Source organism: Argiope bruennichi, chromosome 4, assembly GCF_947563725.1.
Source record: "Argiope bruennichi chromosome 4, qqArgBrue1.1, whole genome shotgun sequence".
Taxonomy (NCBI): domain Eukaryota; kingdom Metazoa; phylum Arthropoda; class Arachnida; order Araneae; family Araneidae; genus Argiope; species Argiope bruennichi.
In genome coordinates, this window is record NC_079154.1 from 90,370,386 (window position 1) to 90,442,474 (window position 72,089).

Below are 72,089 nucleotides of genomic sequence, written 5' to 3' on the forward strand. Positions count from 1 at the left end.
TGACCGATACACAAACAGCGTAAGATGATTGTGCGAAATACTGATGCAAGTAGAGCGTGTCTGACGGAATTTTGTCAGCGCATTTTTACTTTTTACTAAAGAAAAGTATGAAAAAAAATGTTGTAAATGCAAATTCAAAAAAAAAAAAAAAAATTCTTAATGGAAATTTGAACTTTTAGCTTGAAACATAATTGCATGATAATGCTTCAAGCTTGATTATCTTGTTTTTTATTTTTTATTTTTAAAAGTCTACCTTTTTCTTATTACAAACGATCTTTGGCATACACGTAAACAAACATATATAACATGGCTGTGTATATTATACTAGATATGATGTTGCAAAACACACAAACATTTTTAAAAAAACGAATAAAATTTAGAGAAAAAAAAATTTGGAAATAAAATTAATACCACAAAAAAATCCCAAATAGCACAAATACCTAACAATATTTAGTGATATTTTTATGATTTTTGTCGACATTCAGAATATCGGAGGACATCATAGAGATATCGTAAATGTCTTTTGCTAATGGGAAAGCTATTGTCTTCGAATTCTAAAGTGGCGTAAAAAAGTTTTTGTTTGCAATATGATACAAGTTTATCTAGAGAATATATTAAGGCTGCAACTGATTTTTAATTAAAAATGCATGAAAAATTTTGAAAATGTCTTTTTAAGTGAGCACATTTCTGCACCCTACAAAAAGTAACTATGCGTTATATTTCACAGCTTTTGGCCTAGCAATCTGCTCTGGCCAAAAAATATTTTATTAAAGTATTTTAAACGAATTTTGTGTCTCGCATGTCGTATCATGAAATCTATAGGTATATCCAGTCTAGATATTATAATTTTATATTGAGACTTTTTCAGATATTTGTCCTGTCCGAATCTAAATTTTTTTTATTTACATTTACCAGTTTGATTGCACGCGTTGGTAACACAATAATTCAAAAGATTTAGAGGATAAAATTGATATGTAATCGTTAATTACAGATATCTGTCAAATTTTGGACCAAATATATTAATAAGAAAAGTACCTAATATATTATAAAGCTACATAAAAATGTACATATTTACAAACTTTGTACATTTTTACAAATTTATGTACTTATTTACAAATTCATTCTAAATTGTAACTTCGCAATTAAATTGAAGTTTTGCTTAGACTTCAATTGCAACCCGTGCCAATTTAATAACCTTAAAAAAATGGTGCGTTTCAAATTTCTTAGTACAAATTTTAAAAGGATTTAGAATACATCTATATTATTATAGATATCTATACAATCCAAGGCAGCATCTGAAGCTTTGTATTTTTATGTCTTGAAATAATTAATCACAAGAATGGCAGTGAGAGAATGAAAGAAAACCGATGAAATTAAGTTATATGTTTTATGGTACAAATTACAGGAACTTCTAAAACTTTCCACAACCAACATTAACGATAACTTCACCCTATAGAGTGCATTGACGAAAATATCAGATATTTCTCGTATGAATTTGCATATTACCTGTTAAAAACATTGACTTTAGCCTAAACATATATTGATTAACCATTAAATTACCAAAAAATGGCATGAATCAGAATTCTATCACCCTTAACAATTTACACAAGTGTAATAGCTTGTTATTTATCAATTCGAATTATTGAAAGCAATTGTCTAGGTATTGCTGATAACGCTTATAGATATAACTGCAAAATGTACGTAGCATATTGACTACGGGAGCATTCTTTTCTAATAGAGGCTCTCAAGTATTGCAACTGGTATTGGAATATAAATATTATGCTACATATATCCTCACAAAATAGAATACTATTATCCTTACAAAGCCAAAATCAGGAGCAGATGCGGTAAGTTTTAAGGGACCATGTTGCGGAGATTCTTAACCTTTTTAGAAAATCCTGCTGTTCTTTAACAATATTGATATAACTAGCCGCCTTTGGCGACCAGCCGGTTCGCCAATCTTAATGCTCGTTAAAATTTCAATAATTCAATATTTTATGTAATTCCTACTTTAATAGCTTCTTCATCAAATATTTTAAAGCTTCAAATTTTGATAGTCATGTAATTCACTCATAATAATATAAAGTCCTTCAGCCATAACATAATATGTATCTCTCTAATTTTCTGTTAGTTCCGGTAGAATTTATGCTTAAAATTAAAATGGAAATGACTAAACTGCAATTAATATAATATTTTTTACTGAAACAAAGCATTTTTTTAATAATATGATTACTGATAATAGAGTCACTGAGCGTTTAAACTTTATGGGCACTAAAGAATATCTTTCTTAATTTATGTAATATCTCAAGAATTTGTCAACAAAATTTTCTCAGATTCATCATGAACAGATCGATTCATTAACAATGTTTCATTTTAAATGCATCAAACACTAAGAAAATAAAAGGAATCGTTTAAAATAATCGGTCGAAAACAGGTTTAAAAAACTACTTTAAAACGATGTACTTAAAACTATAAGCATATACAAAAAATATATAACTAACATAAATACAATTTACTTACAAAAGCATGCAACTAACCTAAAAATAATTTAAATCAACCGTTGATAACGGTTGTCATGGCAACATTCAGAATGCGCATGCGTGAATTTTCTTCGCCAGCTCCGGTAACGCAAATGCGTGAATTTTTCTACGCCAGTTGGGGTAACGCTATGCAGATTATACATTTTTAATTTCCTTTATTCTGTGTTATTTTAATTCAGAAGTACTTCAGAATGAATCTGAAACATGGATTAATTAACAATGTTTAATTTTAAATGCATAAAACATTAAGAAAATAAACAGAATCGTTTGAAATAATCCGCCGAAAAATGTTAACCCTAGCCCCATTTCTGTTGGGAGAAAAAAAAATTGAAGTTGGCGGTGGGGAAAATAGAAGATTTTTTTGGCGGAAAAGTTGGCGGTGGGGAAAATGGAAGATTTTTTTGGCGGGAAAGTTAGTTTTTAATTAATAATTAAAATTCTAATTAAAATTTCAAAAAAAGGGACCCCAGGTGCACATTCCCGACCTCTAAGGTATACATGTACCAAATTTGATAGCTGTATGTCAAATGACCTGGCCTGTAGAGCGCCAACACACACACACACACACACACACACACACACACACACACACACACACACACACACACACACTGAGCTTTATTATAAGTATAGATTACAGGATCCTTTTTTAACAAATTTTTCATATAAATTAGAGGAGGGAAGTGTAGTCATAATTCCTTTTGTAATTTAAATAAATTTCAATAGCCAGGATTTTCTCAAGGAGAGAAATTCAATGAATCTAAGTGTGATGAGATATTTGATATTTTTTTCCCTAGCAGTTACTGAGCAGCTGAATTGCGACGGTATCGCTGATGGCATTGTGAATAAATTGCTTCCGTTAAGTTTTTGATTAATGCTGATTAACTATAAATTTCTTATTATAAAATTTTCACTAAAACTTTGTTTCACAGTATTTATGAGTAAAATGAAAGAAAACTTATTACTCGATCTTTTTTATCAAATAATTTATGCTTTTCACTGATTATATATAAGCACAGAAAACTATCCTGTAGGCTATAAAATGTAAAACATATGTTTGAGCAGTTTCATATCCGAAGAGAGAGAAGACACTTTAAAATTTTTAAACTTCGCTTTTATTCCATTCCGGGAGATATAATTTATGTACAAGAAGCGGGGACAAAACTGACGTCCGTTCACAAATACGCACAACAGAAGAGTGAAAAGAGCGTAAAGAGACCGAAACATTCTTCCTCGGCGATTATATACAATGAGGTTCTGATAGTGACTTCTTTACGAAATACCTATCAGATTTCCCATATTCGCCTCCCTTATTTCGTATCGACGTAGGTAAGGGGAATATAGGCATCTTTAAAAAAGAATTCTCTTAGCTTAACAGATTTTTATCCCTTCTCTCGGAGCGTGAGGACCGCTGATTTAAGCAATTTTACAGAGCTCCTATAGCATTAATTACTTAAAAATAATGGAATTGGATCAGGAAATAAGACAACCTTTTAGAATAAAGTTAATATGGGCTAAATTAAGATAAAAATTAGGAAATTAATTAAGTTTAAATTAGATTTAAAATATCATTACACACACACGTTTAACATTTATAAAAATTTCACATAACACAATTTGAATTCATATAAATTCAAATATACATCATATTTCTGAATACCATTTATTAGATAATAATTCGATACTTTCTTTTATTTTATAATTGTATTCCTCAAGAGTTGATGGTTAAGGCATGGTAAAAACCCACAGAAAAAATCAAAGGACGGTAATGAAAACCAAAATAAAAGTTTCGTTTTTTTAATACAAAAACATTGCTCTGAACAAACAGTTATAAACGGCAAAACAAAAGGTAATATGTATGTTCTTAATTATTAGAAAACCCAAGCATTTTTAGAAGGGAGAGCAAGATGAATCGTTTCAGGAATTATCTAATCTGTGGAAAGTCAGATTCCATTCATGAAAAGGCAAAAAGCCAAATAAATAAACATTCCCACCAAATTAAAGCATTTATTAATACCAAAATACCAAGCATTTGACCAAAATATGACTTGCCGATTCCAAGCCTTTATTCAAATTTCACAAGATTAAAACGTCCAAACGTCTAAGCTTAATTGAGAATCCTGAATTATTTCTGAATGTTGACTTTTTTTTCTAAATTGAAAAACTATTGCGAATTAGTTCCTAACTGAAAATAAATGTTTCAAATCACCCAGATACATGAAATGACGAATATATGTTAGAATTCCTTAGCAAAAGACACACACACACACACACACACACACACACACACACACACACACACACACACACACACACACACACACACACACACACACACACACACACACACACACACACACACAGGAAATTAAATTTTTTCTTCGACAGAATTCTCTTTTCTAACTTTTGCAACTCTAGTAAGTGGTATATACATATAAAAAGAAAAAGGTCAGACTAGAAAATTGATAAAAGCAGCCGCAAAATTTATTATTAATGTTTCTTTATCTCATCAATTTAAAAAACACATTTTTAATATTTTACTATTATTCCTATTAAACATATTTATGAAACCTTAAATATCATTGGTATGCAGAAGTGATCAAATTAAAAGGAAAAAAATAATGAATTTCGTAGTTTTTAAATTCTATCTTTATAACAATAAAAAAAAAAAACTATGCATCATATCAATATATGTATGTACATATAAATACGGTATATTTCAATATATACGCAGCATATATTATATACTTACAATACAATGATATTCATAAAATTTTATTTTAGATGACATTTTTAAACAAGGAGAGTAAATCTGCTTGTATATTTTTCTTTTTTTACTCTGTATACCAAGAATATATTTTTTAGAATTAAAAAAATTATATTCATTTCCACTACAGCTTTCGACCCGACTTGAGCGATCTATCTTATAATTTATCCCATAACCTAATTAAAATTTCTCTGTGTTGATAAAATACACATTTTTTTTTTAGAATACAAATTCCGAAAACTTACCTCCAGAAATGTGACAATCCAGCTTTGGGGTTTCTTTTTCTTCGCGAGTACCACTTTTCCCCCGAACGGCAACCGCTCATCGTAGTCCGATTTCGGAACATACCTCCGTCTCACTTGAGTCATGACTGTCCCAGTGTTACTGTGGTAACTTTTGCGATGGTTTTTGCACGATTCGGGGCTTTGTTAATATTTGATGATCTGAGCGCACGCTACGCTGTTTGCGTCAATCATTCTGATGCAATCTTTTTATATACGCTTGGTTGCTGACGAGAATAAAAATGGTTACAGAAAATTTTAATGTTAATGATAAGAAAGATTGAGTAAAATCTATGATAATTCGATTTTTTTCATTGGGATCTTGCGTTTTCCAGTTAATTTAGTGTTAAAATAGCGTCCCTAATTCACTTTGTGAATAATTTGATGCTAAACCTAAAAATTATAAAATAGAGCATTTTTAAAAATATGGAATTATTATCACTAATTTAATTTCTGTGTATCCTTGTGGTCTAAAATTAATTTCAGGCATTCAATTCACTCGATGACTTTACAGCTCTGAAATGTATTCAATTAAAAAGAAATAAAAAAATTTCTCACTGTTAAAACAATTTTGAGCTAGCTAAATGCATATTAGTGAACTGTAGTTCTTATTTTAACATTTTATTACATAATTGTAGTTAGTATACAAAGTGTTGAATATCGCTTTTTTTAATTAAACTATTTAGTAACCTGTTTAATTACTACTTATTATTAAAACTATTTGACTGAGACTTATTTATTCATTTATTGGTTCATTATCACTATAACAGTTAAGTAATTTTAATAAATAAATTAAAACTTGTTAAATTTTTATTAATCATAATAAATGATTTAATATTTCAAATATTTTCTGATATTTTTAGTTTAAAAAGTTGATTCTAAAAAGTTCAGTAAGACAGAGTAACAACTTCTTTTAAATTTCATCATAAATCAACGGTTCAGTACTGTTCCAATGGCTTTTAATTAGCGAGTTTCATTCCAAAATATGTATGATTCAAATATTTATTATCTTTACAGCTAATCGACTTATTTAAAATAACCAGCAAAGCAAAGAAACAGCCAATATATTTCAGAGAACGGCAACCCTAATTGCTCCAATTTATTTAATAGAATAGCTCATGATCAACATTTTATCAATGATTATAGAATTTTTACCACTCATTTTTAAGTGAAATTTCAAAAAATACTTTTATACTAAACTTATTAAACCCTTTAAGGGGAGAGGGGAAGGATGGCGATGTTCTCTAGCAGCAATTACTGTACCAATTTCGAAAATTTTATTTCACAAAATTTATGGCCACTATTTACGTCATTAGTTATTGCCTTCTTTCCACCCTCCTCCACGTTCGAGAAAAGTTTCAATTTATATTTCCTTCTCTATTATGAAAAATATTTATAGAATCGAACAATTGTAACCACTGTTCATTTTGAAACTTATTTCATATGAAAGCTCTCAATCTCTAGATGCATCATCAGTGCCCTTAAGTTTTCATGCTTCATAACTTTATAATATTGCCTAAAGATTTCAGAAATAAATACAAAGCTTGTGGTTGTAAAATTTGTTTTAATCGGAAGGGAAGCATGCGTGTAAAACCCAAATTCAATCTTTGGATACTATTAACTCACGCAGGAATTAATCGCCGAAAATTCAGAAAAAATACTAAAAATACTCACACGATAAATTCAGAAAAAATACTAAATTCATGCAAAAGGTGAATATTTCTCAACTTACGCCCACGACAAGCAAGGCGTTCTCTAGAATAACAACTTTATTAGAGAATGTGCAAGAGAATTTTAGACCATTCTTGCTAGTTAATGTATTGGAATTAATGACTTATAATAAACCATATTGCGATAATGTGTTAAATTTACAATCAAACAATTCGGAGAAGAGGGCGAATTTCAATGTTTTATATTAAAGGAATACATGGTTATGCTTTTTTTTATCAAAGAAAAAAAAATGATTTTGCACATTTTAATTCGCGTAAAATAGAAGTAGAATTTTAATTCAATTAATCACAAGAAATACTTAAGAAAATGACATATGAAGACGACTTAAAAATTTTTTTTGAAATTTCTATAAATATCTAGAATTCTTGTGTAACCTATCAATGTCAACTCTCACAAGGTAAAAAGAACAAATTCTTTTCAAAACTATTTAGCCAGGATTGAGGAAAAAATAAATCATGAAAAAATCGAATTTTACCAACTTATTAGAAAAGGAGTAACTCAACTTGTAATCCTTAAGCAATTTAGCAATGCAACCATGAGGTATAGGTACCATTGTTTGACGGCTGAAATCAAACTTGCAACGTTCAGGTAATAAAACTGGTACGTAATGCCGCTACTGAGCATGCACTCGACTTTGAAACTATCTAGTGGAGTGTTCGGTTAGGGTTCGTCTAAAGTCTTTGGTTTCATTAAAAAATTTTAAACTTCCAAATATAAACCGTCTTAAACTGAATATTTCAGGGGTTAGAAACAGATTTAAATCATTGACTTTTTATTTTAAAAAGTGGCAAAGTTATTTAAAATTTCTTGGGGCATATATTGGATCATCGTATATTATGTAAATAATTAAAGTTGAAATTCTATTTGCATCTGTAACTTCCCAGAAAGTGCAATTTTATTTTGAAAGATTCAGTAAATATACAATAATAACGTTTCTAGCAAACGAATTGAAGACCAACATTCAGAAAACCAAGTTAGATGAAAGCCAGAGACGTATCTCTGAAGACATCAAAAAATAATATTAACACTTAATAATATAGTTATAGCATCTAGAAAGGTATTCTAAAACTAAAAACTTTCATAATTTAGATTTTAGAAGAGACGTAGCAAAGGAACACTCATTTTGTTTTTATAATCACAATCTTTATTAGACAAATATATTAGTGCATTCACAAAAATTTACGAATTGTGTATGCAAATTAAAAACATTCTTCCATGTAAACTTGATTCTTACCAGGTTGAAGCCGGTAAAGCAACGCGTTTCTATTTGGTTCTTGTTATTCACATTCAATACATAGAATATTGTAAAGAGGAGGTTCAAATTTTAACCTACATATTTTTTATTTTTATCTGAAAGCTGATCATTTATCTTTAAATACGAATAATATTGACAACCTATTCTTTGGCATCGTGTTATTGGATACAATATTAACTTCTTGGCATACAAATAAAATTTAAATTTAATGCTTTCGAAAGATTCTAGTTAATTTGGCTCAATTAAACAGTTGCGCAATGTTTGAAACAGGACCTTTTATTGAGATTTATATAAACCTGTATAGTGATGCACGATATTAATGAACAGGATATATCGATTATTCATTATATATGTGATTTTAATGGATAACTCGAAATTCGCCGGAGAGACTTTCTTAGACGTCAAAATCTAATGGCACATGAAATAAACGACGTATCTCAAATGGTTATGAAGAAACTACATTGCACAAGTCAAATTTAAAAACTATAAAATTTTAACAGATTGAGACTGGTTTACATTGGTTGGGAAATATAATTTTATTCCTTGTAGGAAAGTTTTAGTACAAGTTTTGATAGACCGAATACTACAAAAGAATTTTAGTTTAAAGTGTTACAATCAGAGTATAGAACTTTTTAACATACATGGCATTTCATTGCCATAAAAGATAAATGGGACAATTATTTTAGTATTCATTTTTCATTTTAATATCAACTCTTTGAGAAAACCGATTTAAATTTTGCCATTGTGTAATATTTCATACTCTACAAAGATTATTCGTTTTTACTTGAGTAAAATGTAAATTCATTCAAACTTAGTTTTATAAACCAGACACGCAAATATTATAGCAATTATTCTGAACTTGAAAAATTCTAATTATTTGCTTCGAATATTCTTGGCGTTGAAATTAGACTAATTAGTTTTTGAAACAGAGGTTTAATTTACAAGAGGAATGTTTAATCCAGTTTTGAATCGTGTCTTATTTTAAGTAGTTCATGATTTGTGATAAATGTTTCACATCATGACAGTGTTCAATATTCAGTAGTGCAATTAAATATTAATTTCTTAGATGGAATTTTAATAAGCTAAGCTTCATTATATGCATCTCAAATATCGAAGATTTATCTAATCCAAAATGCATGAAGATTGAGCCTTGAACTTAAAATAAATGGAAGTTTTAAAGATATTTCTGGAGAAAAAATGCATTTATTTTATATCAGGGATCTTGTGATTATTTAATGCTGTGTTAAAAAAAGTCGAATGAAACAGACTTGAGGATTGAATAAGAGATAACTTCAGCATGTAGGGCCTACTTGCAGTTAGATAAATATTTAACGTTATCTAGAAGATTAACATAGAATATTCCTTATCTGAATATGTTGAATCTCCAAGAATTAAAACTGCTTAGAAATATTTAAAATCACAGCCCGATTTATATCGTTATTAAAATGAAACTAGTAATAAGTATAAGTTGTTTTTCACTACCAAATGCTAAAATAAATGCAAATTAAAACTGAAGTTTGTCCTAGTTACTTTACTTCGATTCAATTAATAAGAGAAAATGCGTAATGCGTAAATAAGCAATCAAGCATTAAGAAGAGAATTACAGTGCAACTTCTATTATTGTCTTCAAAAATGCAAATAGTTGTCATATGGTAAGAAATTTTAAATATTTACACTATGAATTCCGTTTCAGACTATCTAAACGGCTAATAATTTTAAAGTGTAGTTTTAAAGATCTTGGATATACTTTTAACACTTAATGTCTTAGTGATGAGGGAAACTATGCGCATGCTCCAATTACCTTTGTTATGCTATTGCCAACACTCAACCACATAAATTTGTGCTGACGAATGTCGACTATTGTATTATGGTATGGAAACCGAAACAGTCACTGAAATATGTTAAAGCTAAAATTCAGTTAAGAATGGAAGTAATCTCAATTCGTTAAGAAATGATGGTTCTATTCGAAGTTGAGGAGCTTCAATCAACACTTTTAAGATCACATTTACAAAGACATTGTTTAAAAGAGAAACGAATGGTGATAAACACAACAAAATTTTGCACTTTGAGTCAAATTTGAATAAAGAGCATGATTTATTGGAAACAGAACAAATATTTATAATAAGGCAACATGTTTTGAAATAACAATTAGCAAAGTTACAAAAACACAAGATTTGAAGTGAAATCATTTAATACTTTTATACAATTGTACGCACAGGATATATAAAAGCATTCAATAATACACCATATATACTTGAACATAAATTAATTTTGCAACATTGAGCCAATACATTTAAATTAATGAAATACAAAACGAAGTCGGCTTTATTTCCTATAATTTTTTTTATCATTAAAATCTGGGTTAAGTTAACATGAATCTAGATATTCGAGGTCAACGTTACTGCATATAATATTAAATTTTGAAAAAACTAAGTATAAATCAAATTTAAGAATAGATTTAGCATTTGTTTGCAACTGGATGAGACCGATTTGCATTAAATAATTACAATAAATTAGCAAAAATAAAGTTTTTAATAAGTCAAAGTACAAGATTTGTACAGATATTAAAAGCGTCAAAATTGTAAGGCTGGGTGATATACCACAACAATTGAGATTTTTTTTCTATCTTTGTTTGTAGACTGGATTTTTGTATCGCCCAGTTTTGATATGGTATATAATCTCAACAAGAGAATCCGTGCACTTAGAAAGGGTAAATTTTGACTATGACGAAAGATTTATTTCAACACGAAAAAAAATTGAGAAACTCCAACAGTTTCATAATTTTGTCTTGTTTGGCGGTTTAAAGAAAAAAATCCGAGTCAAGAAATATTTTTGATCAGAATGGAGTCTTTAAAAATTCCTATAATATCAATTTATGGCACAGGGTTTCAGGCAATCCATATTGCGTCGATCCATCTGTAATAATCTATGTATTTGAAAAATTAATGAAAAGACGTTGAAGAACTAGGACTGATCGTGATAATCATCATAAAGATTTTCTCTGCAACAATATTCGATTCGAGTTCTCTTGAAGTGTTCAGCATATTTGTTAAAAAAATCAAGACAAGCTGAGAACGGAAAGTGGAATATACAATTATTGAATCAATACATACTTAAAATCCATTCGATATACTTATATCAATGATGGAAGAATGTTTATAGATATATCTTATTACCTTTCGATGACAACATTCAACTTAGTTGCCAGAGAGGCTTTACTATTCTTTACGTTAAAAATGAGTTTACAAACTCTTTGGTGCGATACAAGAGTATAAACTTAATGAATAAGAAAGTTTTAATTACTTCTATTAGAGAATAGTTTGAGTTTTAAACATCTTTTCAGTGAAGCATAAGAATGACATCCAAAGAGAAAAGTTGGTAAAATTGGAACAAATTCAAAGCAACTTGCTGGATGCAATTTTATTCATTATAATAAATAAAAGCAATGCTTCTGATATAAGTCCATATAAAAGCTTCAACCAAAGTAACAGAAATCCAGTTAAAAATTAGAAAGCTTCATGTAAAACTAACAAGTCCCAAATAATTTAGTGAGTTCTACAGACAATCAATTGAAGTTTAAGATTTAGAAGCTTTCCCCGAAAAGAAAGCCAGTTTATAAAGATGGGATTTATGGGCAGCCAAAAACTTACATAGAACTCATGACAGGATTGATGAGACCGACTGACGCCTTGATTACCATCTAGCTACTCCAGTAAGCAATTTCTTAGACTCAGCCTTTTTGGAGGTCCGACAACTCCCTTCTCTAGCAACACTGTGTCGAAACAATTGCGTATATAGTCCTACCGCTCCTAACCGCTTTCTATTTCACGGCTGTTGGTGTCAAATCAAAGGCGTCAGGCAATGACTGACTCCATCTCCTCTACACTTGGTGTCCCAGTAAACAGATCCATGCAACTGCCTATCTAAGATATCAACCCAAAACTTTCCCGATGTCACACAGCAAAGTAATACTCTCAGTCAGATGTTATCCTTTTCACCATTACCAAACTTGCTCTGTGCATCCTCCAAACTAAATTAGCACAAAAAATTTGGCCCAATCACAAAACTGCATAATCGCCAATTTTCATCACCCACATACAAACAGCACGATGCTGGAAACTGCAAGCCAAAAAGACCACACTTAAATCAGCAGTACACGTACGTAGAAAAGCTATGAACACTGAAAGCCAATCCAGCTCACTACTTCACCATTATCCATCAATTGCCAGATGTTAGAATCACCAAAATTCATTTCTTGCCATTACGAGTCTTTCCTATTGACCGGTACCAAATTCTTTCCTATAAAATCCCAATTTCCCAGATGTTACAATCTACTTCCTATCCCAGCAACATGCCCCAGAACTATAACTGAAATGTTGTTCAGAGTTGTACTAATTCAAGTCCCCAGTTTTGATATTCTGTATTAAAGCCGTCTTCGTTCTGATGATACAGGAAGGTAAACTGCAGACAATTATTCAAGTATCAATCCACATCATCTAACAGACATTGCACAAGCAATTTAAAAAGCCACCAATTCAGTAAATCCAGAACAAAAATATGGTAGTTACCATCCACTCACTGTCAACAGCAAGATGCTGAATCTATTCACAGGATCCACAATTGAACAATTTTCAACTGACATGGACATAAATTTTCCCCAAACTGAGACTTGAATTTACCCTAGTGGAGGACTTTTGCCCATACACCAGCCAAAGGAAACATGTTCCCTGGATACTTTAGGATTGGGACATCCATAAAGTACAAAAAGCAGTATAATGAAATGATTAGAAATATGATTTGATAGTAAATACAGAGGAATTACTTGAATCCATTGAAAATATTACAGAAAATTATCTTGAAAAACCAGTGTCCAATGTAGAGGGTGCACGATGAAACGATCCAATATGTTCAATAATAAATAGGCTTTATTCAACATGAATACGAATTAGCAGTCGACAAAAAACAGTCGAAACATACGTAAGAGCAGCATTACAATAAAACAGGACACAAGCAGCAAATCGTAGAAAACCGTAACAGCCCAAAGCGATCCAAGAGATTCTACGAGACTTCGCAGGACTATTCATGCCTGTAGAATATTGCTTCTCCACTGATTGGAGCTGAATTCGACTGTATTAGCTACTGGGCTGATTGGACCATAACATTAGCTACTTAGCACACGACTGACTAACTACAGGACATGCCATGACAAACAAGGTTCCGGAAAACACAACTCGTATCTTAATACACTTATCGCTAAGATTCCTGTAGATTATGGAATCTGATTTCTGCGGCAATGGTGCCAAGTCTGTCACCTAGCCCGAATGTCAATGATCCCGTATCCACTGAGGATCCGTTCGAGCTTTCTAAAATTTCCTCACTTACAAGTTTGATATTTCTAACCAGTGCAGTAATTTATCTAATGCTCTACGATGGAAAAGAAAGCACATTAACCGCAATTTAAGAGCAATTGGTTGTCAATGGGCTATCAATGCATCACTACAAACAGTATAAATAAAGCAGCGAGAAGACAGAATTGCTTTTCCCCTCCTCCCCCCCCCCAAACTTTCATGCTTCCATTGAGAGATGGGATATTTTCTACTATGATATAGAATTTATAGGATAACATTTAACTACATTCATTTAAAAACTTTTTTACGCAAAGGTGCAGACAATATTTTAAAGTTGTTATTTGACATTTTAATCAGTGGACATTTTCTTTAAATCTTATGTTTGAAATCTAATATTTTTGATTTGTCCCTATTAAGCAGCAACGTTTTGGTACCGATTTATCAATGTTATGTAATCAAGTCGAACACATTTTTAACAATACGGGAAAAAAAGATTGATAAATTTCGAGAATTTTTCTGAACAAATACTTGTACTGAATACCAAGATTCAAAAGATTTGCTTTTCCCTAAAAATATTAGAAGTTCACATGCGAAGCGATAAAACTGAAAATACTTTTAAAAGTAGTCAGGATCAAAGCATTAAAGTTGCTCAAATTCTATTCCGAGTTCTTGAATTAAAAACTGAAGCCAAGTGATCGACTAGTTCTGAACTAACAAGGCGAAATAGTTTATTTTGAAGACGAAAGATGGGAAGACTTCAGGTCTCATTTGAATGTAAAAAAGAGCTAACTAAATTTCAGACAGCTACTTCGAGCAAGTTTTCCTTTTATATCTATGAAGTTAGTTTCTTAGTATGTATCTGAAATGTAATATTAAAATACCGATGATCAAGAATTTCAAACCGGTAAATAAGTTGAAGGAAAATCATTATGGTTATTGCTATCAACTCCGCGGCCATGAGTTTTAAACAGAAACTTCAATTTAAAATTTTGTTTCAGAAATATATCAAAATTACCTTTTGATAGCTTTTATTAAAAGATGAATTATTGAATTTTTATTTGTGCTTGTTCCCTTTGACTGTTGCATTTTGGTAAAATGACATTGATAGTCGAACTATAACTTTAAAAGGAATGAAGTAAAAAGAAAGCTACAAGAGGAAAAATCCACTCTAAAGGAAAGATTTTAGAAACACTTTACACAAGTCTCAAAATAAAAAGCGATTAGCGATTAGTTGAATATTTAATATCTAGTTATAGCCTCAATGCAAGTATTATTGCTGGTTTTTAAAGGAAAGTCAAACACAGAAAATTAGATATTCATATAATTAGCTTTTTGGAAAGTTATTAATTTTAATGCACAAAATAAAATTAAGATCTAATCTCATTCATTTAATTTCCAGTTCAAGTGCGGTTATACAAAATTCCTTACTTTCTTCAATTTGAGAGTCCATAGTCTCAATCTCAAGAACTTTTCCTGGTAGTGTATTTTTACTTATTTTCTCAGACAAGCAGTAAATTTGCTACAATTTTGGAATCTCGATAGTAGATGCATTTCAATTGCACAAGCACGATTGCCTTTAAAGTTCCTGTAGAAAAATTTTGATTGCATATATCACATTAACGTTTACAAGGAATTAAAATAATCCAAATAACAATATTGGCAGCTATTGTAACAGTGGAGGTTGAAACGATGGCTTATATGCTTTTCTATTGTTGATAGTAATGTATAATGCTTGTATGGCCAAAAAGCCTAACGAATTGGAGAAATTTCAGCCAAGGTAAAATTCATATTGCAATTCTAGGAAGGATATTACAACATTAAGGATATTATTAAAAGGATATTACAACATTAAGAATTTTAAAGAGGATCATGCATTATCTTAAAAATTCTTTAAACGTTTATAGACAATCACCAGGTAAATGCTAAAATATTCTAAATTCATATGAGAACACGTATAAGAGTATATATTTTATATAAAAGCTAAATATAACGTATAAAAGCTAATATTTTATATTTAATATTAAATATTTTATATTTAAATGGATATTGAGAGTTGTCGAAGCTTTTACACTATATTTACATTTGCATGCGTTTCTGAATTCGAGTGCAACATTTTTTAAAAAGACAATTCAAGGTGAAAATCGTTTCAGGGCTCTTAGTGTCTTAAAGCAGTTTTGTGCTGCGCACAGAAGAAGCGAGAATTTTATGTCTCCTAGTTTTCATTAAATTGATGTTCATACGATTCCATCAAAAACGAATGATTAGAGATTCACATTTTTACCCATTAATTTTATCGTTACGTTATTCATCCAATGGGTAGAATCTTGCAGAATTGAATTCCACCTCATTTCCTACTCTGCCATGTTTGCATACATTGTAAATAATACAAGCTACACTACCTTGCATAGCTTTCTGAGCATATACTGCCAATCATTTCGTGAATGGTAGAATCCTCCACTTCTCCTCAAAACGAGCGAGTGATCAGTCGAAAAGATGCCAAGATAGACAAGTTCCTCCATTGTGCTTAGTATTGCTCTAGAATTCGAAGGATCATACCATCTAGAGATAAGTCATCGTAACACGATTTAAGCATCTATGAGTTCTTTATTACATACTCTACATAATGACTGAAGGAATTAAAAGCTACTAATAAAGATAATTCAAAGTCAGTTAAAAAAAAATCTAGAAGCCAACCGATGAACTCGCTAGCAAAGCTAATCGATAGGCTTCAGGGAAAAGTGCTACATGCATAAAAAACTCACACCTAGGGCAGGGACTTCTAGGGCAGGGACTTCACTCACACCTAGGGCAGGGACTTCTAGGGCAGGGACTTCACTCACACCTAGGGCAGGGACTTCACTCACACCTAGGGCAGGGACTTCACTCACACCTAGGGCAGGGACTTCACTCACACCTAGGGCAGGGACTTCACTCACACCTAGGGCAGGGACTTCACTCACACCTAGGGCAGGGACTTCACTCACACCTAGGGCAGGGACTTCACTCACACCTAGGGCAGGGACTTCACTCACACCTAGGGCAGGGACTTCACTCACACCTAGGGCAGGGACTTCACTCACACCTAGGGCAGGGACTTCACTCACACCTAGGGCAGGGACTTCACTCACACCTAGGGCAGGGACTTCACTCACACCTAGGGCAGGGACTTCACTCACACCTAGGGCAGGGACTTCACTCACACCTAGGGCAGGGACTTCACTCACACCTAGGGCAGGGACTTCACTCACACCTAGGGCAGGGACTTCACTCACACCTAGGGCAGGGACTTCACTCACACCTAGGGCAGGGACTTCACTCACACCTAGGGCAGGGACTTCACTCACACCTAGGGCAGGGACTTCACTCACACCTAGGGCAGGGACTTCACTCACACCTAGGGCAGGGACTTCACTCACACCTAGGGCAGGGACTTCACTCACACCTAGGGCAGGGACTTCACTCACACCTAGGGCAGGGACTTCACTCACACCTAGGGCAGGGACTTCACTCACACCTAGGGCAGGGACTTCACTCACACCTAGGGCAGGGACTTCACTCACACCTAGGGCAGGGACTTCACTCACACCTAGGGCAGGGACTTCACTCACACCTAGGGCAGGGACTTCACTCACACCTAGGGCAGGGACTTCACTCACACCTAGGGCAGGGACTTCACTCACACCTAGGGCAGGGACTTCACTCACACCTAGGGCAGGGACTTCACTCACACCTAGGGCAGGGACTTCACTCACACCTAGGGCAGGGACTTCACTCGCCGAATTTTTCTACCTAAATTTAAAATATTGAACAGTACTTAAAGAATATTTACGATTTTAGAAAGTAAGATTTCTTATTGCAATTTATGGTCACTGGAGGAAAATGTGTTAGGGGTCTTACAAAGTGAAAAGAAGGTCCGTCTATTATGAAGAAAATATGAAATAAAAAGCCTTATAGAAACACGAGTTCAAATGTCCATCTCCAGAAGATAGTCTTTCGAATACTAGCGAAATATTAAGCACCATGAAGGTGTCTAACTTGGCACAACCTTTTCCTCTGATCACTGTTGCACGCCTTAAAGTGAGATGGAGAGTTCCAACCAATCCATGGAACAGTTAGCTGTGTATGTTCAGAAAGCAATGTAAAAGGATTTTAACTAGTATTATCTGCACTGCATGCGAACAATGACAAATGGAAAAATGAACCAGTTTTGCAGATTCTCCCCAAAATGGATAAAGAAAAGATGAAAGAAATGGATAGAAATCTTCAACTCTCATTCATTTTAAAATGCAATACTTTAAACATCAAAACTATTAAAGCTAACTGAATAAATTTATAATCGACTAGCGGACCACACATGGTCAAACATTTCCATTTGTAGATTCTGTAATTCCTTGAAACTACCAAGTGTTTTGCAAAAAGTGCGGTTCTTTTCATAAGCCAAATTCTTATTACAAATCGTTGTTTCCGAATTGCTCTAGGTTTTTTAAGGAATTCTCAACTTATTTAACATTTAGAATAATTTCTGGGTATCCATTATATATACCGATTAAGGGAAATTTTCGGGGATTTCGACTGACTTGCTATTCTATATCTAATCAGAATATAAAATCGCCTAAAGCCTGTATCTAAATAATTGAGATTTGTTGAGGCTTCTAGAGAATGCGCTACTTTAATTGCTCGTCTTGCCCTATCTAATTAGTTTGGAAGCTTCAGACATTTTTTACTTTAATATGAAAGGCTAAAAAATATTGCATCTTTCCATTGATTAAAGTTTCAGTAAGAAAAATGCCTATGAACTAGCGCGTGGCTGTTTTGATGTGCGATTTGGGAGATGTTCTGAGCTAATCATAGGACGTTTAGATCCTTGCGAAATTTAGGCGACTTGAGTTCGCTCCAAAACTTTCGAGTCCATATTAAAGTGTCAAAATTTTACACGTGCTAAGGCAAATCTGTTTTAAGAGCCAATTAGTACCGTTGCGGAGTATTGTTATATGAATAGGGGTTGATCTTTCAAGAAAAACTACATCATGTCCAGCTGGTCTTCTCTCGAGGCATGAATCGTTGAATTTAGTTTCCCCTCAACTTCAACAGGGCACTCTTATTTCGATATTAAGTAATTGCTAGCAAAACCGATTCTTTAATATATTCCTTCAATTTTCAAATTTTATACTCAATAATTTCTGAAACATTTGTACTATAATAAAATTGGTTTCTTAATTTAGTGTTGTACAGATTTTAAACTAAAATCGCTACCATCCTGTATTAATTTGTTCAGAAGTTTGAAAATTATCTCCCTTGAATGATTTAATTTCACGCTTTTTTGCACATATACAAATCTTTCATTTGAGAATATTTTATCAGAACAATCATGTGAGGCTGACGAGAAAATTCTATACTATTCTTATATAATCGCCTCAAATCCCACTCAGGCTTCTTGCCTCCCCCCCCCTTAAGAAATCGCTATTGTGCAACACAATCTACACTAAACACCGTCTTTACTGCCGACAATTTTATCCGGATTCTCATTTTTATAAACCATCACAGTTTAACACTTTTCTTCCGATTTTTACTGAATGTGGAAAGCAATTACTTACATTTTCCGAATCAATATATCATTTTAAGTATTAAGATATCTCCAAATATAATGAAACGAATTCCATAAACATACCACCCTCTTTACAATCAATTCCTTCCCATCACCCATTTACTTGAAGCTAATTCTCAATACGTAAATTTTAGATTTGTTTATATTCGATTTAATACCAATAAATTATTTAGAGAAACATAGAAGAAAAAGGTATAGTGGAAGTTTTAATAAACTTAGATGGGAACAAATGCCTGAAAAGGTTCTTTCTGATCTCAAATGGCAGATATTTTAATGAAGTTCTATTATAAAATGGGTAACAAGCTCGGCTCATTTTGTTGCGATATAGAGGGGAGGGGAGGAACCTAGTTTCTGATAATGAAATGGACTATATTTGAAGTTATCACCCTGATAAGTTTTATAGCAATGATTGTTTTTGATCTGAAGAATCTGGTTCAATGAAGAAACTTTAAATAACACGATTAAATTTCTACATTTATTACAAGCTGAAAACTAAAGGTAGATTATAAAAAGGGGAGTAAAATAGATTCTGAAGAGAGCCTTTCATATGAAGCATTCAACAAATGTGTGGCTTTGCATAAGAATAATTTAGTTAACAAAGAATCAAAATAAAAATGCCGTTAAAGAAGTGAAGGCCAAGTAAAAACAGTTAAATGACTGAGCATTTCATTTTTTTGAAATACAGATAATGATCCTGATGGTTAGATGAGCAACCTAAACATAACTAATATGAAACTTTGGTAATGCACAATATCGAAAGTATCAAAAACTGTAGATGCTCGCTGAAAAAGATTTCAGTAACTTCTATGAATTACACGATTCTCGAACCTTCCATTTGAATCCGAACCTTCATTGACCCGGTCAAAGTATTTGGAGAAGAGATTGTTAAAAAGGGATTCTGACTGGGGAACTTGTATAAATTGTGTCGCGAGCCCAATGATTTTCCAGGTTTTATAATAAACCCTTTGAATCCAGTTCCTTTTGAACAACCATTACTTTAAGGCTTAAATTTGGTTTTTGAAAAGGCTTAGAATTCGGAATTATCTGAAAATTTCCTTCTTAAAGCAATGAGATTACTTCTGTACTTCTGTTTGTATTAGAGTATAATTTTTTGAGTGCAAAGTTAATTGCTCTTTTCCCGGAACATACATCGACATCTCTTTTGATCTTTAACCGAATATATTCCTACACAAAAGCCTCACCTCCCGGGGGTATCACGAAATGAGGATGAGATGCCTAAAGCCTGATGGTTGGATGTCGCCACCCTAGAGCATACATAAATAGGTGGGATCTGGCACCTCCCATCGATGATGCGACGTAGTTCCTCCGGAAAGAGTTGTACCATGGTCGGTGATGGCCCTTAGAACACAACTATAGTTCCCGCCAATGTTGCTGTTCCGGGGGTCAGGTCACTCAGTATTTATTCTTGTGCCTTCGAGCGGATTGGAGAGTCAGTGATGACTACACAAAGCATCACATCTAATTTCTGCAGATTTCGAGACTTTTCTAAAGTTGCAGGAAAGAATATAAATCTTATTATATAAATAAGTTTGCATTGCCAACTGCAATTTTTGGAACTCGTAAAATATAATGGAGAAAGTTAAGCTGTATTTGGAACAAGTTGCATACAACCAAGCAAAAACCAAATTTCAATCGATTTAGATTTGGAATTAAGCCAATATAAATTCCACAAACTCTTCCTATTACGAGATTACCCAACACAGCACCACTCCAAACCTTTTAAGCTATGCCAACTTATTTCTTAAGACCAGCATCTACTCTACAGATTAATAAAATCGCAACTCAATTTCCTCGATCACCGGGAGAAGCGTACCTAAGTAAGAGCTTAAGTAGAGTAATAACGCCAAGGATTAAAATGAGAAACTGCATTATAATAGACGGACTATTCTGGCTGCAAAATTAGTGTTCAAGTTGTTTGTCGCAATTCCCTTTCCAACAGAGGTGAAAAAGCATAATGGCTCCATTGAGGCTGAAATTATAAGTGCAAATATAGATCCAAACTTTGCCACATTTACAAGACTATTCTAATGGTGAATTCAGATCCATTGGAACAGATATATTCAAGGTCCAAAGATAGGGAAAAACAAGATGAAACTGGAGGACTGCATTTTCCAGCAAAGATGCGTTAAAAGGTAGTAATTGATCTATCTTACAGTAAATATGCATGTTGTATGTAACCATCAGTTAGGCATATTTTGCTTCAAGTCTATGAAGAATTGATTTAGTTACTGCAGCATTCAAAATGATTCCAATATTAGGCATAATAGGCAACTCGTTTTTTTTAAAGCTGCAAATTATGTATACATGGCGAGCAAACAAAGCGAGATATTGAATGAATTCGATGCATTTTTAATTCAAATAGTTTTAATCATTTTTGCCAACCGTTAAATCAAATTTTACTTTAATTAAAAAGGAGTTGAAGAATTTTAGAAATTGAATAGAAATATTTCAGTTAAATACTCAATAAATACTCCAGATAAACTATAAACTTTTGGAATACAAGAATAAAGCTTCAAATTCAGAAATTGAAGCATGCATCAAGCATTTGAATTTCCATTTCTAAAACAAGTTTGTATGAATAGACATGACGATTCACATCTCATTTTCAGGTAAAACTTAACTTTTACAATCACCCACCCTTACTACGCTCAATTTGAGCATTTTATACAAATTTGTTTCTGTATACGTCAGCAACTCAAGCAGTTTACATTTTTCAAGGTTTCAGTCAATTTAAACAGGTTTAGCTTCCAAGTGCAATAATTTAATTTTCATTTAATACAACACACATATTACAAAACTTTCCAAGATTTCTATATAGGAGTTGATGTGCAGCAAAGCTACTCGGCAAAAAATAAATTAATAGCACAAATTCAAGTTATATAAACTATCAGCTAGATTATCAAGAATAAAGCTGCACTTAATCTCATTACATTACATACCACAATGGAGCAGTTCATCAACCCTGTAAGATCTATTGAATTAGAAATTTTAACAAGCTTGTACCGCTCGATTGTAGAACGAACGAGATTGAAAGTAATTTAATATACCAATTTTAAGTGTTCATTTTTCATAACAGTAATTAACTTGAAATAAACTAAATGTAAATTTCAAGAAGTTATTTTAGACAATAAAGTCATTGACCATAACAAAGTTTCAAACAAATGATTGGAACTGCTGATCTCTACGAGTTTATTTAACTTCAGCAAAGATTATAAATCTATAATCTTTAGAGTACGCAACTTTAGATCTTTTAACACACTTATCCGCTTCTCAGGGAAGTAGACTTGCAACAATTTTTTAAAAATAGAAAGCAAAACAAATTTAACGTTGCATCACTTAATTTTTTTATATATACGATTTTCTATGGTAGTCCTAAATAACACCATTTTGAAAGACCTGAAATTATTTTGAGCTTTGTTCTATAGGTACTCTTAACCATTTTTTCTGTTCCAATCAGGAATATATCCTGTTATTTTTCCGAACTTGTGTAAAATTCAATTGGTAAGCCGAGTGTTTAACTTAAAATAGACGATGATTAATATATTAAGTGTTCATTTACAATATAATCTTTACTTCTATTTATGTTTTTAAATGGATTGCAATTAAATAGATTTGTATTGAATTTTTCAATCGACAATGTTTTAAATTTTGTATTAGTGTACCAAATTACATGCTTAATTGTATCCGATAAACATAAAAATCAAAATTCGATTTTATAAATTTCCGGAGCTAAAACGGGTGGATAATTTGTAGTTTTCTGCTGAGCTCAAACCAATGCAGAAAAGAATTTTAATTTGGATTCAGTTTATCAGAAAATTGTCATTCACCTAGATTAACCGTTAATTTCGATTTACAGAGTAGAGCCTTTTAAATTAATTTAATTACGAGGTCTAAAAATTCAGGAAGTTGAATGAGCGCATTTATAGTTGCATTGATATCAACTATAATTTCATGAATTTAATATGTTTAGTGTATACTCGGCAATCATTGGAATGGAGAGAAGATCGTTTCCAAAAGCTATAACTTTTGGCGCTGCATAATTGATATTTGATTTCGGTTTTCAATGCGCATAGCAGTAAAAATTATCGGATTCATTTCCCAGAAAAATTTATATTCTAATTATATCTTTATGGAATCGATGCTCTAGAAGATCATCCTTATATTCAGTGAATTATGCATCTGATTAGAATAAAAAGAAATTTAGTATACTAAAATTTATTCAAGAGAACAGCAAACTGGAAGGCAAAATTCCTTAGTTGTAATAACACGTAAACTTACGTTGGTGCAAAGTGCAGTGAATGTGTTGTAAGAATCAAATCACAAATCTCTAATTAAAATAGAATACTTCGCTAGTGACTTGATTTTAGCAGATTCGTGCATTTGTAAAAACTTACGCTTTAATAAATAAAGTTTAAAATTGAAGTTGGAGTTTCTCGTGAAATTACTATTGAGATTTAACTTAATGAAGCATAAATGTTTGACAACACAATGCCAACTAGTTATTCTACACTCGAATGAATATTCAGAAGCTACCGAGTAAAATATTTACAGAACTCTTATAAAAAATATCCGAGAGTTTTTTTTTTTTTGAAAGCCAATATTTTTTAATGTTTTATTACATTACCTAGATAAAAATTCTTTCGGTTTATCAACATTCCATAAGATTTCTACTTGATGAACGGAAATGAGAATTGCTATATCAACGATAGGAAACTAAAACCGATTATTCATTTCACTATTTTCAGCTTATGTTTCCAGAGTTGAAAATATAAGATAAGCCCCTTTATAAAACGAAGTGTAGTGGGGAGCCTAGAGTTTAGCTATCGCATGCCCTTCCTCTCACCAGCCGGCTGGCACCTATCCCGCCCACCACTTATCTCCAAATATGAAAAGGCCGTATCTCCTCTATACTATCCTATCTGAGGATTTATAAATAAGGTCCCAAACCTGAAAAATATTCCCAGTGAATCCGTATACAAACAAAAAACTTGCAAACCGATTTCTTAACTCAAGAAAATAAGATGCATATTAGTTAGATGTTAGTTTGATAAAATATTAATCAAGTGTTTCTATCTAAAAATGCCCCAACTTTTATTTGACAGTATCCGAGCTTCCTGGATTCATTCCCATAGTTTCCTGAAAGCCATCGCACTTGGCGTCGAAACCCATTGTTGAAAAAATCTTGCCCTGTATTCCTAGAGTATCTTACACTTCAGTTTTATAAAGTTTTACCTCCTACTTTCAACACTGAAAAAATCAGATTTTCAAACTAATTGAATTCGCAGTTATTCAATATGACGAAATTAGTTTGCTTTAGCACCGAACCATTTAATTTACACTTACGCGAAGTTTAATCTCGCGCAAGATTTCAGAGGCGTAGGAAAGATATCTGCATGGAGTTTTGCCTCCTTTGCGTCCTGTCTATTAACGCGCTTCATGGTTGAAGTTAATATCTAAAATTACAATTTTCTATACACGAACTCAACTCAGTTTTAGCGGAATGCTCAAATATTCATACTGATGTAGAATAACTAATCAGTACTGCTTGACTAATAATCGATTCCATTGCAATTGTTATTGTAGCATTAGCGAATTTACATTTCTAGCTAAAGTCAATTTGTTTAAATGGGATAATTAAACTGAATCCAATTTTACATCCATTTTAATATATTACTTGGGTAGACGTTTATTTGTAAAGTATGATGTATGAAATATGAATTTCTATTACGAAAGAGGGTCTTGTTCTTTAACAGTTAAAAAATACCGATGTACTTGCCAGATGCATAAAGGTTCTGAACTCGCATGCAAGCGAGATATAATTGATATCACAGCGGCAAAGAAGCTTTCACATGCAGAATTAACATTAAATTATCCAGCAATTAACTTATGTTATAATTATGCAATACTGACGGTTCTATGAATTTGCTGCATTTACATAATTCAACATTCATAATTAGATTCTGAACGGCTACATTTAAGTTTCGTATTTTTATTTGGACATGCATTCGGTTTGAGCTTCCTGTTTGTAAATTCGAAGCCTTGTTTCAATTTTGTAGCTTGAATAATAAAATTTCATGAAGATAGTTTAATAGACAAAAAGTTAATTTGTGGTTGCTATTGGATTCTGGATCGGATAATGATCATGCGTTTGGGCATGAATTTTAGCGAGACAACTGTAGGAACCTTAATATTTTTAATGATAACTGATATAAAGGGTTGTGAACATGCTCCAAAAATACTCGATACTTTCCAATCTTAATACATCTAATTTAAATGAAAAATATATCACCTATTACAGGCAAAGATTCCGTTTAGGCTTATTTACAGAGAATTGATGCTCCAAGTTTTACGATGTTGGAAATGACTTGGCAATAATAAATCCCAGACTTGAACACATTTTGAAGAATGCTGGCTTCAGGAAAAGTTTGCAAAGAGCCTACAGATCCTCATTGGTGCAGAATCTCCCAATATCGTAACCACTGAGAGAAGCACAACTGGTCCACTGTAGCCTGAAAACGGAATTTTGTACATTAAGTATCATATTCCAAACACTTAAAATTAATGAAAAATGAAGGTATTACAACTTATACATCACTTTTTTCCCATTAAATATACAACTGATTAGATGTTAAATGTCAGAATAGTATTTTCCAAATTCTTGGCATAAGAATTGAGCCAATTGTATAATTAATTTTAGTCCAGCGTATTAATACTGATTGACGAAGCTGTAAATCTTATTGTATCCTTGTGTACCTTATGTTCATTAGTATCCCTTAGACAAAGGAATAAATATGGATATTTGCTGCATGAGTGGCTTACAAGTATTTTAACCTTGCTATAAAAGGATTATGGCAAAGATTTAAAAATATAATTTTAGACAAGATTTTAGAATTTCAAACAAGAGCTGCAATTTGATCGCAGTTGATGGGTAATCATAATTGCCATTAGTGACGCTTTGAAACAAGATGCATGATTAAATGCGAAGCATACCGAGAAAATCAATTTCTGTTTATTGATAATATCGATGAAAAATTAAAGACTAGTCTGTTCAAGTTCTGATGGATCGCTGACTTAATGCCTTACGAATGTGTAAAATGCACTTCAGAATTGATAATTTGAAATTCGAATGGATTTTGCATCGGTATAAGATTTATTCGTAATAATGCAAATTCAGAACTAAATATATCATCCGTTTTGCACAGATTTATTTGATTTTTAAAGCTGAATTTGTGTATAGTCGTTATTGAATTAAATTCTAAAATTACGTAGTTAAAAGTTTATGAAAGTTAAGGTACGAAGTTTTAAAATCCTAAGCATATTCTTATTCCAGTTGTGCCTTACTTTGTTACTACGTGAATTTAATCCTTTTGAGCTTGTGTTTTCTAATCTTTCCAAATGTGTTCATTAATATTGAAGGATTTTTATTGTATGTTATGAGAATCAAAACCATATTAAGTTATTAAGACGGAAGTAAAATACATAATTTAAAAAATAAACGATGGGAATTTTGATGCTCTATATTACTTACATCCATAGCAGAACGAAGGCATCTTGTAAAACTTATTTTATGGGTAGGATTGAGAGAATACCAATTCTGACCATCTGGCACTTGGTAAGATCGTTTTATGATCTTGCAGTTCAGCAGGGATAGAAAATCATTTGGATGACCTGTAAAAAAAATAAAATAATTTTCACTAAAATGCAAGATTTAAAGAAGCAAACTTTCTTAAAAACTAAGTTACTGCAATACAGTTTTCAAGTATCAGTAAAAAATTAGTTGATCTAGATTTGAAATACTATAGCTTCTATGCAGCACGGTTCCGATATACACAATGAATCGAGCTAATGGTGAGAAAGGAATTTTATATTTGATTTGCTGTTGAAAGTCCCTATACAAAAACAAACTAGATATGTTACGCTTTGATCCGAATTTTTCAATTACCTTTCTCAACAATATCATTGAGATCCTTTCACCGGGCGATTAAAAATTTTGATAACTAATTCTGGAATTATAATTTGAAACAGCCTCTACTGATAAAATTTCAAGTATTGATTTCGGTTAGTAAAATGTGTAATTTGTATTTAAAAATTCGTTTGAAATTCGAAATAAAGTTCCTTAATTTTTAAATATCTAGAAGCAAGGACTGCCATGGCGAATTTCGAAGTGAGGGAAATTAAGATTGTGAATCTTGCTCATCAAAAATGCTTTATAAAAACTGGTGCGAAAAATACTGCGCATGGTTAGAAACAATTTAATACATTTAGAGCCATCTGGGATATCAGAAGGAACATCACACAAATTCTTAAACCATATTGTAAAACCCGTGCTCAGTACTTCTTAAACACGATTTCACAAGCACAGCCTTAGAAATTGAAATCGCCCCGAAAAAATACCGGAAATTTTGAAAATAAAAATATCATTGACAGGTGACACTCCCGAATGACAAATGAAGATTTGAAAAAGGGACTCATTCCAAATTGATAAAATAGGAGGATTAAAGGCATGGCTGAAGAATCAAAAATAGGAGAATCAAATTTGTAATAACACCTGGAATACACCCTTCTGATTTAAGCTACAATGACAGTTGAAAATATTCATCACTTAGAAAATGTAAACGCAGCTTTGGCAGATACTTGGAAGTGCAATTAAGGAAAATCTCGGCGACGAAAGCATAATTGAGAACTTCATAATTTTTTAGTATTTAACGAAATTAATCTGAATCTAAAAGCAAATATTGCATATGATTTAGAATAAAAACAATAAGCCAAGAATTCTGAATGAAGCTGAGAGAACGAAATTATCTTTCCTGGAAAACTTAATAGTAATTTTTCCCACCATTAAGTACCAAATCATACTTTTCAAAAAAAAAATCAGTTAAGAAAATGCTGTTTTTCAGAATGCGATTCCTATTTGTTTTTGATGAAGTACAAATCATTTTTTCCGTACGAAACTGCACAGCATTCTCTGGAATCGTCGTACCAGTTTAGAAGTTGGCTTTTTACATCACAGGTCGCAAGTAATTTTAAAAATGGTATTTTGCACCCATTTCGTAATTAAGTTTCTATCATTTCATCTGTTCCTTCATTTCTTTGTATCTTCCTCAAGTGAAGGCACTTCAACAGTCAATGATAATGAGTAAATTTCACATAACTTATGAATATTTTTTAAACCACAATAAGCAGTGATACCAAAGGACAATTTTCAACGCAATATTTGCAATTTGCCGATACTTGGATAATTCATTTCAGTGTTAATGCAAATTTAAGATATTTTTCACAGGTTGCGAAAACTTGAGACGTTTAATTAAAGAATGTTTTAGATCTAGCTACAAAAACCACTTAAAATAAAGTCCAAGAGCGAGTTAAATACATAGCTTTTAGGCAGTAGTGATGGGTTTGAAAAGAAATCAACTAAAGGCTTAAATCTAATAAAGACGTTTTAACTGGAAGGGATCACTGAGCTATCGCGTATGCATATTTTTTCACCATTGTGGGTCAAAGGTGATAGCGACTAATGATTGGGTTGGGATGATTCGATTGATTCTATATAAGTTTTAAACAGGCCTGGGATTCTTTAGCCCACATGCGCTCCTATGATTTTTTATGAAGACCATCTAAAGCTTAAACCCCTTTAAATATTACCAGATACATCTACCATAGAGGTTTCATACGAACTGATGCTTGACGCAATTATGATACAGTCGACAAAAATGGGACACCTAGCTTTTTATAGTGCCATCTTCAGAAAACTAGTGTCGATGGAAATGGTTTAAGAGGACAGGTTTGTTTAGATAGATTGATTAACTGGGCGAAGAGTTAATATTTAGAATTTTCTTTAGAAATGTCGATTTTTTCGCTTAATTGGTTGGTCTCATGAAAATAGTCATCGAAAAAGATGCAAGAAATTCTGATGAAAATTTCAAGAATTATCAAGTTTTAAAAAATGTGTTCAATGTTAAATGACAAGAAATTTGACAATATCTCGGAGATGAGGTATTTCTCAAGTTGCTGATTAATTTAAAGAAAATTTTTGCTACATATATGAAATAAAATAAAAAATAGACTTAAAAGTTTAAAATACGGCTGTGACAAAATTTTAGCACTGCAAATTTTTTTTATATGACAGCAGGAGCGGGAATATGAAAATTGTATCCCTGTAATTTTGAAAATATTCACAAAAGCTACACAATTTACACTGTAGAATAGAAATGTTCTTCAAGTAGGCATTTCAAGACTCATTTTTAGTTGTTTCTATTGATATATCCGTCGTGATACGCGAAATTTAACTATTGTCATAAAATCGCCATTGGATAATTTGCTCAGATGATTTTTTATGAAGTGAAATTTGCTTATCAAAAATACATTTCATATGTTAATAAAAAGGTAGAATATTTAAAATTTCCTGTTAGAAGGCTTCTTTTGCTGGATTAGCTTTTATATTTTATTGCTTTACCTTCTAAGATTTAATTTAATTACTAAATGTGTAATTTATGCATAATTTGAATTCAAATCAAGTTTCATCATCAGTCCTATAGTCTAAATATTTTGGATCACAAATAAGGATTATTAAAACTATTATTTATAAATGACAGTTATAAACTTCTGTCTTCATATTGAAAAGTATAGTATTCCATTTGAAAGGTATTTCAAATAAAGTAGAAAAAGGAATTAAAATGAATGTTCTTGTATTTATTTAAGATATTCTATTGGTTGGAATTATCGCATCTTTGCTTTAAACATGATTAAAATTTTCCCTGAAATATATGAATTAGTATAGAGTAATTGAAAGAAGTTAAACAGTTGTAAGCCAATTACCACAAATGAAGAGCAGGATCAATCAGAGGATTCGAGAATATTTTGAAATGTAATAAAATGCTCGAATTTCCAAAATTATACACGAGGATTTGAAAATTAATATACATGTTAGAAATCCATTTGCATCGGGTTTGGTTAATTTTTTACAATCAATGAAATTAAATAAAAGAAACGCATATATTGAGTTTAACAATCCGAGATCTACTTCAGGATCATTTATGTGTTGTCCCCTTTAAGATAGTTTTAAGCAAGCAAAATTATAATTCAATAAAAACTGGAAATTTTGGAACGGACTTTGATGCATAAAAGTGCATATTGGATCGAATTACTGATAACTCGTAATTTTTGTAACGAAAATTGAGATGCTAGTCAACTATGTTAACTCTGTTTTTTATACATTTCCCCCCTTAGTTCCAGGTCTCCCTTGCACGTATTTAGCTCCCAAAAACTAACCGTTTATTACATTTAATGCCAAAATAAAATAAAAAATTTAAGATGACAAATATGGCAATATTAAGATGGCAAATATTGAAAATAAGTACTTCATTCTGAATCGCCTTCAAGAATTGGTTTCCATATGCCAAGCATTAATTTTAAATACAATTATATTAAAGTTAATACAGAATTGTTTAAAAATTTCGAGTCTAAGATAATTTGAATACTGAAATATAAAGTTAGTCAAGCCTGTTGAGTCATTTTGTTAGCTGAAGATATCTGTAGTAATTTACCAAGTCGACCAAAAGAATTTTAAAGTTTCTCAGTTTTGAGTATAATGCTGTAAAATTTAAGATATATTTTAACTTGACTATAATTTTGTACATCAAATAAAAGCATAAAATTATATTAATGTTCTGTTTGAAAGCGACACTAGAGTTTTGTGATGGAACTTATTTTTTCGAGCTGCAGAAAGATGACTAGGACATTTCAGTTGCCCCTCACTCTCCAAACTTTCGTACCACTCTCATAGGAGAACTCTTGGTAAACGACGACGTCAGGTACGACATACACTACGGATATTAAACGGAATTTAATTTTGAACCCGTGGGCCTTCAAGCCCGAGACTAACATTAGGCTACTGCAGTTTAGTATCAAATTAGATTACCCTAAGAATATTTAAAGGAGTCTAGGTCATGGGACTCATAAGTAATTGTCTACTTTGTCTATTTGAGGATTTGACCCTGTGAAATAGCGCATATGCTAAAAAAGTCATAAAATTAGGACGATGGATTAATATATCGAGAAAAAACGATACATTTTAGCTTTCAATCAATATTCAGGAATTACATTGTTGCTTAACCTCCAACATATTTTCAAGGCCTCAAACTAGGAATTTGTTTTCATCTACTAGTTTTAAACGAAAGGACTTAATACCTTTCAGGAATCCAAGTGCTTTGTAGAATATCTATTATTTTCTAGTTTAATATTTCTTATTTACTAATTTGTTATAAAAGTAATTATGAAATATTATAATCCATTTTCGCGGCTAGATAGCTATTCTAATATAGAATAAAAATGTGAGAATTATCAATTGGTAAATTATAATTAACTGAGCAACGTGTTGGAGCAATTGAATCATATCCAGAAACTAAAATGGGATCCTTAGTATGAGGAAAAATAATGAAAAGATAACGAAATTTTTTCTTAATAAGCATAAAAGGAACGAAGCATTTAAATAGCAATAACTCATAAACATACAGAAAAACTATTCATCTAACAAATAGGGAAATATATAACAAATATGAAAAAATTACCATGTTCAGATGTAGGAAACGCTTACTGAAGCGGCTGTTGCAATTAAGGAAATCTTTCCCAGACCCGTCGTTTAAACATTCGTTGTCATTATCCAATAATATAAAACACTAACAACAGCATGCCATTTCATTCATGAGTAATTGCTTTAACTTGATAATTACACGACATCTCAGACTTCCATCTATTTTTATGTAGCTTTACGTCTCACAGATCAAACACATTCACACAAAAGTGAAATCAAATGGAGGCAAGTTCAAGGATCTTCATTTTATAGCAGATGATGACGTGTAATTCGATACGTTTCCTTATTTCCCACTTTCTCCCGAACGGCACTTTTTGATGAGTCAGAAGCCAACTTTTCAAACTACAGATTCGGACCCCAAATGGGATTACTTACAAGATTTTGGAATCACGAAAACATCTTGAATTGTAACCTTCAATTAAAAATTTTAAGTTTAAACAAAGAATTAAATAGGTAATTTCATTTTTTAATCCATAATTAATTATTGAAGTCTGCTTGGATTGGTAATAGAGTTTAAGCTTAGAATCGAAGGTTGTTTCTGAAACCCAACCTGGAATTAAAGATCGCCAGTAAATGTAGGCCTAGAACTCTTTAAATCCATCATATTGAAAAAAAGCTTTTTCATAATAGTATCGCTTGGGAATTTAGAGTTCGACACTGGCTTTAGTGCTTACCTTGTCATATGATCAGACCCAAAAATACGAGATAAATCTCGTGACAGTACTAATCTTATTCCAAAATAGCCATTAATATACTATGAATTAATTTTGCGATTTTCTTTTATGTTTAAGTATTTATAGTATTTCAAGTAAGCACTTGAAAACTGTACACCATATTTTTTAATAATGGCTTCGAACAGTGCACTTTTTTTCTGTTACCTCTTTCGGATTTACTTGAATGATAAATTACGTAAAGCAATCTAAGTTATAAAGATAATAATTTCTTATTTGCACCCAACCGTAATATTTTAAATTATTCAGTTGGTTTTATCTGATTTGTAAGATTAGCATCCTGTTTAGAAACTACCTAAGGGCAGATGATGCAGTCCTGTCCCTATCAGAATGGCATACGTTGGGTATACGGCATGAGACCAACGAATGGACAGTTACTTCATGGTGACTGATTTGAAATGAGGCTGGATCAAGAGCCCATTATTACCCAGTCTTGAAGTGAAGACTTTATCATCATGCCATTGTGGTATCCTAACATATACTATGATGAATGAAGAAGATGAAAATTATGCCACCATTTCTAGCTCATGTAGAAGATTTTCAGTGAAGGAACACATGTTTCCCAACACCAAAAAGACCGGCAAGGTAAAACAATGTTTCTTTGCTTGTGTTATAACAATTATCAGCCGGAATCTGGTCAGAGGCGTCATTTCCTTAATGGGTAAACTTTGCGCGTATATTATTGATTACTTTTGATACCGAGCATTTATCAACATTTCGCAACAAAGGATATACCATTCAAGGTTATCTGACACAACAACAGATTATTGCTTTCCCATGGCAGGAAGTCTGGAGTATTTCAGGGGAAATCTGATGCATTATAAGTCATAGAGACAAGGTTTTAAAAATCTCCTAAAAGTAATCAAAGCGAGTTTTACCTTTGAGATATATCGTGGAGGCAGTTATATGACATCGTTTGAGCCCTAAACGAAAAAACCACAAATGCAAAAAGGAACGCCTGCTCAAACGGGAAATCCTGAGCCCCAATTCTCTCTGATCCAAATTTCTCCCTATATGAATTCTACACTTTTTGTGAATTCACAAAATACTGCGTAGATAGCATATCAAACTGGATTAGGAATTTTGAACGAGAGAGTGGAATTGGTTCAAACATCAGTGAAAGGATTTTTATGAGTAAACCCTTCCTCGACTCGTTTCACGGTAAGGAAAATACCTAAACAACAGCAGATAGTATTTTTGAGTTTTGTTAAATAAGTTATCTGAAATTCCTTCTGTCTCGTTATTCGTTTAATATCAAAATGGATTCGGTTCAAAATCTAAGTTTTTGTAATATTTTGTCAAATTAAAAAGGCTAAGATATAAAACATTGAATTTTCTGATAGTATTATATATGTGAGTATAAAACAAAGAATTAGTTGTATCCTCCATTCAGTGTCACCTTACGAATGTTCAACACTCCGCGACAAGCTGTATCGTATATATGTATTCAAACATTTATTTCATAAATTCATTTGAAATCGTGTCTACAGCTTCCAGTCTTCTAATATTAAAACTGCTTGACAATGGCAACTTTGATATCTGTTTTTTTACTTCGCTTATTCACGATCAAATAATAAGCAATCTCGAATTGTTAGTAATTAGCATACTCATTGCGTGATATTCAGAAGTTCGTAAATGAAATTCATTGTATATTAGTACAAATTATAGAGGCATAATTTAAAAGAATACGCAAATTTTTCTTTCTTTTTCGATTCGTATACATTAACGGTATTAAAAATCGTTGTTTGTTCTTATGCTTATGGTTGCACTAAATAAATAAAATAATTAAAAAAAATTTTTTTTAAAAAATTGAATGTCCAAAATTCATTATGTTAAATCAAAATTTAATTTAAAAAGGATGCTATTGAAAATCGTTCTTTTTTGTTATAAATTTAGCTTTCTGCAATCATTTGTTACAAAAATTTAGGTTTAACTAGTGGGTATGTTAAATTCCCAATTTTATGCATATTTTCTTAATACTTAGACAGTAAAATACTTTCTTTTCGGTACTCCTTTTAACAACCTGCGTCCCTTGATGGTGAAAGAGATAGTAAACCATTCAAAGTCAAGACTAAGTCCGCAAGAAGGAGTGTATTCCCCGACTTCTAAGAGTAATGAATAATACGGTGTGTCTGTGTTTCTTAGTACAGTGAAGAAAACGAGTATGCTTTTCAACACCAATGTTTCAACTGATTGGGTTCAAACTCTGATTCATATTTATAACTTTCGTATCGTGAATTTTATTAATCGTTGTTGCACTTTTGAGTTGCCACGTTTCCACGTATATGAATGTACAAAATGTAAAGACGACAAAAAGGAAAGAATGTACGATAGTTAAAGACAACTAATCTCCTAAAGATTTGTTCCTAATTGGATTCATTTCGTAACACAGTAATAATTTGTTCTTATGATCTATGTATTAAATGAAGCCCAATTGAAATTTTTTATTCCATCAAATAAATTAAAAATTTATTCCATTTCAAATTTTTATGATTTATTAACAGAATAAAAAATTCTTTTCTTCGATTAAATTAAAAACAAGTCCATTATCAGGTGTTGCTATTATTGCATGAGCACCTAAAATTGGAAGATTATTATTGGCTAAAAATAGAATCACATCTACATTCTCTGAAATAATAATTTAAATCTTTCCATGTCCTTATATTTATATTATCTGTGATTTGTTTTATCAATAGTCGAACATAATTTAGCCATTTTATGAATTCTTTCCAATCAATAAATGAATTAAAGTGACAAATAAAATATTCATGATTTTAAATTACAGTTGACAGCTTTTTCCAGCAATTATAGACACCTATAAATTGTAGATTGTTCATTCCCTTTTCTTTTGGAAAATGGAATGCAATAAAAACAAAATACCGAGTATTGTGTTTTTAAACAAATTTACCAGCTGCGAAGCTGGGTTTCACAATTTGACATTTTTTAAAAGTAGTGCGTATTCGTAAATGATCTCCCTTCAGTATTTTTTACAAAATCTTCTTTCTGTTGTGCAGGTCCGGTTTTAATACAAAACTTTCTAAATTTTTCAATTATAATACTTAGAGATAACCTGGATCACTTATATTCTCTGTTATTGTCAGTTGCGTTGTTATTTTCTGATTCGATCGTATTTATATAAACATACGGTTCTTTAACGAATTTCACAGTTTCTACATTTTCATTGCAAGTTTGAGTAGTTTGTGTTGAACTTTCTTCCCCAGTTGAAGCTTCAATTGTAATTTCTGAAGTCGAAACAATCTCATTGCCAGAATTGCTTCACAGCCAAGAAAACATATCTACTTGTGACTTCTTGATATTATCATGTGAGATGTTTTTGGTTAGGGAGTTTTGAAACGCATATTCAACGAATGATTGCAGCTTGAAATCGTGTAAGCAATGAATAAAGCATAAATGGCAATTTTCATCTTCATCTGCTTTTACCATTATTGCATTATTATTATGTATGCTTCTATGAAAGCAGAGGAATTTTTAAAAGGTTGACCTGCTGTTAGATACATGGGGTTTTCACCATAGTAATCCTACGGGGCCATAGAAGATCCTCACATGGAGTCATCTACTGTGCATGCGCAGATGGTTTCGTCATAACTCGTAAACTACATATGTTAGATGGGGGGGGGGGTTTCATACATAGGGTTTTCACTTAGAAATACCCCCGGGTCCTCTATCCCCCTCCTACAATTTTGGAACCATTGCGCATGTAGAATACGGATTTTGCTTAATATTGCTTAAATCAATGTCGGATCGATGCCATGGAGTTCCTATTGCTCTCGGGATGTCGATGACGTCAACTTCAAGTCAGACCAGAAGTTGTTATATCTCGACTTCTATGCAACCTAGAGACGAGTGCGACAGTCTAAACACTCGTCTCGATGAATAGAGTGGAATGACATTTTCACCGAAACTCGAGTCTCGGTAAAAATGTCGTAGGGTCCGAGATCGGATCTCGAAATTTACAAATTCGCGTTACATTGCATTTTCTCGTATCGTTCGATAGTTTTCGCCGAAATGCACGTAATGATAGGAGTTTCACGTTGCTACTTTGAGTGATTAGTGAGACACGGGCTCTCGAAGTTGTAAAAATTTGAACATTTGAGCTAGGTTTTTAACTTCGTTTTTGCAAAAACTGTCTTTACGACTGGCATCGATACACTCTACTCGATATCCTCTGTCGAACGATATCACATTTACGTCACTTACGTTATTAGAAGCCAAGAAACGGAAACGAGAACGGAAAAAGAACATATTGCTTTGGTTAAGGCTCGGAGCTAGAAATCGCGCAGGCAATGAATAAATCATAAATGGGGCGTCCTAAGATTTCTCCTGAGGAAGCCTTGCAAAGAAAAAAAAGCAAGAGAACGAAAAAGCAAATAGAGGCCGGAACAAAACCTTCAATCAAACTTTCAGAGACAAAACCTTCAATCAGCAAAAACGACTGATGAAAATTTAAAATTGGAAGCTGATCGAATTAAACATGGTCGTAAAATAGCTATACAAAGGGAACGAAGAAAGCGCAAACGTACGCAGTGTATTGCAGATTCTCAATCGCAACACTCAACTTCAAACACAGAACGTGTCCATTTGGATTCTGAATCACAATGTTCAACGCAAAATGTCTCCGCTTCGAATATGCTGAGTTTCAAATATCGCTTTCTAGCTTTAAGCAATTCATCGAAAAAAATATTCTCGCATGATAATTTGCAATTTGGGATAGCATATTTCATTTTTAATTTATTATTTGCATTTAATTTCTGATATGCACATAAGTTATCTTTCTAAAATGTTAAATTGCCTAAATTGAAATTCTTATTGAAATATTGATTCTTGCAGTCTGAGTGAATCAGTTTATTAAATCTAGTCTACTCATTCTATTCCATTTTGGAATTGCATTCACGTTTTCCATTTTTCCAAATTATAAAGAACATCTTCAAATTTGTCTTACCGGATTTTTCAATACAAATAGGATATTTCCGATGTTAAGATTCTTCCAAGAGGATTTCTAGCTAACTGATTTCAATTCCATGGAATTAATAGAACGTGAATGGAATTCATCGATTTTCTGTCAAAAGGAATGATTGTTGATTTGGCATAGATTGCATTTTAAGCTCTATTACACTAACAGAATGATAACTCATGTTCTATTTATCTTATCAGTTGGAAAGTGAACGAAATCGAATGACTGAGTTTCTAAAATTTCTTTAGAAATATCCATTGTAAATCGAGGTAGGATGCACTTCGACTATTATTAAATGCTAGCCGCCTTTGGCGACCAGCAGATTCGCCTGGATTACTGGTAATTAAAATTTATATTTAAATATTTTATGTAACTTGGTCATGATGGCTTCTTTAGAAAAATATTTTTAAGGTTCAAGTTATATATATATATAAAACTTCATTCCAATGATGAACCACGTCTTATGCATTTCCCTAACGTTTTGTCGTCTTCTCTAAAATTTTAACTTTAAATAAAAACGGAAGTAATTAAACTTCAATTAATAGAGAAACGTTTTTGCTGAAGTCAAACGTAATTTTTATTTAGAAAATAGAATCGTTTAGAAAAGAAATTCCATATATGTATACTACAGAATAATTTATGTAATTTATACAATATCTCAAAAGATAATTAAAAAACTGATTCATTATAAGATTAAATTTTTAATTTTAATTCAAAAAAATTTAAATGATATTTTTTTTTTTTTTTTTTTTTTTTTTTTTACGTTTTGTAAATATAATTTTGAATTATATTTACTGAATGTAAAATGTATATTTGCGGAATGTATTATATGTGGTAAAATATTGTTCATACTTTAACTTTTGCAGTTAAATCTGATCGAGTTATGATGATTTCAATATCATTATTTTAAGACTAATATATAATTATTTTAGTCCAATCAATTTTGAAGATATTTCGATCGTTGACAGATGTAATTTTCCGAAAGTGGTCAACGGAATGCTTTACAGTAACGTATTTTTATAAAGTAATGATATTCAGATTTTCATAGCTGACGCGAGTTTTTATCACAAAAGAGCTGAACTTATTTAGCTCTCACCCCTCTCTCTTTTCCTACTAATTTTCGTTTCTGACACCCAGATGGTCATTTCCTTGGCATGGAAATGATTAGATCTTACAAAATTAAACGTTTTTTAATATGAATTATCAAAATATTATAACATAGTAAGTGAGGTAAATGACCGTAAATCTACTTATGTTTATAATATGTTGCATACTTGTTCTAGACTGTAATATATGCTGTAAATTTTGTATATTTCCAACCTCGTCTGTTGTTCCAGTTAAATTTCTTCTTTTCCTCAGGCTATTATTGTACAGATTATTTTAGTTCTAGATATGTTGTGGTCCCCTCAATAAAGGGTCACGGTGCTTAGAATCCAACGCATCCCCCGGATGGCCTGTTCAAGCGTCAAATATTCAGATACAGTGAAACTCATACCAGTAACTGAGTAACAAGACCAAAACACCTTCAATACAAAATTCAAATCCTTTCTCCATATAATAAATGAAAGATACGAACAGCTAACCGCTCTTTCCGCGGAGATGTTAACGAAAATCCATTGAATTGATTATCCAGTATATGTAGAGATGCATAATCCACAATTTTTTGAATAACAAATAATATTGCTATTGTTCTTTTTAAATATGTGTTCCAAATATCTGTTATTTCAATCATATTATTAATAAAAATTTATTACTTAATATTAAATATAAAATTTATTAATTATATTTAATACTTAATTTACTAATTTAAATAACGTGTGATTGAATTAATTTATCTGTTTCAACGTACTTCTTAAATTTTTTTTCTCCAAACTATTTATTTAATTTATTTATTGGAGTGACCATTTTCTGGAAAAGGTGAATTAAAAATATATGTAATTTCTTTAAAATGTTTACTTTAGTTCTATATTCTACCAATAGATGGCACCAGCAGTAAACAGAATATATGTAATCAAATTCAATCATGTCACGAGCAATTAAAAATGATCTGTATGGAATAGTGCATCATCATGTGCGAATATCGGAAATCACTCCCGTAAAGTGGAGCGGGGACTTAGCACTTTCCGATGAAATCACCGCTCTGATAAATTTCAGTGATATGCAATTCAATGATACGATAATTTCAATAATCGGTCCGTTCACTTTTCAATTCATTCACAGATTTCTTTCGAGAGCTTCCATTGGACAGATCGTATCGATTGTTACTTTCCAGTATAGTCACCGCTCCGGCAAATTTCAGTGATATCGTATCGATTATTACTTTCTATCGTGATCCAAAATCTGTAATCGAAATATCACCAGTAAGATCGTATCAAGGATTTCAATCACACCCCTCTTTGAAAAGTATTGATCACTTGTATTTGTGACTTTTTGATATTGGTTACGTAATAATCGCTCGTAAAATATTCGTCACCCATAAGTATATGCGAGCTTTTGCTAACAAACGCCATCTATCGTCTTCAATCAAGCTTTCAAGTACTTTGACTTTCATTAACTGTAACCATATGGCAATTACGACAGCCATTTGTTGCTGTCAATCCATATGTTTATATTCAAAATTCGGGCTGAAAAATAAACAGTACTGAAACGCAGGTCATCATATTTATTTTGGCGTTGGAGGACTTTTTTTATCAAGGATTTTGTAATCTTACAAATTAAAAAAACATTTCTTGGTAAAAGAATTTTAATTCTGAGAAATTGAGGTTGTTAATTAAAGAAAATGGAAGAAAAAAACGCAGATTTGTTGCCGACACCAGCGGCAAAGAAAAACAGCAAATTTAAACGAGAGTACCCTTTCCCGATTGTAACAAGTGAATGTAAAGAAAATGAATCAGATCCCAACTGGAAAATAGCAGAAGGTTATTTAGAAGGTAACTGCGTACTAGTTCATGACGAGGAATGCATGAAAAGGTTGTATTGTATGGTACGTTATCTTATTTTTTATTCTATTTCCATATGTTATATTTTTTTTATTTTATATTCTTAATCATTTTGTTAGGCTTTTAAAATTTTTGCTGTAAGAATAAGATATTGTGTGTGATTAAGTAATATTTGCCAACATAAAATAATATAGTTTCTGTTTTTTAATTTTGCTTTGAATTTCTGATAAACTGTTATGAATCAACGCGAAATCATGCTGCACTAATATAAATTGATATTTAAAAAAATTATTACATTTACTGCATTATTTAATGTTTTTGGATTGTTCTTAAAATTAGAACAACTTTTATGAAACTTTCATTGTCAGTTTTGAATTACGACTGATTCAGAACATGCGAGGATCACAATTTTGGAAGTACAGTACACTGCTGAGTATCCTGAATCATGTAGAAAAGACGAGGCAGATAACAAAAAAAAGCTGGAGTTCTATGGACTCATTTCTTTGTCCATCAATACCAGAGGATAAAATTTTTATACCGAAACACACTGTTATAATACATGTTTTCTCACTTTTTGTTGAGTACTAAGCCCTTTATTTATCTAAAGCTATGTAGAATGTGAATGTGGCTCGATGAATCATAAAAGCAGGTGTTGAGTTAAAATAGAAAGCTCTGTACTGGTAGTTTATATACTGCACTGCAAGAATTTATTTCAGAAAAAAACAATTTAAAGGATATAAACTGTTCACATTTTATCCTAAATTCTGTACAATTCACTTTGCTTAATTTTTCTTTTGATTATACCATACTCCAAGAGCAATTAATAAACACTATACATACTGTGCAGTTATAATTAGGAACAGTAGCAAAAATTGAGGTCTATTGCACACTGATGAAACAATGAATAACATGCAGAACGTTGTTTTTTCCTTTCACAACTTTTATTTTACACATGATACATAAGAGGATCATAGGAAACGCCTGTTTCCAATGCAATGCCTTGCCCTCTTCAATGAATTGGGAGAAAGAAAATTAGGCCAGATAGTACAGAAATCAGATAGTTGCAAACAGGATGCTCAGTAATGTGTAATTCGTCTCTTTTCCCCTTTTTTAAAACTACAGATGATTTTCCCCAAGTTTGAATTGGTCATAAATTATTGAAATATTCACAATTGCCTATTTATTTCAGGATTTCTTATATTCATATAAATATTATTTTCTGAATATAGTTTTAAAAAAAAACTAAAAATTATAAAATTATATTCAGATTTCCTGTATATAGTTCAGGAAATCACTGACTTAAAATAATTCATTGCAATTAGTTTAGATTATTTTGATTGCATGATTTTTTAGATTGTCATAAATTTATATTTTTAATTTGCAATTCTTTTCACAAAAATGGTGTCGTAAATGTTTCCTTGAATTGAAACAGGATTTTGAATGGTTAGAGGCACTGCTAAAACCAAATCTATTAATTAATTCATATATTTTTACAACTTTTGTTTTATTATATACAGCTTTTGTCAAAAACATTCTAGTAAAAACTAATGATACAGAATTTTGGCAGATATTTAAATATTAGATTGAGAGGTATAGTGAAAAATTACTTTATACAAAAAGTAAAAGTACAGTTTTAAAATTCATTGCTCGTATTCTATTTATCCAAGATTATAATAACAATGCCACTCTATGCTTTACTCTTCATTCTTTTCTTTTGTATTAGAACATTTACATGTTATATTTATTACTAAATAAAACCTTTGTGTGTTGATTTCTTAATCAGAAGTTAGTGCCTCTCACCTTAGAAACATGAGGACAATTTTTTTAAATAATATCAAGAAAGTAATAAAAAAAAGTTTTATTCCCTCTAAAAAATGCTACCAAATAAAGATTTTTATAATATCCTTATTCTTTCCCCTCCCCCCCCCCATAAATTTTTTACTGAGAAATGGTTTTGTATACATATGGAGATAATCTTTTCAAAGCAATATTAAGTTATGGTTACTTTTTTTACAGGGATTTTTTGGGAAAGGAACGTTATCAAAAAATGCTCCTAGAATTTGCTTGCAGAAGGAGACCACAGAATCTGAAAAACAAATGTAAGTTATGTATTGAATGTATAAATTTCCTGGAATTTTAAATTTTCTTTTGTTAACATACTACATGATAGGGTAATAAATTGATATGGGGACTGTTATTTATTAATCATGTTGACTCTGCCTTCCCAAAGATTGTAAAGTTAAAAAAGGGATGGAGGGAGACAGGAAAAAAATTAGATTATATTATTGAATTACTTTTTTATTGGGAGGGGCAGTTGTAAGGATCATCACTGTATTTAAAGAAATAATAAATTTGCTAAAACTGATACTGTCTTAATTAATTATAGTTTTTAATAGATATTTTTAAATGCTAATTTATATTTTAATTGTTAGCTAAAGATTTCCTTTAATCAGAATGATTCATTATTTCCCATTTTGATATCATTGTTAAAAATAGTATTAATATTATTTTTATGCTTTCTAATAATTACTATTTATAATCTTTTTTTGACTAACTATTTATTAGTTCATTGGTACCTTCTTAAAGTAATGTTATATCTTTTAATGTTATATGACATTTATATAATTTATCAGAATCATACTATTTTTTTTAAATATATCCTAGTGGATGAGGTATCAATATTTATTAATCTTTTTCATCTAAAGAAAATTAAAAGAATAGCTCTCTTTGCATTGAATAATTATTAAAAATATAATGTAAATAAATGGGATGAAAGTGTGTTTAGACATGAAGGGAAAAATGAAATCTATTTTAATAGATTCCTTCACATCATCAGGGATGCTGCCAGCAATGCCAGATCGCTAAAGTTGTAGAGATGCAACTACTTAGTAAACAAACAAGCAAACAAAAAAGGCAAAAGATTATTCATTAAATCAGCAATACAATTGCCAGAAAAACTATCCTGCATTTTTTTTGATCTGGTATCTAATGTATTGGTATCTAATTCAGAGGGCATTTTAAATTAGATTTCAAGCAGAGTGAAAGTGCAGTAATAAAAAATTATAAATAAACCTGTATCAGAATAAAATTACACATATAAAAATATATACAGCAAATAGATAGTTGTTTCATTTTAAACATCTTGTCTTATTACAATACATTATGTTTTTAAAACTGGCTTTAGAATATACTTAATTTTTTTTAAATTAATTTGTTTAATCTTGTAAAATGTGAACAAAAGTTTTATGTAAACAATTAAAACAGTTTTTTAAATTAAAAAAATAATTGAAATTGGAGATTTATACAATGATTTTGAAACTTTTTTTAGGCCAGGATGTGCAACAACAAGTAGTCAAGTGGAAGATATAATAGATGTTGTTGACAGTGATGATGAAGACTCAAAATCAAAAAAGTTAAAAACAAGTGATGAAGATGAAATTTTAATCTGTGATGATTCATCTAATAATGATGATTGTGAAAAAGTAAATCGTTCAAAGCAATCCGAACCAGAAGTAAAAGAAAGTTTACAACTTACTTTTCAGGAGGTAAGGTTCTTTTTTAAAAATAAATTATCATTGTAACCATATATAACATTTCTAAACAAGAGCATTTTTGTAAAGTTTTTGCTTTAATTTCTTTTCAGAATGTATTCAAATAATGGTTTGATATTATATCTTTTTTTATGGATTAATTATTAATTTCTTTATCATAATTTTTACTGTATCTTTTTGTTTCTTTAAAGGAATGTCGGATTTAGCTTTAAAAACTAATTTGATATGTTTTGAATAGGTATTTTGAATTATCTTATTTAACTCGCATTTTAAAATTACTATCATCTTAACTTTTATGTACTGTTAGAAAATTGTATTATTTTAAGTAAATTGGATAATGTGAAATAGCCCAGTGACAGAGGGTGGGATAGGACTTTTATTGGAGAGTATGTGAGAAAATTTCATGGAAACCATTCCCACTGTTTACATGTTTAATCAAAATATTAGTCTTATTTTTTTTTTCATATTTTATCAAAATATTACTTTCATTACTTATACATTAAATAAATTATCTTTTTGTAGGCATATTACTTATCGTATGCTTTAGGATGCTTGCTTGTCATGGACAAAGACAAGGTAAATAGTGCATGATGTCTTCTTATTAATTTGATTAAATTAGTCTTGGAAAGAAATTTGTGATTTAAGTTATTTTATTGTGTTTATTATTAGTACGCAAACTTTTACTGATATCTAAACAGGTTAAATATTTTTGTATATTCTATTTCATTGATTTTAAATGTATTTTGAAAGTAAGAATGGTTTGTTTAATGCTTCAATATAACTGTTTGAGGTAAATTGTATAAAGTTTAGAATTTTATCAACATTTTAAATATATATTTTAAATTTTGCTTATAATTATGCAATATGTGTTTCAATAAATTTTCTTTGTTAATTTGTCCTTTCTTTTTTTACCCCTAGAACAGCAATTAGTGTAATTTTGTAGGTTCTCAAAGGGAAAATTCTTATTTAAAAGTGACAATTTTCAGTAAAAAATAATTCTTTAAGAAAAGTCTTAAGATATTGTCATAAGATGTTAAAATTTCAGTTTAACTAGGCAATCATGATATCAGGATTTATTAGTTATCATATTTTGATTAAAAGACATTTAAGAAGTGTCAAATTCATAGTAATAATTATATCTTCGATCACCTATTTAAAATGATTAATTTTTTCTTTTACACATATTTTAGCGAGATTGTACTTTTAGGTCTGATGTTCGCCAAATTCTCTTACCTTTTGAACTTAGATAAAATAAATTTTCATTTTCTTTGATATGTTCATTAGTTAGATTTATTTTAAGTGAATTTATTGAAGATATTTTACATAGCATTGTACCATTTTATCTTTAATCTGTTATTTATATGAATATCAAATTTATTTATTTTTAGAAAAGAGACACAATTTTTATATATATGCATGCAACCGATTATTATGCGAAGTACAGGTCATTAATGCTGTTATTGTATTTAGATTTTTTTTTTTAACTTTCTTTTTTAAACAGACTTAGTCTCTGATTTGTCTGATTTTAAATAAATAATTTTTTTTCGTGTTGGAAATTTTGTTGAGCATAAATTAACCTATTCTCATTTCATGTTGATTTGGGGAAAGAATTTTCTTTTATTTATAACTACCTTTGATAACCAGCTGATACCCTGGATATATTGATTATGGTTTATTTTATTTAAATCTGTTACATATTACTCAAGAATTGATTAATATTACATAATATTTTTGAACATCAGATTATTGTAGACATTAAAGGATTAAAGGCATGTTATTGTAATAGATTTACTCTGATTCTGTTCATTGTTTGTGTGAAAATTATTCTAAAGAGTCAAATTCCTTCATATCATACTTCTAATAAAATGTATGTCTTTTATTTTTTAATGTTTATACATTGTGACTTCACTTTCTTTTTCCACATATAAACTATACAGATATTAAATATAAACCTTCTTTATGTTTCAATAATGGAATGAAACCATGCAATTAAATATTTGATCAAATAGTGGGAAAAGTTTTAATTTCATTGTAACAGTAAAATCTCTTGTTGAAAATTAAACAAAAAAAAGGGGGGGGGGGTTAAATAATTATCTAAGTTCAAGAAACATTTGCTGGATGATGAAATTTATGCAACTAAAAAGACAATTCTGAAATTTTATAGCAGTATAAAAATCTGTTTTGTATAATAATATTTTTTGGAGTTTTCATGGAAAAACATCAAAGTCTTGCTTAATTTTTAATTAATATTTTAATTTAAAAAAGGAGAAATTCTCTGAGATACATGTTTTTAACTTCCAAAGTATATCTACCATATTTTTTAACTCTAGATTGTGAGGTCTGTCTTGTGAATTATTATTGTATGTAGACTTATTATTGTACATATGTAGAAGTGTACATTGTACACATTCTTCTTTATTATTGATAGAGATAAGCTAATGTATCTGGTACTATTTGGGGTGAAAATATTTTTGACTTTTATTAACACAAAGTCATGAAATTAATTTACTTGGCACAAGACTTAATTATAATTATTTTATATACTTATTATCTTCAATTATATCTATTATCTCATATATAATTATGTTATAATCAAAAATCATATCTTGTTAAACTTCATTACTTGTTAGCAAAATCCAAAGTGTTTGCAATATAACAATGGCTGTAGTTATATATCAAATCAGTAGCTGATGGCTGCATAGTCAAATTAGTAACACATGAAATAGTAAGAATATATTTAAAATTGATGACACTTAGCACAATGACAATGTGCATGTTACGTAGATAGTTTAAAAAATTATAATTTTAATGCAAAAACAATTTTATATAAAATATTATAATGCAGAATTCTCGTATTATTCGTAACTTTAATTTTAATTGTAATTGAAGCATCACATTAGAGTATCATTTGGTGATATTATCAGTACCTCCAAAAGATTTTAAAATAATTTGGAAGTTAATTTTTATTTCATTAATTATAAATTATTTAAAAAATAATACAAAATTTAACTAAGCCTTTCTCGTATTAATTTCAGTGCAAATAAAGAAAGTGATTTAAAATATCTGCAATATCTTAGTGTGAATGAATAAATATAAAGCAATCTTTCTTATAAATGGAAGCTTCGATTTTCAGTAATAAAAATTAACAGTTTAATTAATTATCAAACCTTCATTAAAATCTTTATTATTCTTCATAATATGTGTAAACAAAACTTTTTTTCTGGTTTGTATTTAATGGAAACTACCACATGTCCAATGTAATTTTTTTTTTTCAATTTACATTAAATTAAAAATTCATGCATAGATTTGAAGGGAAAAGTGGCATACAAAATGGAAACACAAAGGGTGAGATATTGTTAAAGCTTTTAGTTGATGAATTAAGAGAATAAAAAGCATATGTACATAAAAGATTTGACAGAGATTGAATGGAAAATTAACTATGACAACTCAATTGTAGAAACATTGACATGTCATATGTGTATTGCTTCTTACTTTAAATTCTTTGAACTCTTACTCTTTAAGAACTCCAAAGATTTGATATACTTTCTTCGTATACCAATGTAATATAAATACTGAAATGGTGTAAATAACTGGTATCTTCGGTACTAGCATTTTATTTGCATCTACTCAATTAAAAAGTGTTCCATTTACTTTATTTGTTTGGCATGATCAAAAATTGCATAATTTTTTAATTATTATTTAAAAATATTTTTAATTTGTAAATGGGTTTTGAATCTTAGATAAATGGTTTGTAGAAAAAATATTTTTGATTCATGCAGAAATCGCTTTTGATTTGGAAAATAGAGTATTGAATTGTGTAGATATTAAATTTTATATGGCATGAATTGTTTTCTTTATATTCATTATTTTCTGTATTAATTTTAATTGATCGTTAAATGTCAATAAGAGTTTATTTTTTTATATTTATATACATTTAGATTTTGAATCAATATATGAAATCTAAGAATTTTTTTTTAGCCCTTAAATCTGGCAGTATTATGGACCAAGTTCTGTGAACTGACACCATCTGGAAATTTTCCTGTTATGTACACTGCATATCATCATTTTAGAAGTAGAGGTTGGGTTGTTAAAAGTGGTCTGAAGTATGGGACTGACTATGGTAATTAAAATAAACTATTTATTATTAAGTCCATGATTTCTCATAATTAATATATTTTGAAATTATTTGATTATTCAGCATTTTTTATTATTTATATGTTAATTTTTTTTAATTGTACTAACTTTTAATTGTTTCTATGAATATAGATTTCTTCCAAATCCTCTTGCTTTTTGTTAAAATGATGATTAGAATTAAATTAAATTAATTAATTATAGCAGACAAATGTTGATCAAAATAGCAAAGTTTGTTGGAGCATTGATAATTTATTTTGAGATTTTTCTTATTGTTGCCTTTCAGTTAAAAACGAAGTATTAATTCTGCTGTGTTCTATTTTCTGGGAGTTATTATGAAATAGAATTTGATTAATTCATTCCTTCATATTTTTCAGTTATTGAAATAATGAATCATATAATTTTACTAGTTATTTAATATATTTTCATAAATAAAATTTGAAAATCTCTATTTATGTTTGGTTAGTTCACCACAAGTATCATCAAGTTCATCATTGGTAAAAAAAAGGGAAATAAAATATGCTACAGAATTAACATAAGCATTAAAAAAACAAATTTTAACTATAATCTAGACAAGCTATAAAATTATTACTATTATGTAATCTAAGATAGTATGGGAGGTATAGTATTTTATTGTTGTCAGCTATTTTGCCATTTAATTGTTCTTACATTTTTTTTTTTTTTTTTTTTTTTTTTTTGCAATAAGCTGTTTTGTAATCTTTCATTTAATAATAATTGCTACTATAATTTTTTCATTATCATACTATAGTTTTCTGATAACTCACTTTCAAAGCATTTTTTAAATACATTTTTTGTTCTCTTTAAATTGTAAGGGTTTTAAGCTTTTCAGAAAAAGTTAACATGGGCTAAATGTACAATATCGAACATCAAATCTCATGAGATGTGTATAGTAAAAAATAGTTTTATTTCAGAAAAAAAGATATAAAAATGAGATTATAATGGGAAACTCAATATTTTTTTTCATTTTATATTTCCTTGTTTTGCATATCTTTACTGCTTGCTTATCATTTTTTCCTATCATGTAATTAGTAATGATTCATTTATAGTGAGTGTCAATAATTCTAGACCTTTCTGAATGAATCTTCCTTCTTTTCAAAAATTTAATTAATTATTCAAAATTAAAGCACTTTCAGATTTGGAAAACAAATTTCATGCAATAGTTTAAGAATTTGTTAAAATAAAATGTACAAATATTTGCATATTCAGATATCCTAACATCACATAAATTTGTGAAAAGCATGGTGATATTTAATTTTAGTTACCCCATTTACCTGCTAAAAGATTCTGTTTTATATTTGTAGACAAAATAATTTTAACATAAGGTTTAAAGTCATGAATAATTTAAACAATGATCATATTAGCAAAATTGTTTATAATTTTTTATGCCTTTTTTGTATGAATTAAAAGGGCCTTAAATACATTTAAGGCAAAGATTATGTATTCATGCTATTCTATTCCAATGAATAAAAAAAATTTAATTCAATTTAAATCATTACAATGCTGGTTTAATTAAAAAAATTATTTTTATTTAGTTTTGTATAAAGATGGTCCTCCTTTTTATCATGCGACTTATTCCGTAATTGTTCGAGCTTTGAAAGAGAACCTTAAAGAAGCCAGAGGCAATAGAGTATTAACCTGGGGCTCTATGGCTGCTTTAAATCGAGTGAATAACACTGCTGGCAAGGTAAAATCAAGTTTTCTTATTCGAAAATATCATTTCTTATCTAATAATATGTACAGTAGATGCTACATAAAATGATTATTTTGGACTTCAGAATTTTGATAACATTAACATTGATAATATAACCAAATTTGGTAAAATTGACTATATTTTTGTCATATCAAAGATAAGAAGGAAAAAGCATTTGTAGGTAGCTGGTTACCATTCAGGCAAGACAGGTCTGAGCTAGCTAACTTTGTTTACAATCGACATTTATATGTACAAAATAAATATTTAAAAATAGTGGTAAGTATAAAACACCAAATATGAACAATACGCTTTGGTTACAAAATAGTGGTAAGAATGTTTGCATTAAAATTAGTGGTAGGGATGTTGTACTACCACATATTTATCTCTGCACTACCTGTAGATTTTTTTTTAAGAATAATAGTTAAAAATATTCCATATTAATTGTTTTATTGACAATTATTCTTTAACAATTCACTTTTATTTTTTAAAACAATGCCACACACCAAGTTGCAAAATATCTTGTCTCCAGTATTCATTGGAAGGTTTTCTTCATCAGGCCTACTTCAGAATCATCAATATTTATTATTTAATTTTGCTCATGAGAAGCTCACAATTTTTCAAAATTTTACTTAGAACCTGTAAAATTTTCAAATTTATCACAGTGTTGTATTGACATCTTTAGGTAATCTTTTATGAATGTTAAGAATTTCATTTAATTAAATTTCAAATAATTCCTTCTTTTTAATACCCATTTTGTGTCAAAATATCACTCAGACAACTGTTTATGGCTGTTCAACAGATTTCAAACCAGATCTGGTAGTTTAGCTGTCCATTCAAATCAATCTAAAGCACTTAGTCCAGACAAAAGAATGTTAATCCTTTTGCAAGAAAAGATAACTGCCAGATATTTCTATACAAGAAAAAAAAAATCTATTAACATTGTTTGGAAACGGAGGACCATTCAATTATCTATTAAATGGTCCTCCATTTAATAGATAATTAAATTTATTATCATTTGACTATCTATGTTAAAATATAGTGATTACACAAAATTAATATTTTTTTGATTAATATTTATTTCATATATTCATTTAGATCCAGAGAATTTTAATAATATAAAGTGAATGATAGCATTAACCAAGATTACATTAAGGAATGTCCATTGTATTGATATTTAGAAAAGACATTTATATCATATTTGAAACTGATGGGAACAATTCTAAGAAAGGATTTATTTTGATTATTCAAATAAAAAAATTAGCAGCTAATATATTAAAATAAGTGATTAAAAGCTTATTTTAAAAGTTGATTTATATGAAATCATTTTCTTTGAAAGTGGTGTAATGATTAAGTGAGTTAATGATAACAATGAATGTTGTGAACTTTTTATCTATAAACAGTCTCTGTAAAAAATATCTTCAAAATTTTCAATTTTTTGTTAATATAAATTTATGTAGCTCATCAAATTGCAAATATAATTACTTTGAAAGTGATGCGAGTCCACTTTTTGCAAAAATATAATATCTAGTTCAAAAATTATGTTCAAAAATTATTTTTCTGCTTAGTTATGATAATAAATAATGTAATACCTTATAGTGCTAAGTGTATTGGACAGAATATTAATTTAAAATTATTTTTAATGTGTCTTAAAATTGTGGAGTCCTCTCAAAATATTATAGAAATTACTGATCACAAATTGTTATATTCTGGACATTCTTACCTACCAAATGATTCTGATTTTGGAATAATCAGGACATCCATAAGAAAAAGAAATTAACTTATATTCCCTAAAGATTATTAAACAATCATGCAACATAAGAAACATAAGAAGCTTATTTTTACATGAAATGAAACTAGATGATTTTTGTTTCGATGAAACCATTAGAAAATGAAATCCTAAGGAGATAAAAAAGTACTAATGGAAGAGAGATAAATTGGCTAAAGATATGAGTGATAAGTGTTTAAATAAATAAAGCATATACTATTCTGCATAAAATTTCATTTGATAAAAATACAGAGTTTAGATTTATCCTCTGACCAGGAAAATTTGAAAATACTACCACCTTTACATCATCATGCCAGGCTCATTGCATCTGAAAAGTTTAATGAAATGATGGATTTTTACCTTATATTTCTTCAATATATTATGACTTCTTACAGAAACTTTTCCATAATGACAAAAATTAATTTTACATACTAATTAAAAATTTTATTAAAAAATTAGTTTGATTCAATTGTTGTTGTTGTTGTTTCTTATGGCACTTGCTATGGACAAGCCCGCTGTTCGAAGACAGCCGATTTAAGCCTGAGGGGGGAGCACCTCTTGTTTCTAAAGTAGCGCCAACTAGGGCCAAGAGAACGACTTAGCTACACACACGTCACAACCCTTTTTACGGGGCAGACCATTCACGCATTTCATGCATTCAACCACAGATCGTAATTTAGACCTGAATCAGAGAACGATCACCCCTGATTCAGTACCCCCAGTGGTATTACTCTCGACATGGAGGACTTTGTGACCACGACAGATTTAACGCGTGTCAGCCACCAAGCACGCGGGGATTCTTCGGCCGGCGGGGTTCGAACTCGCAACCTAAGGGACACGAATCCGATGCTGTACCAACCAGGCTATCCCGGCCTTTGATTCAATTAAAAGCTCATATTTAATATTTCACAAATATATGATTTTTAATTTTTATTGACTTTGAAAGTGGTATAAGCTCATTTGAAGTCATCAAAAGTATAAATTTCTTTTAACTGATACTTCAAAAATGATCACATTTTGAATTTAATATTTAGAAAGTATAAAATGAGCTTATTAACATATTCCATTATTTTTCAAACCATTCAAATTCAATTTTTGCCCTTAAATATCTCCATAAAATATAAAATGCACTCAATCACTTTCAAAGATATATAAGATATTTTAATGTGCATTTTTTAAAAATTTGTTAATTAACTTTTATAAATTACAGCATTTTCATAGTTTTCATTTTCAAATTATTTTACAGTTGATTTTATTCTTGCATGAAAGTCCGTAATTCAAATAATTGATTAATCAGAATCTTTTAGAATCTAAGATTTAAAAAAGGTAAAAAAAAAAAAAAAAAAAAAAAAAAAAAAGGTTTTAACTTGAAATAATTATATAAATGTTTAAATAAGAAAATGCTTTTGGAATTGCAAAATTTTAAAAACATTTTAAATGTGGAAAATCATACTTGTTATTTTAATTATATTTTGAAATAATTGATGATTACATTTACTTTTAAAATTGGATCATAAATTTTGAGAAGATTAAGAAATTAATTAAAAATATAACTTTGTTATTGCCATTTTAAATGCGAATATAACACTTAAATACTCTGCTTCCAATGAAAACCATGTTTGGGTAACTGTAATTTTTTGAAAATTTATTGTTTGTTATTTGAATTAAATGCATACAAAATTACAGTAACTTTTATTGGCAATTAATAATTTACATATTAAAGTGTAACATTTGTGCAGTTTAATTATTGAAAAATAAATTGAAATCTATGCCTTGGATGTATTTTCTATTTATTAAAATTTCAAATTAATGAAAGAGTACTTCAAAATAATGAATTTTTCTTTTTTCATTCTCTTTGATTTATGACTTTTTTCAACTTCTTTTTTTTTATAGGAGATTATATTCTTGTATGTTATAAAGCCAAATGATATGCCAGAGAGCATCTATTCCACCCCTGCTTGTGTTGCAGAATTCAAATTAGAGGTTTGTTATTTGAAATTGTTATTATTTTTTTTTTGTATATATATATATTATTGTAATAATTATGTATCTTTTTAATATTTTCTGGGTACTCATTCTTAAAATTGCTTGAAAAATTGCATGAAAACCTTTAATGAAAATCTAATTTTAAATTCTTGAAATAAAGTTTTTTACTTTGGAATTTAAAACAATATAGAGATCAAAAATATTAATTTCACTTACAGGACACCAGTGACAAATATATAGTTATGATTTGATTTATATTATGATTTAAATTTTCTTCATAAGAAAATAATAATGGCTTTTACCAAATTTGAATAAATTTGGTAAAAGCCATTTAAAATACTTTGGAGTCTTCTTTATGTGTTAGATTAATGACATAATAGAGTTTTTGTCCATATTCTTCTTAAAAGAATATTTTCTTAAATTTTCAAATTTTTAAAAATGTTTTAAAATTTTGTAATTAAAGCTGATTTAAAAATATATTTGTGGTGTAGAAGTAACTAGTTAGTTTAGCATAGTTTTAAAAATAAGCATACCATTATTTTATCATTATTACATATTTTATTAAATTACAATTCTGAAATTTTTTAAAATTCTAGATTGATTATTGTTAATTAAATTTCAGCATTTAAAAAATGTTGAAATGTTTACTTATACTTTTATTCTCTTCCACTATTGGAATTTTAAAAATTGGTTTATTTAAAAAATATTTTGAATTAAAAAAAACCCTACTGAAATTCATAGATCTGTAAAAAGAAACTTAATGATTCCCGAATTGCTGTTATTTAAATTTTCCATTGAAAATTATTCAGACGTCTCACCGAGTCTTGTAAGCTGGTAAGAAACCAGTTATTAAATAAATTATATCTCATTTAGATTTAATGTAATTACCAAAAAGTAATTCAATTTTTTTTGTTATTCATCTGAAACTGATAATTATATGTATGATCCTTATCCATTTGCTGATTTCATTATGATGATGAGTCTGATTATTATCTCGTTTATTGTTTTGTTTTGATGAAAATTTCTTCATTTCCTATGTAATATTCAAAGTGGCTTTTTGTTAATGAAAAATCGAATTATATAGAAATATAAGCAAACAAACAAACAAAAAAAATCCTTGTGATTCTTAAAATATGAGGAATAATTAATCTTTTTATTTCTTATTATCCATTTTCAGTCGTATAATTTCTTTAATTCAGTAACAAGTTTTGTGAAACACTGTTGCATAAATAACAAATTAGTTTTTATTACAATTGAACAAATTGATTTAAAGTATAAATTACATTTTAACTAATACATTAAGCTATGTTTTGCTAAATCACTTAATATTTAAAAAAATTCAATTTCATAACAAACAAAAAAATTCCATAACAAAAAAAGTAACATTATCCATTCTCATTAAATGTTTTTGCAAGTGATTATAAATTTATTTTTAGAGGTTCTGGATTTATTTAGCATCTGATGTATTCTGATTTCATTGAATATAATTTTTCACTTTATTTTGTAGGAAGTACTCTACAAACGATGGGTTGCATCAGAGAACAGAGAAGAAAATGACCCATAAAATCTCTCATCAGTTGCAATATAAAATAGTTGCAATTGATTTCTTTGTAAATGTTCATTTTGCATGTACTTCAATTTATTCCATTGATCATCAAAAATCTGTTTTTTTTTTTTGTACATATGTATGTAAAGATCTCTGAACCCCCACTTATCATTAAAAAATAATGTTCATTTATGTTCATATACCTTTTTAGTTCCTTTTGATTCTCATTTTTTTCCCTCCCTACTACTTAATCATATATTCTCTTATAATCAAGCACAAATGTGACATTTGATTGACTCTGCCACTTCATTTTCAAAGTTTTCATTTCTGTTATGAAATTTCTTAAAACAGTATCATATTGTACATACCTATTCAGTAGATGATCTAAATATATGTTAAAAGCATCCTTTTGCAGTTTTTTCATATACAGCTAAATTCTGTGAATGTCATCCCTTTATATGTATTTTAACAATTTGAAATAGTGAAGAAAAATAATGAAAAAAAAAAAAAAAATTATGATCACATAAAATTAAAGAGCAAATACTAACTTTGAAGTAGTATGTAAAATAAACAGAATCAAATAAATTTCCCAAACTGCTACCAACGTTTACAGGTAGGGAAAACAAAACAAAAACAAAAGTATTTATTTTTGCCTCTGTTTAATATTGTAAAAGAAAAATTGCCAATTTTTGAAATATTTCTTCTCTAATGGAAAGAAACATTTTCTTTATGCCATTTTGTTCAAGTGAGGGTGAAAATGACAAAATAATTTTTGTTGTTTTATTCAATATCTATACATCTCTAATTAATAATTTAAAATGTAAAATTAATGGCATTTTATCATTTTTGATAAATGTGTTTTTCCCTCATCCAATAAAAACCGTCAAATACTTCTTATTAAAAATAATTTATCCCCAAATAATGTCTTTAATCATGAAATTTATGAATAAAAAGCATATTAAACTAACTATTACACATTTAATAAAATCCATATGCGAAGAATGGTAATTGTATTTTGCTAAAATTAAGTATGGAGCTTTTGTGTAAAGGAAATGAATATGTTTACAAAATTGCTTGGCCCTTTTTTTTTATGTATATATTTTATGTATATGCATTTATATATAATAATTTTATCTGATAAACTTCTATGCTGATTTTGTTTTCCTAGGAAGGGATGTATTATAAGAGAATTTTATATCAATATCATAATCAATAATTAGGTTTGATTGAAAAACTGTCAGTGGCTATATCCCTGCTGAATAATATATATTTATATAAATATTAAATTGGCGTGGAAAGTTTGTATCAATATGTATGATATGAAACATGTAGAATTTTTTTTTTTTTTTTGATAGTAACATACTGTTTTAAAAATATTCTCAATTCAACTGTATTTCTGTCTTTAAGATATTATAAAAAAATGAAATGTTAAAAGTTTGAAAGACTCTTCCATCTCATGTTTTTGAAATAACTTCAGTATCAATTTGAGATAAAGCCTGTATAGCATTCTTATCTCATGAGTTTTAATTTAATTTAAAGTATTTGATACTGCTTGTATCCCCTGTGCTTTTCAACTTAAACAATTTTTTGGAAGTTATCCCATTTTTAAAATGAAATGAAAAATGTTTTCTACTTTTTATCCTTATTGGATGGAAATATATTAATCCATGTAACTATATATTAATCTATACTATATAATCAATATATTAATCAATGTAATGAATACAGACTAGGAACTTGTCTTTTTATAAAAAAACGTATTTTATCTTCAGTTGACATTATGGAAAATTCATTTCAAAACAAAAGTTAGTAGTATCCGGTGAAATTTTTTTGCTAAAATCAAAACTCAGGCTTGCTGTGTATTGTATAAACCTATTATTCCCAACTTTTATTTACTCTTGTATTCTTTGATTAGTCTTTTTATTTTTAGTTATTATTGGCCAAACCCCTGACTATCATATCCACCCCCAAACTCTCTCCAAATATTTGTTGAGGCTAAGAACTTTTTCTGTTAATGTTAAGATTATTTATTATCATTTGTATTTTGATTTGTTATTTAGTATTGCACTTTATTATTAAAAAGTTTAGGTTATCACCAGTGTTAAACAATTTGAATTCATTAATAAATATTTTTAAGTTTTATTTTTGATTCCTTATTCTATTTTTTAACATAATAGTATTAGCTCCACATCCTAACATATGAAAAATAGTATTGAAATAATTCTGAATCAGTTTACAATGAAAATTTAACAAATGTAATAATCAATTGTTCAAATAGATAAACAATTTAAATTCAATCCTTGAGTTTGCTTTATGGAACTGATATTTTAAAAAAATTAGGTTTTAATAAAGACAAATAATAATTTCAAATCTGGATTATGTGACATTTGTTTTTGATAGATGTGTAAAACAGATATACTTTTTTTGCAAATTCTATGTTTATGAAAAATATTTACTATTTTATTCTAATACTAGCTACTTGATACTGTACTTTTATTGCTACTCAATATATTTTTCCACTGACTTGCAAAACTTTCACTTTTTTTTATGAAATGGTGGAAAAAAAAGATTATTTTTATTTTCTTTTTAATCTCTTGGGTATTGTGTTTTCTACAATTACCAACATTACTTTTGTGATTGGTTCTGATTGATTGATTGATTGGTTATGCCTATACTTCCTCCCAGGTGTTCGTGCATCACAGGTTGGAAACCTCTTTTATAGAAAATGCTTTCAAATTTAAAAAAAAATTATAGCTAAATTTTCTATTATTAAAGGATCAATATAATTAACTTAGTGTTATATGCCCAACTAATTAGATTTTTTTCAGCTCTATTTGAGGAGAATAAAAGCATAATGAATGATGTTCCATTTTTGAGTTAGGATCATTATTTAAATGAATGATAATACAAATAGTTATTGTAACTCATTATCTGGAAAACTCATTTGGGGAATCATGTTTGTCAACTAAGTTGTGTTTACTCAAAAACGGAATGAACTATACCGAAGAAAATTTAATAGGTTATTTTTGGACTAAAGTTGTAAGTTTCCATTAAATTTTAAACAAAATTTTTTATCTGGAAGTCTGTCTGGTTATGTGAACATAACTAAAAAACAATTGAGGTGAGCTTGATCGATAAAATTTCATATCTAGTTTTATCACCATAATTGCGGATGTTTGTCAAGCATTCAAAGAATTGATTGTCAATTAGTCTATATATTCATATGAATATGAGAATGGTAACCGAAAAAATGACTTGCATAATTGATCATGTTTATGTTGTCATGTGACCAAACCTTATATCTTTTTAAAATATTCACTTAATCAGGGAAAAGGAAGATATCTAAAATCCGTACTAGATTTTCTCTTTTATTATGACGCACACAATGTGTGTCACTTTAAACAAAAATTTGGAAGAGTAATCAAAATTTTGTTTGTATTGTTTACCACACACCTCTTGCATCATTCCTGTGTGTGTCTTACTTAAGGCTTTTGACACTTTCCTTCACAATTATATGTCCTGGGAGTACATATTCTTACGAGAAGGTAAATACAAAATATGTTAGATGTAAGCTGTGGAGAAAGTCTACGAGAAAAGTTTGCCACAGTTATAATTAAGGTCACACCAAAAATGACATTTCTCCTTAGACTCGATACTAAAAATTTGGCAAGATTTTTTAAATTCTGAAAATTTACCGAGGTTTAGTGAGTTACAGTGACTTTGATGTTGCTTGGTCCAAATATGCTAGAAGATAATCAATATTTCGCCATTAATGATGACACATTTTCTCGTGTTGGTATCAAATTACCGCTTTTATGGGAGGCTAATCCTGCATTGTAGTTTGTCCTGCTTGAGGCACAATTTGCTTTGGTTGGAATTACTGTTGATGATACCAAATTTAATTGTTATTTCTAAAGTTGATTTTGATATTGTAAATTTTGTTAGTGACATAATCATGAAACCGCTTGATAATGATAAACATGCTACTTTAAAAAAACATTTGATTGAATGACATTCCGAGAGCGAGGTTTCAAAAATTCGTACACTCTTGCAAGTTAGCCTTGTTAGAGTTGGAGCCAAGGAGGGTTAATAATTCAGTCGAATTGTCAAGAATAATATCAAAAAGTTGCAAAAAGACAACAACAAGAAAAAGCGGCATTTTTATTGATTTAAGTTGTAATAGCCATCCAAAATACAACTATATTTGTTCCCGAATATCGGACCGGTTAAGTGAGATGTGATGTGAAAATTATCAGTTTTTCTAGCTTGAATAAATAAATAAATAAGAATGTTAATCAGCGAAGAAAAATGTAAATGCGAAAGGTACAGATTTTAAAAAGGCGTGTAAAATGTACCGTCAAATATTAAGCTGGCTTAAATAGAGCAGAAGTAAATTTGAAAGAAAAGAATGACTTCAGAAAGGGGGGGGGATTTTTTTTTTAATTGCAACGAAATTTTTTATAATTTTACTAAAATATGTTTCATTAAAAAAAGGGTCGGGTAAAAAAAATTCAGAACGGCATCTGCATTATTTGTATATTTATAAATTCGTTTTCGCTTTCGTTGAAAATCTGACTTTTGTGAATGAGGAAAACAGATTTAAAAAAGCCCGTTAAAATAAAAATAATTATGATAATAATTTTGTTAAAAAAAATATTAAATAGTAGAATTCTGTAGAGTGAATGTTAATAATAAATGTGTCTGAGAAAAAAATTAAGAATGAAATTTCTTTTTCGTAATTCATTATTCAAATTTTTCATTTATTTACATTATTTTTCAGCATTATTTTGAAAGCTTACGAAAGCATCTTTTCGTTAATTAGACCTCTAAAACATTCTTTAGCCCATTAGCGCTGTGACAGTATCTGAGAATGAATTCTTTAAAATATTTTAAAAATTCAAACATTATTTTTAGTGTTGTTTTTCGTTTAATATAGAATAACAGATTTCTAAGTGATAATTTTTCAGATAGATACAAACGCCAATGGCGGTTCATTGTTTGAATGTTGGATAAAGCATTTTTCCAAGTCCAAGGAATCCTTTGTGTTCCTGAAATGATATGAAAGCTATCCCTGCATCTTTCATGGCACTGAAAAATGGTACAAATTAGACTCTCCATCAAAGAAAAGAAAAACTTACATTGTAGGTTGGCAAAGAGCTCATATGAAATTGAAGTCATCCAACATTAAATATACATAATTTTTAAAATCAGAATAATGAAATCCTTTGTCATCAGTGTTTTAACAGGGCGTTAAATAAACAGAAAATATTTAAAACCATATTTTAATTGGATCTCAATAGCTATTGAATTAACATAGAAAATATTTAAAACCATATTTTAATTGGATCTCAATGGCCATTGAATTATCTGTCGAGTATTTAAAGTACACATAATTTTCATTCAAACAACCGATTAATGAATTTTCTTGTATGAAATTGCCGCCCACCAAATGAGCCCGAAGGAGCGCAATTAAGGATAAGTGTCTTGCAGATATAAATAATCATGATTTATATTCCGAGTGATCTCTAGAGCTTGAGAATGTGCGATTTTTTAAAAATGTGATTTGCATTAATTTGAATTGCTCTTAAGACCACCATATTCCACATATGTAATTTTTACTTTTTATTTGCTTTTTATACGTCGTGGAAATCATAATTAAAAAAAAAAGCCATCTACTGCGATATTTAACTTAAATATTTGGTTAAATTCCTTACAGTCTATTCATTTTAAAAGGAATGTTCCAGTACAGAAAGAAAATCTTTCCCATAGGTTCTTTCTTGTATGTTATTTGTAAGTGTCTAAATTACAATTTTTATCAAATAATGTAAATTTTAACATAATTCTAATTTAGAAACAGGCTTTTTTCTTTTATATTTTAATAAAAAGTAATCAATAGATAAAATTTATCATTTTTTCTCTTGTGTGGTTGACTTAATTGCAGAGACAGCCACAATTTTCACTTCCCATGCTAAGACAATCGAGTGTTTTTTAAGCATGTTAGAGCATGATGTTTTGGTTTTGAGTTTTTGAAGCCTCAAAATGCACAGGCAGAAAATAAAGGGCAGGGTCGTAAGAAGTTATCGCCCGAAGAAACACAAAGAAGAAAATGGGAATCAATGCGAAACAACGAGGTAGGTATCGAAAGTTATATAAATTTTTAGTTAGTTATATAACTTTATAACTAACTAAATTAAAAGTTATTTCAATCCAGTTAACAGAAAAAAAATTCTGGCATCGAGAAAAAATTTTTAGAACTTGATTGATATTGAGATGGTCAAAAACCATCGCTTTTCTAAATGTTGGTGATTGCGAAATATGAGTCGTGTGAGAACACGACGTTTTCCTGTCGGATCGATACGACGCATCTTAAAAAAAAATAATGTTTTCCCATGATAACTTGAAATTTGCTAAGGCAGGTTTCAAATTTATTTATTTATTTATTATTATTATTATTTGTCTTTATATTTGCCAGGATGATTTTTATCTTTTCAGCAGTTAAAGAGATATGAAAAATCTTCTTCATTTTGGCTATTTTTAAAATTCTGTTAGCTTTATTGTACAAGTTATTCATTTACAAAATATTCAACCACTTCGGACATTTCATCCATCTCGATACGTTTTTAACTTTGACAGAATGAATTTTAAATGCCAAAAACTTTGTAATTAGCGTCTTAAAATGTTCGAGTGAGCTTTTATTTTTCGGTGGAAAGTGATGCCCCATTTCATTTCTTTATTAAAGGATAAACAAGTTTAAAGGGTATGGGCATATGTCTTGACAATTCAGTTGTTTTTCTCGATTTCATTTACAATTATTCTGGCATATTTTTCATTAAATTATGTAAATGACTGTAAATCAGTCTTTCTTATCATGACACTAACCGTGCTGGGAAGCAAAATTACACGTTTGTAACAATATTTTTCAATACACGAGAGCCGCTTTTTTCAAAGCTCTGATGGATCATAATATTAATAATAAAAGGATAAGCGTAGAGAACAAAATATAATACCAAAAGTTGTATACAATCATGGTTACTTTTCGACATTATCACCTTGAAGAATCAGACATTTGCCATATCAGAGAATACGATTTCTGATCCCTTTTTCAAAAAAAATTGCCGCCAGTTGCTATGAGATGGGCCTTAGTGTCCTTCCGAAGCTTTTCCTCAATCTAAAATTAATATTTTACCATCCTAAACAGTTCTTTAATGTTAGAAAGAGATGAAATTCATTCGGCTCGAAGTCGCATTCTCCGTGAAGGGGCCAAAGAATAGAAAATCGTCCTAATAAAAGATATATAAAAAGATAAACGAGTTAATCAAGACGTTTGGAAGAAACAGAAGATGTCGAATCCCTCTTACCGAACTGCCTACCAACGTGTCTTAAATTGCGACTTTGGAGGGTGAATGTTAAAACATTTCTGCTCATTATTTTTTTAAAAATAAATTCAAAAAATTTTGTGATTAATGTTTTCAAGGGAACGTTAAGACCATCTCGCACCACACAACTTTTTTCGAAGAGGATATGGGAAACTTGATACACCGATATGACAAATGCCTGAATCTTTTGATGATTATGTGAAAAAGTAATTGTGATACTAAAGTCGCTTCAAAAGTATCCCCATATTTCATGTAATTCGTAATGTATTAAAGCTAAAACCATGGAAATTATGTCATTAAGTTTGAAAGTCTGCCCTCTTTAAAAATTATGTAAACTGGATTCACATAAGAAGCTACATACATATTGGCAAATATAAGCACATTTTGAAATGACAACCCGCAAGTTTTAATTTTTAAATAATTCTGATAAATAAAAAATTTTCAAATATAAAATTTTCGACAAATTGATTAAAAATAACAGGGAAATACAAGAAAACAAAAATGATTTAGGGGCTATTTCAAGCTATGCAAACATAGAAAATAGGTAATTCTATTAATATTGTAATACTTCTTTTGATTCAAGTTTTCATTTCAGTATTAATACGGTACCTTTACTCAAAGAAAGATAAATTATTTTAATTATTGTTAGGAATGATGAAATATGATTGAATAAAAGTTTAACATGCCTGTTTTTTAATTACATATTTAATACAAATAAATGACTGAAATAATATTCTCATAGCATATTATTTAAGTTAATCGGAAATCCTTAACAAGTGTAGTTATTAATATTAATAAAAAATTTTTAGTTAAAAAACTTTATCGAAGCTAAAAACAAAACATTCCTATTTCTTCGAACATTCTTTTATAATTGAAACTAAATAACGCAAAGTATATTAAAATTTCCATCAAATTACTTTAAGTTTCTTTTATATTTAACTTCTTATCATAGAAAGAGTATTAAGAAAAAGTGATTAATTTACTAAAATATGTTTACATGTTTTTTTTTATTTTAAAAAAAGTTTAACGGTGCTGCATTAATCACACATAAGGAGTTGCTTTTATATTTTATTGAATGATGTTTTATCCATTCATAAATTCATTCAACAGTATGCAATTCCGTACTCAGTACAGAATTTCTGTCTTTTTTTCCCCCCATAAATTTAAGGTTTCACAAATCGCATCTACAGCTGTGATTAGCAACATTTTGTCCGAAACAAAGCTTTGAAATGCAAGCGGAGTAGAGCTGGTTACATTAATCGATTTTCCCTTGCTTACATATTTATTTCAAAAAGTCAAATATATATATACGCATATCTTAATCTAAAGCAACATTTTGAAAAATATGCGTCGTTTTCCATTGTTTTGAAAGCGTTGATTTTTGTTACATATTTTAAAAACTATTTGATGAAAATGGATAGAGATGATTTTGGGATAGAGATGATTTAGGTCTGGCTTCTTCGACTGGCATTAAAATTCTTGCGTGTTTCTGTTTGAAATTTGCAGCTTATAAATAGAAATTTTATATATTTATTTTAATATATTAAAAATGTATTTTATATTATTTAAAAATTGTGAAAAATATAAATTTTTTTTATAATCTTTAAAATGCATAATTTTTGTATTTCTTATTTGTTAGTATAAATTTTAATGTAAAATAAGAATAACCGGGAAAAATTTATTACACTTTATGTTGAAAAAGCAAGATCTCTAATTTAACATTAGGAACCGAAAAATTCACATTTTTATAACTCATTAATTATTTACTCAAAATAACAAAATGTTGCATATCTTCGAGTCATTTGAATCTGGTGAATTTCAAAACGTATTCGAAAATAGGTATTGCTATTTGAAAAAAAAAATAGTTTTTATAAATTTAAGTATGAAGATTACGTTTCATATAAAAAATATTTTATACACTGAATAATTCATACATAAAGATCTCATATTTCATTTATTCATTTTAATATTTCATAATGGAGCATATATTTTAACCGTCATTTGATAATTAGTTTTGAAGTAACGCGCTGTGCTTTTTGACGGATTGTATATAAATTTCGGCAATGAGTTCTTTTTGTTTTTACTGTTGTCTTTTTTTGACAGATTGCTATAGGAAGACTACCTATTTTATAGTCTATGAGCTAAAAAAAAAGGTCCACGTTTTTAATAAAAATTATTTAAATGGTCTTTCAGAGTTCATCAATATACAAGAAATCTTGACAAAGGTTTATCAATTGCATTTTCTTTTATCTAATTGTATTGATTGCCTAATATTCGACACGTCAGATTCATAGCGAAATTTTGTGTTCTCCGCAGAAACTTCAAACCTCAGACGTCAAATACCAAGTTAGGCGTAACTCTACAGATTTTCCAACTCCAGTGTATCATGGGAAATACGATGCCAAAAATTCTTACATATTCCAAGTCCTTTGTACTTAACTCAAAATGCATCTAAAAATAACCAGGCAGCAGTTTGCTTTTAAAAGATTAAATTAGATTTTAAAAGAGTTGCGCAAAACCCCAACTTAACATATAGAGCAGTTAAAGTTTCTTTGAAGAAAATTTTAGAGTATTTGACAAATGGTGACAACAACTACTAATAATGCACGATGGGAAATGACGCCTTTTTGAAAGACCTCTTTAGGGAACTAACGTGTATTTATGCCACATGAAAGAAACAGCAAATGTTTGTCTAGCCTACTCGAAGGTATTGAAATTTCGTTTTCAAATAACTTTTTTTTTTTTGAAATTGTTGTGCATTTTATGCATCGATTTTCTAAAATATATTATGAACTATAATAAGGGTATAACTGCCTCTTAGGAAATGATCCTGGCCCCATTTGTTTTGCTTTCTTTCGTGACTAAAAACTGATAAGACCAGTTCTCAAAATATTTTAGATATCTCAAATCATATTTCTGTTGTTACGTGAAGAATTGGAACTATTAATAAGTATGGGATTTTACATCTAAGCTGGAAGCTGATTTGTTGAAATATAAATTGTGAAATCTACTTAAGTAATAACTACGAATGTAATTAGATCTACGCGAATGTAATTGGATCTACATTCGCATCATACTTTTCAAAATTTCACCATCATCAAATTCTTAAAATTTTTGTGATAAGTTTTTTTTTAATCTCTCGACAATTCAAAGAATTATTACAAAACATTTTTTTCTTTCTCTTTTTTGATGTCTTTAAAAATTTTCAGATTTGTCGCAGCATACATATTACTATTTTCAAAAAGATTCTGAACATTTATTATACATTCCAACAGTAAATGAAGTATACCATTTCCCCTGAACAAATGAAGAATATCACGTGATTAATTAATCTGGCATCAGAATACACGCCTCTTCAAGTTCAATGTACGCTTTGATCTGTGAGTATCTCATCTGTATCTAATCTTAACTCTCACACATATGTGATTAACTGGACCACTTTGAGGTATCGCTGTGTTCTGCACACACGCACGCACACCAAAACAATTTCCGATGAAGAATATCCTGACGCCCTTAAATGTTTGTATGATTCGCATCAGCAAGCGTCCAAAATTTTGAAAAGTTGATTCATGGACGATCCATCACATCAGTGCACTGATTAAGAAATCCCTCTTGGTATTAAATAACTTTCGAAACATTACATTCCACTACTTCAACAAAAATCTTAGTCTCAAGCATGAATGTGATGCAAACAAAAGACTTTATTTACTGAATAACGATTCTCAAGTTCGGAAGAAGTACAGTCAGATATGTTGGAGGATACAGCAAAGAGAAACTTGCAATCTACATTTCATCTTTGTTTGAACGATGACAAAATTTTTTATTTGCAGAATGTCGATAGAGAACAAAATAAATGGCTCCTGTCTCTGATTTTTCTTTCTTAATAAAAAAAAATTGCGAAAACTTTTAAACCAAGTTGTAGTTTTGTTTATGGAGCAACAGTTCTCAAGTTCGGAAGAAGTGCAATCAGAAATGACAAAAGGTTGGAAAATATAACAAAGAGAAACTTGAAATCTGCATTTACATCTTTGTCTGAACGATGACAAAAATTTATATTTTCAGAATGTAGCTGGAGAACCAAATAAATGGTTTCTATCTCTATTTTTTCTTCCTTAATAAATAAAAAAGCTATAAAAACCTTTGAACCAAGTTGTAATTTGGAAAATTATTTTGTAACATCTTTTAATGCTATTACTTTTTAATGACAATTCGAAAACATTTTATGTATCAATTAAAGTTTTATGAAATGGTAAACTTATAACTCTGATCTAAGTGAAATTCATTATTGAATTATTTTCTTGATTAAGAAATATCTTTTTTTTAATATCGAGATGAGCACATGCTAATTATTTTTCCTTTTTCTAAGCGATGTTTCTTAAAAATCTTAAATAAAATGAAAGACATGAATTCTGAAATGTATTGTGACTGTTTATTCTACCTACATCTCTTGTTTCATAAACACGTAAGTATTGCCAGCCAATTAAAGCTTTCAGTTTTTTTTGAAACATTCTTTATTATATTTCAATTTAACAAGCTGTTTTCGTGAGAAAATGCTTTCAGATATAAATACTTCCCATCAAATCAATATCTTCTTCGAAATGAGGGATGCTTTTTAAAGTTAAAAAAGGATCCATGGTGCAGCTGTTGCCATGTTTCATTTTCTCACACGCTCAAATTTCGTACTCTAGAACAGAAATTGTATGGTTTTTTTAATGGAAGTTTGCTGTGAATGAAATATTGGTTCCCTTCTTTATTTTGTTATTTACTCTTAACAGACACTAAAGAAGTGGGAAATCCTTTGCTACTTTATGATTTGGCATTTAACGTTAAAACAAAATTATGAAAATTAATTTATTAATACGTATGGAGTGTTTTAATCTGAAATTTTTATCAGCAATGTCAACTGACAAACGCCTACGCGATATAAGGAAGCGCTGCATCAATGCGAATTTTATTTATTAGAGAGAATGAACTATATGGATTGTCAGAACTTATTGTATTAGTTATTAACGAAAACACCCACCATTGGCTTAGTGGTTTATGAAACAGGAAAGAAAAAAGATATTTTGATTGGAAAAATGAAATAATATTTTGGTATAAATCTAATTTATCCAAGATTATTCACTCTGTAATAATCCATGATATTAAGAAATAAAAGCAAATAAAAATTTTTTTAAAAATTATATTGATTTGAAATTCTGTTTTTTTAAGTATATGCAGATAGCATTTCGTTTGTAAAAGAACATTATGTTTACAATAAATTCATTAGAAAGTTTTTTGAAAGAAATTCAATCCTTCAAGCGATTGGAACATAGAAAAGCATTCCAATATGTTTCTGTATAACGATTCGAACGTAGAAAGATTATTATGGTAAAGCCGCTGGGCATGCAGAAATAATTTTCTGAAAATGTCCTAACACAGTTCCGATTTAAATGATCGTCAATACTTTTCCCTTTTAGTCGACTAATTGTCTAATTGAAATTAAAAACAACCAGTATTCCCTGCGAAGAAGCTAAATACCAAAGGAAGCTAGTATGGTTTGTAAAAGTCTAATCATAATTTTAATTTGAGTACAATTGCATTATTAGCTATATAAGTATTCAGTTTAAGTATGTTGTGTTCCTGTTAATATTTAAAAATAGAAAAAAGAAAACAATTTGATTGAAAGAGATTGCGAATCCGACAGAATTTTTTTGTTTTATTTATTTCTGGCACCGTCTGCATAATAGAGTGGTAAATGAAAATGCATTTTGTTATGAAAATCACGTTTATAAATGTGCTCTCAGCAAATAATACTTTTGAAAATAAAGTAATTTTGAAAGGTTTGAAAACCAAATAATTTTGATCGGTTGAAAGCATGATTATACCATCGTTTTTGCAAGCGCGTCATCCTCATGTATATAATATAACATATCAAAATCCATGCGTATTCATTGGCTATTATTTTATATTTTGTTAATAATTTCCGGTTAATAACTTTTGATAATAACTTCCTTTAAGTTTTTTTATTAATAAAGATTCGATTTTAAAACCCCACTATTAATGATTAATTTGTTTAGAAGTGGAAGTGCGATCTCTATAGCGGAATAGATGTTGTAATTTACAATAAGAAACATGTTTTAAGAAATAGTCTTTCCAAGTTTTTGCTTCATTTGGAGAATAGACAAAGATAGTCATGTATTCATCAAAAAAATTGATCTGAGTTTATGATAAAATTTTATATTTTACACCACTTTCCTGAATTCGAGAAAACCCTTTCTGGATTAAATTCCTATAGGTTTGGTTTGGTTATATTAACGTTCCGTTTGAAGCAACACTAGGGCTATTTTGGGACGGACCTCGTAATTTTGAACCGCGGTCAGATGACGAGGACGACACCTGAGCTGGCACCCCCCCTCTTCACACCACACCACACCACACCAGCGGGAGGACGTTTGGTCATGACGGATTTAACGTGCAACAGACCCCCTTACACGACGGTTCTTCGGTGGAATCGGGTCTCGAACCTGAAAGCCTCCGGTTCCGAAGCCGAGACCTTACCACCAGGCCACCGTGGCCCAAATATTCCTATAGGAGTCATCTCCCTAAAAATTTCTTGCATGGTCTCTAATAAAAGTATCATCCCCTTTCCACCGCATAAAATTGTAGGTCTTGGAGAAGGTCATGGATGCCTTACATGGGTGGCTTCTTCAAGGTCATCTATGGTGAAAAAGAGTTACAAATTATAGAACTTTGGCGTGAATTTAGCTTTTTTAATTAATCTGGTGTGCGATTTTTATTGACGATTAATCTCTGGTATACAGTTAAATACACAGGCATACGACACCTTTTCTCCAACCGTTTGAATTCAATGTTTCACACAGAACTGCAATTTTGTCATACGATCACGCACTAAATTTCATTAATTAAAGTCATTGAGTTACGGCGTTTTCATGTATGTTGAACCGATAGGCAGTCGACCCCTTGATTTATTTTATTCAAAATTTTTTCGAATGTATGTTTTAGATGCTAAATCTGTGCACCAAATTGTTTCTATCTAGCTCTTTATGTTTTGTAGCTATGGTGTTCTCTTGTCATCGGACAGCTAGATTTCCAGACCTCCCAAATGGATTTCCTCTCAAAATTTCATGGAAATGAAAAATCATTCATGGAAATGAAAAAGCGAATTCATCTGCAACGACATTTTTGAGCTTTGGACTTCCCTTTCATGATATTAAAACGCCCGTCTCTTGTCACATTTTTTCTGACTGCAAAAGTTATGGGATCTGCAGATCCATAATAAGTTGCATATTGTGAAAACTGACATTATTTTGTGGCCTGTACATCCTATACGTGAGATGGATGTTAAATTGACACGTCTCCGTATAGGACACACTCGTTTCACCCACAAACATTTAATATTTGGCGAAAATGCGCCTACATGCAACAGATGCCGAGTAAATTTTACTATTCACCATATTTTAATTGACTGTCCTGTTTTCAGTTCTTATCGTGTTGGTTTTTTTTTTTTTTTTTTTTTTTTTTTTTGTTTCGTTTTCCTTGACTTTATAAGACTTGGTGGGTGAAACACACCACCCAAATATTTTTAAATTCTTAAGAGAGATTGGTTTTTATACTTCTATTTAGCATTTTTTCCCCCTATTTCATATTTAAATATTTGGTTTCCATTTTCAATTAGATTTTTAAATTTGGAGGAATCATAAATTTTTCGTTATAATTTGAAAATAAAAGATAGTTTTAGAATTTTATTGTCATATTTTAGGCTATTTTATCTTCACATGTGAACTTCATAAAAAATAAATGTGCTTTTAAACCTATTCTAATGTTACCACATGATTGGCGCAGTATGGCCAAGTGTGGCTCTTGCGCCAATAAATCATACAAAATCAAACCAAACCAATCTAAAAATTTAATAGAAATTTACATATTACATGTAAAGACCACATACCAAATTTCATTTGTATTGCTCAAATCCTTTTTGTGTTACTGCGCTCTCATATAGCCATAATTCTAAAAATAAGTCTCAGAGAGGTCTGAAAAGCACTGACTCATCAAATTCTCCAGCTGGGATATTTTGACCATTACAATACTTTCTCTTCATATACAAGAAAAATAATTATGCAGAAAACCCTGTCTATCGGTCTGTTCGTGAGTACGTAAACGCAACAAAGCAACAAGTTAGGCGATTGAAATTTGGTTTGTGAGCTTGACACAAAACTCAGGTATCTGTACCAAATTTTTAATGAAATTTGTCTGTCGTCCGAGTGTATGTTAAATGTGAATTCAATTGTTGAAATTTGGTATGTGGGATTCACATCAAATGTGCATGTGAGTATGCACTTTTGTATCAAATCCTTTAATATGGTGATTATTTACTGGCTTTTCTATTAGTGTACATGAAAGAAATCATTTAAAAATGGATCTCTAGATAAATGAAATTTGGTATGTGGGATTCACTTCAAATGTGCATGTGAGTATCCACTTTTGTATCAAATCCGTTAATATGATGATTATTTACTGGCTTTTCCATTAGTGTTACATGAAATAAATAATTTAAAAATGGATCTCTAGATAAATGAAATTTAACTCGTGGCCTTAACAATAAAAATTTTTGATATCATAAAACGCAGATTCATTTGGATAAAAGGAAGAGGTCGAAAATGGATATTCGACATTATACATCAAAAAAAAAGTTGGGAAAAAAAAGTTCATATTGAGGAAGTTGAGATAATCGGGAAAGAAAAAGGAACAGACAAAAAAAAAAAAAAAGAAAAAGAAACTGTTTTTTCTCAGATGAAGAAACCTTCCTCGCTTTTGCGCATGCCCTAAAGAGTATTGATCTTACCGAATTAGGAGTACGTCAAAAAATGAAGGTGTTTAAATTTATTTAATGATGCGTTTGTCGGATTCGAAATGAATAAAAACATATTTCTAATATGCTATTTTATCTGTCATCATGATACTTGAGCACATCATAGCAGCACTAACACGCATGCAATGATTAATTATGTGTCTTTATAGATGAGAAAGATAACCCCCATTCTTATTCATTTCCTAGAATAGTTCCTGTTATCGTTACAATTATAGGCCTTTGGTTAGATTACAGCTAAATACGCCACATTTAACAATACAGTCAACCTGGATTATCAGCAATTTTAGATGGAGTTGTAATAGTTGTTTATATTTCACAATATTTAATTAGCCATGTGAAAAATAAATCCACACATTTCGAATCGAAATAAAA

General features: G+C 29.8%; 3 protein-coding genes and 1 long non-coding RNA gene across 4 annotated transcripts in view; 1 reads left to right on the plus strand and 3 right to left on the minus strand.

The window, feature by feature from the left end:
• The window catches only part of LOC129966597 (secretory immunoglobulin A-binding protein EsiB-like), a 23,423-nt gene extending 17,735 nt beyond the window's left edge, over nucleotides 1-5,688 (minus strand). The window contains exon 1 of the mRNA XM_056081085.1: nucleotides 5,553-5,688. Coding sequence (XP_055937060.1) covers nucleotides 5,553-5,675 — 123 coding nt within the window. The 5' untranslated portion in view covers nucleotides 5,676-5,688. The remainder of the gene's footprint in view (nucleotides 1-5,552) is intronic.
• A 10,975-nt stretch (nucleotides 5,689-16,663) lies between these two features.
• Nucleotides 16,664-20,872, minus strand: LOC129966365 (uncharacterized). Its single transcript, XM_056080788.1, has 2 exons — nucleotides 20,804-20,872; nucleotides 16,664-17,707 (listed from the first exon to the last, which is right to left on the minus strand). Exons 1-2 carry the CDS (start codon nucleotides 20,870-20,872, stop codon nucleotides 16,664-16,666), a joined length of 1,113 nt encoding a protein of 370 aa, XP_055936763.1.
• Nucleotides 20,873-24,454: 3,582 nt separating this feature from the next.
• On the minus strand, nucleotides 24,455-32,333 carry LOC129966687 (uncharacterized). The gene is made up of 3 exons (XR_008784288.1): nucleotides 32,115-32,333; nucleotides 27,077-27,216; nucleotides 24,455-26,057 (listed from the first exon to the last, which is right to left on the minus strand). It is a non-coding gene; the product is annotated as an uncharacterized LOC129966687 (long non-coding RNA).
• An 8,007-nt stretch (nucleotides 32,334-40,340) lies between these two features.
• Nucleotides 40,341-57,611, plus strand: LOC129966810 (tRNA-splicing endonuclease subunit Sen2-like). The gene is made up of 8 exons (XM_056081384.1): nucleotides 40,341-40,823; nucleotides 42,796-42,878; nucleotides 44,108-44,324; nucleotides 44,853-44,906; nucleotides 48,309-48,450; nucleotides 50,015-50,166; nucleotides 53,831-53,920; nucleotides 55,431-57,611. Exons 1-8 carry the CDS (start codon nucleotides 40,620-40,622, stop codon nucleotides 55,485-55,487), a joined length of 999 nt encoding a protein of 332 aa, XP_055937359.1. The 5' UTR covers nucleotides 40,341-40,619; the 3' UTR covers nucleotides 55,488-57,611.
• Nucleotides 57,612-72,089: the final 14,478 nt, after the last annotated feature.

Excerpts from the sequence above, each read along its gene's own strand:
- LOC129966365 (XM_056080788.1), bottom strand. The coding sequence starts at position 20,872 with ATGGTACAACTCTTTCCGGAGGAACTACGTCGCATCATCGATGGGAGG. Across the intron at positions 17,708-20,803 it reads GCCAGATCCCACCTATTTAT|AAAAATTCGGCGAGTGAAGT; the intron begins GTATGCTCTAGG and ends AAATTTAGGTAG.
- LOC129966810 (XM_056081384.1), top strand. The coding sequence starts at position 40,620 with ATGGAAGAAAAAAACGCAGATTTGTTGCCGACACCAGCGGCAAAGAAA. Across the intron at positions 44,325-44,852 it reads TACAACTTACTTTTCAGGAG|GCATATTACTTATCGTATGC; the intron begins GTAAGGTTCTTT and ends ATCTTTTTGTAG. Across the intron at positions 50,167-53,830 it reads TGAATAACACTGCTGGCAAG|GAGATTATATTCTTGTATGT; the intron begins GTAAAATCAAGT and ends TTTTTTTTATAG.